At 42.6% G+C, this 61,605-nt stretch overlaps 5 protein-coding genes across 5 annotated transcripts; 2 read left to right on the top strand and 3 right to left on the bottom strand.

The window, feature by feature from the left end:
* Positions 1-5,279: 5,279 nt before the first annotated feature.
* pamr1a (peptidase domain containing associated with muscle regeneration 1a) lies at positions 5,280-11,618 on the bottom strand. The gene is made up of 12 exons (XM_062549900.1): positions 11,489-11,618; positions 11,343-11,405; positions 10,927-11,178; positions 10,547-10,661; positions 9,517-9,734; positions 9,072-9,179; positions 8,602-8,799; positions 8,263-8,448; positions 8,105-8,171; positions 7,726-7,955; positions 7,057-7,397; positions 5,280-6,615 (listed from the first exon to the last, which is right to left on the bottom strand). Exons 1-12 carry the CDS (start codon positions 11,616-11,618, stop codon positions 6,013-6,015), a joined length of 2,511 nt encoding a protein of 836 aa, XP_062405884.1. The 3' UTR covers positions 5,280-6,012.
* Positions 11,619-15,573: 3,955 nt separating this feature from the next.
* Positions 15,574-16,665, top strand: fjx1 (four-jointed box kinase 1). The gene has a single exon (XM_062549899.1). The coding sequence runs from the start codon at positions 15,574-15,576 to the stop codon at positions 16,663-16,665; it is 1,092 nt and encodes a 363-aa protein (XP_062405883.1).
* A 3,858-nt stretch (positions 16,666-20,523) lies between these two features.
* LOC134096070 (low-density lipoprotein receptor class A domain-containing protein 3-like) lies at positions 20,524-31,804 on the top strand. Its single transcript, XM_062549819.1, has 6 exons — positions 20,524-20,820; positions 22,250-22,399; positions 25,087-25,215; positions 25,775-25,912; positions 29,892-30,249; positions 30,621-31,804. The coding sequence occupies exons 1-6, from the start codon at positions 20,769-20,771 to the stop codon at positions 30,799-30,801; spliced, it is 1,008 nt and encodes a 335-aa protein (XP_062405803.1). The 5' UTR covers positions 20,524-20,768; the 3' UTR covers positions 30,802-31,804.
* A 15,624-nt stretch (positions 31,805-47,428) lies between these two features.
* Positions 47,429-48,898, bottom strand: ascl1b (achaete-scute family bHLH transcription factor 1b). The gene is made up of 2 exons (XM_062549593.1): positions 48,014-48,898; positions 47,429-47,908 (listed from the first exon to the last, which is right to left on the bottom strand). Exon 1 carries the CDS (start codon positions 48,626-48,628, stop codon positions 48,014-48,016), a length of 615 nt encoding a protein of 204 aa, XP_062405577.1. The 5' UTR covers positions 48,629-48,898; the 3' UTR covers positions 47,429-47,908.
* A 910-nt stretch (positions 48,899-49,808) lies between these two features.
* si:ch211-210p4.6 (malignant fibrous histiocytoma-amplified sequence 1 homolog) lies at positions 49,809-56,673 on the bottom strand. Its single transcript, XM_062549176.1, has 8 exons — positions 56,506-56,673; positions 55,108-55,260; positions 53,878-54,748; positions 53,423-53,720; positions 52,940-53,126; positions 51,268-51,450; positions 50,194-50,261; positions 49,809-50,105 (listed from the first exon to the last, which is right to left on the bottom strand). The coding sequence occupies exons 2-7, from the start codon at positions 55,121-55,123 to the stop codon at positions 50,242-50,244; spliced, it is 1,575 nt and encodes a 524-aa protein (XP_062405160.1). The 5' UTR covers positions 55,124-55,260; positions 56,506-56,673; the 3' UTR covers positions 49,809-50,105; positions 50,194-50,241.
* Positions 56,674-61,605: the final 4,932 nt, after the last annotated feature.

Genomic DNA, 61,605 nt, shown 5'->3' with positions numbered 1-61,605 from the left:
TAATTGCCACATGGTGTTATGCACACTGACTGCACGCCAGTGAAGATGCTAAACACTCTGAGACCCCCTGAATGGGCCAGAATGCAGAATGGGTATGTGAGTCCAAAGAGAAGGAGAGACTAGTATTGCACATCGTTAGTGAGCAACTCAACAGTAGCTTTGTTAGTACTTTTGTGCATTAGTACATTACTGCTTGAAACTAACACAAAACCCATAAAGAAATGTAGGCCTGAAGTTAGAACTGTATCTTTTATAGAGCTTTGATGCATGTGACTCTGCTTTAGTTAGCATTTATAGAGTATGAGTGATGCACAGACAGACATGTTGATATTCACATCCATTGCCCGAAACACATGCAAATCTGTGCCTGCACCCAATCAATTTGGCCAATTACTTAGTTTGCTTTGGTTACTTAGTAATAATTCTAGACTTCCCCAAACTCACTCTAAAGAAAACAAGATAAATGTCCTGAATGCATGCTTGGCCATGAAAGCCAATATGACAATACTACTTGAAATATACAATTCAAAATTTGATATGAGAGATATGATTTGGAGTCTTTGTTGTTAAAACTGTCCCTAACAGAACTAATGATTTATCTATGAACATTGATCTGCATGTTGGGGGAGCTCTACAGAAGAGCTTGGTAATTGTGTATATTTAAATGCATTCAGGAGCTTTTGTTTTCTGTCATTGACACTTTTTCACAAAGCAGTCAAAACGTTGTTGTGCAGATGCTCTGCAAAGGAAACGTTGCTGTGCAGGTGAGCCCAACGACTTCCCATCAGCCCCGGCGCAGGGTGAGCTTCCGACTGCTCTTTGACCTCTGCTGGCTGGGGCATTAGCGGCTGGTTGTGTCCAGGAGGCTGCTGGGAGTGACGTGGGCAGGCTGCAGGAGCACATGGCCGCGTGGATGCTGCCTGCTGGCCCGTGCTGTCCCACGCCTCCACAACAACCTTCACGCACATCCACCTGACCACACACACCATGCTTAGCCGACGCGTCTATAATTAACTAATCTGTCCTGATCTTTTTCTAATCCAGCATACACTCACTCACTCTCTCTCTCTCTCTCTCTCTCTCTCAAACAGACGTACGCGCGTGCACACACACACGCACAAATACAAACACCCAATCACACACACACATCCACACCCACACACACACACACAAATACAAACACCCACAAACACACACCAACACACACCAACACACACACACACACACACACACACACACACACACACACAAACACCAACACACACACACACACACACACACACACACATTCACACAGAGACAGCCTTAGTCATTCAAAGCTCACCTTGGTTTCTTGACTATTTACTGTAATAAATACCTATGCATCTTCTTAGTATCTGGACATTATTAAACAGTGCATTCCCTGCACAGCTAGTACTGGATTACTGTGACAAATCATATATATTTTGTTGCATTTCTTTAAAAAAAATATATATATATATATCTGAAGTTTCGGCTCACAAAACACATTTCACTGCCAAATATATCTGACAAAAATACAATTCCCAGAAATCATTTGCTCCAATTACATAACATTTGCCCCTGGTTACATAACAGCCTCACATGTGTGCCTGATGCGTGTTGAACAGACAAGGTGGAACAGTAATCAACAAAGTCTCAATGCCACTTCTAGTTGAAGAGGTTTATAGCTCCTGAACTGCCCCTTCACTGCTAAAAATAGTGACTGCGAGTATGCCTCAAAGCTAAAGCTTTATTGACGGTGATGCGGAGGTCAGTCGCTTCACAAATGTAGAGATATTACAAGTGGTTTATAGAATGTGCTTTATGCTTTAGAAAAGACTAACGTAGATTCGCTGCTATTTCCATTGCTATTCGGTTTATGTCAGACCCATAAATATACTACAAAACCAAATGATTGCCTTAATGGGGAGGCCTTTTAGTGCCTGACACAAAAGACGCAGAAATCCATCAATCTACTTACAGTGCAGTCAACATTATTCTCTCTCATTCTCATCATCATCTTGTCACTGTCATCCTTCTTCATTATACCCGCCACTCACTTTATTGAAAAAAGATTAGAGGTCCTTATATGGGCGAGTTACAAATTGTTGCTATGATACTGACTGCACCTCCATCGCTCATGATATACAAAACACACACTGTAGAGCTGTTACTCATTATGGTCTGGGTCCCAAAACACACACTGTAGAGCTATTACACATTATGGTCTGGGTCCCAATTCAAATACAGCTATATGCGACAAAACCTTTTTTTGCGGCAGAAATGGTTTGTGGCCCTCATAACAATTGTTTGTGGCCTGGACTATGACAACAACACGTGATTTGTCAACAGTTTTGGGGAGTGACGAGTTTGCGAAATGTTTTACGAAAATGTCCTGGGAAAAATATATATTCAAATTACAGTTACTTATGTATATATATAATAATATAATATAATATATTGTTCTATTTCAAGTTTGATAACTGGCAGACAGAGATAACACACATGCACACTTAGGCTAAACAAACTCAGTGAACACAATCCTAGACAAGGATGCCTGCTTATTCAATTATTTGATTTCATATTTGCGGCTGTGTATATTTTGACCAAGTCATTAATTGCTTTATAATGTTAACGGCCAAATTGTGATTTAAAAGCAGTCGTAGCCATGGAGAGATGCATCTCTTAGCAGTATTTTTCTTGGTATTTACAATTTAAGCATTTATATAGGCCTACTGTATAAACAAACACCTACTCCTATGCAATCACTGACTGTACTTTTGTAATCAGTGGGAGTTGAAATAGAGACAATATAAAGAATATTTGGTGAAAGGCAGCATGAAGGATAAATGCATGCTGCCTTCAAAATTAGGCAAAACGAGTACCTTAGAAGGCAGTATTTTACTGTAAAGAAATATTTGATGCAGACATGTCTCGATGCCCCGCTGCCACCGAATACCATCTTCGAAAGCAGGATTTTCTCTGTTTCAGACACCGCCTATATATGACCTCAGAATGATCTCGCATTTAAAAAAGAGGTGATGAAGTCTGACTTTGGGGTGGCTGTTTTCAAATAAAAAATAAATAAATCTTAATTCATGTAATGAAGGATTTTGAAAGGGGTTTGACAGTAGTCAATGTTGAGTGCTGTTCTAAAGTTAACACTTCCAGGTTTACACATTTGAAAATAGCTAACAGTTGAAAACATTGATTAGAAATTTAGAAAAGTAATAGAATTTATTGAAGTAATTGAAATAGTTGCACTACTATTACATTTTTTAAATAGGGTAACTTGTAATCTATTACATTTCAAAAGTAACCTTCCCAACACTGATGGAAAATCAGCAGAAAATACTGAGCATACAGACTATGAATACTCATATGTTTTACTTTGGAGAGCAGGTGATGGCTGGAGGACACGAACGTAAACATTGCAGAGTTTGATATCATAACAGCTGTTTAAAGTTTTAAAAGGTAAGGCCTGGACCACTATGAGTTATGGCGACCTAATCTAAAAGCCAGATGTGCTTCTTGCAGTTAGTTAAGAGTGTTGTTTACACACCATTGCATGCAGTACACACCTTGATGCATTAAGAAAAATGTACACGTGTGTCAAAAAGTAAGCTTCCAGAATATACCATGATGACACGGCCAGATAGAATGGACACAATGATCTGCTTTCTCTGCCCTGCACTGAGACACGTTTTGCATTGATGTGTTCAGCAGAACATGATGCAGTGTTTACGTCATGCAAACATTTCTACCCTCAAGTCGCAGTCCAGCAGGCAAAGTAACATGGTTAAGATATTCATTGCACGGAGAGTTGCTGAAGTGGAGTAATCACAGAAAAGCAATGCTCTGTACCATTATTGGGGCACTCAAAAAACATCCCCACAAAATCTTCTATCAGAATGAGCAGTTTGGTGGTTTGTGTTGCACCTATTAAACTGCATTGAATGGCATGATTTACTTTGTACTAACCTTGGTGTCCAAGACGTTTTTTTCTCAAAGAGATGTGATCCTTCTTCTCGATCACCACTGTCTTTTCTTCAAGATCCACAGTGGTCAGTCTTTGTTTTTGTAGAATCAGTTAATTAGGAATCCACACAGTACATCTTACTTGCACTGAAGAAATGATGACAGTTATCTTGATGTCAGGAATCGTCCTCTGTATTGCTCTTTACTCTACTCGCCTGCTTCACTTCCTCTTAAAAGCAATCAAGTCTAGAGAGCACACATCCTCACCACACACACACATGCAAGCAATGTGAGAAGTCAAGTGGCTACCCTCTGTGTCATCCTCTAAGGGGGAGGGAAAGATTAGTATTTACCTTGTCTATTTAGGACTACATGACATCATCAGGCTACTGTACATGGGATTCCCAAACAGCTTGCATCAGTACATGCATCAGTTCATATACAACGCATCATATAGAAAATATCACAGTCTCTTACTGGTCTTAATAGATATCGGTGCAGCTCATTTCAGTAAGAAACTAACTGAACTCAACTACAACGGCTAAAGTAGGCCTAACCATAATATAAGCCCACTGGTTCAACTACAATTCTGGTAATTTTACACAAAGATCATAGCATAGCACTGTACCTGGCAACTCTAGCTGTTGGCTGCAGCAGCTCCAGCTGGGTAGAACCGATTGTTTTCATTTTATTTCGTACTGACAGTACTTGGTGAGTGGAATTGATCATTCAGTCCAATATTCTAATACGTGGCTTAATGTTCTGCATTAGGCCCATATTGCAATTAAATGTGTGATTCACAGCTTTGTCTTTCTCACTAGTGGTTCACTTTGACACCAAAAGAATGATTCTAATGGCACTGTATGATATCTGTATTGTTCCTAAACATGGATAATATAAGGCACCAGGGTTGTCGTGTCTGTTCACGTCAACAACCATTGGTTGGAGTGTCTCCTGAAGTTTTCCACTGTTATTACATATTATGATTATCTATCCTTTGCTGTTGTGCTTTTAAACCGTGTATAATTCTCTATCAAATCAGAGGTGCATATTCTGGAGTACACTGTGCTTCGTGTGTGCCTCTCTCCTGTATAATTAAACCCTATATCTTGATTGTACTTCTTCGTGACTGAATCTCATGTTTCACTTTGGTATACAATATGTTTACCAACATTGGTGACCTTGAAAAAAAAGATATCTGCGTGGGGAATCACTGGAATTTTCCTTTAAGATCACTGAATTAAGAACAGAATTGAACTGAATTAAGAATAGAGGAAAAGTATGTAAAACAAACACTGCACTTCTCATTTACACTATTAACTGTTGTGTGATACATGCTATTCAAACATGCACATCTGAATGACCAAGTGTCTATTTGTATATTTGCAAGCATACATTATATCACTTTCTAGTGCTGTACGTTATATGTTGGTGAATTTACTAGCAGTGTTGAAGTAACAGGGGCTCAACAAGGTGCAAGGTGTTGTTGCGTCACAGTGGATGTCTTAGAGGGGGAGACTCTATGTGAACTCACAGGGACAGCAGTGAATGTGCAAGGAACGCGAGCAGCTAAAGCCTGCAAATCCCCTATAAGTGATTCTCAATGAGTGACTGCACGTTTGGCTAACTGCTCCCCCCACTAACACATGCTCAGACACCTGAACGTGTTTGATCTGAGAACATCTCTTTCCCATAATCAACAAGAATGGAGCCGTAAAAAAAAAAACTCCTTGTGTTGGCCTTTGACTTGCATTGATAATGCATTCCATTGCAAAGGGGAACATTTGCACAAAATTGCAAATAAAATGTGATGTAAAAAAATAGAAAATTTTGGATAGAATAGAAATAGAAATAGATGAATAGAAATATTCATTTGGAGAAATAAAGCAGCAGTGTCTGCGATCTGAGAGACCACTCTACTAAACCATGCAAGTGTCTTTAAGCCTCTGCGAGTCCAGAAGCTCCAACCCAGCAGCTGGTCCAATGTTCTGCAGCAGCAGAGGCCTTTAAGTAAGCGTGGTTCAGCAGGGGCCTCTACTTAATGCTCTTCTCGATCCACACTTTGAAGTTATTCACACGCGTGTAGATGCTGTAAAGTTCTGGGCTGCACTTGCGTTGTTTATACCCAAAGCTCACCAGGCCGACTAGCTCCCAGGTACCTTGGTCGCTGTCGCTGTCGCTGTCGCTGTCGCTATCGCGTCTGTCGTTGCCTGAGAGAGGTGACCGGTGGGGGCTGCGAGGAGGAGGAGGAGGGGACTGGACCACGACCAGCGCACCGGTGGCGGAGTAGCAGACCGGCGTGGGGCTGAGGGGATGCTGGCGGCCACACAGCATGTTGTCGGTGATGGCCACGGGAAGCCCATTGAGACTGTACTGTCTCTCACACTGCAAGACATCGCTCAGCTCAATCAGCCCAGTCTGAGCTGACACTGCCGTGTCGTCCTGGGCAGAGCTCTCAGGCAGGGCCCAGTCGATGGCGTACCCCTGCTGGGCAGTAACCTCTCCTCCTTGCAGTCGGGGTAGGCACACGGGCATGACATGCTCGCTGATTCTGGCCTTGTCCAGCAGCTTCAGTACGGCCAGGTCAGAGTCCGGCCCAGCTGGGTTGTAATTTGGGTGAATCAAGATGGCAGCCACCTGTGAACAGTGGGCAGATATGAGACCAGGTGAACAGGCACACCTCACGCACAGCGGCTGCCTGGCATGATTCTGAGCTAAATGGCACAGCGGGTTGGCTGGCACCAGATCAGAGCTAATGGACTGCCATGTGCCTTGAGATTAATTAGATGAGGTGGACGTAGGACAACTCCACTGTTGGGTCATTTCACATTTTGATCATCACAAAGCCACATGTCGGTGAGCAATAAACTTTTATGGCTATCAGACTGTGTTGCAATAGCAGCCATTATGCAATAATGCAGCGAATTCCACTGTTTTTTTGTTTTATATTATTATTCTTATCTTCATTAGAAAGTCAGTCAGTCAATTATGCCTCTGATTTCTGCCATTTTTATAGATTAAGCGATTAAATGTGGCCCCCACTCCTTCTCCCAGATACACTCTAATTCACACACGTACCCGCAAGAAGTTGGATGTCTCTGTGTTCATATGCGCTCTTAAAGTGCGCTTGCCCATGGCAATCTTGATATCAGCCGGGCGAACATGCTGGACACTGCCCGGCTCTGTCACGCAATGTGCTGCCACCACCACGCTGTATTGGTTCACCAAGGTCCCGCTGCATGTCAACTGCCAACGCTCGCCTCGCTTGTCCCCGATTCTGCCCCCACCAGAGCTGGCTTCCTCCCTCCCTGTGCTGCCCGCGCTGGCTCCGTCAGAGATGTGGTGGTAGATGGCCGCGTGCCAAGGCCACTGTGTCTCTGCCAGCGTCTGGGGACTGACCGATCCGAGTTTTCCACACACTGGAGAACGGGAAGAACACAGAGGGCTGCTGATTAGAGTCTGTCATTTAAAATCACATTATATCCTCTATTATATAATAAATATGATTGTAGGTCTTGCTAAGCTTTTTTGTCATTTACACTTTTGTCCTTTCTTCACCCAGAGTAACACTGTGCTTTGAACTAAATTTATTGAGGTTTTCGAAGAACACCATCTGTTTTGACAAACACAAGCCTTTTACTCATCGCGAACAATTCAGTAATGGAAAAGCCAGCCATTAGAAATGTGGTGCACGCCAGCGATTCTGCAGCGATCCTGGCTGAGAGCTGAGCTCACTGCTGCCCTCACCTGGCGAACAGGAAACATGGTGCCCGCTCCACTTCCCCGTCTTGAGGCAGGTGCGCCGGGCACTGCCAAAGTGCTGGTAGAGTGGGGAGGCACACTCGTACTCGATCTGGGTAAACAGAGGGTGAAACCCAGCAGGAAGTGGCTCGACAGGGGTCACCTCTTCACTCAGGGCGGCCGTTCCTGGTATCCTCAGGTTGGTCAGGGTGTACAGCCCAAGTGTGGTATTTCTCCTAGAGAATGTGTCATCATTACATGGCATCATTTTGAAGTTCTGAATCATGTACAACTTGGGCACTTAACACAAAATATTGTCTTATCGTCTGTCCTATGTCCACAGAATGTCGCATCTACTGCACACACCCACTAGCCTGTTCCTTACCTGAGAGCAACGTGAGGTGGGTGAATCCTCTGTTTCACAAGTTTCGACACCTTAGGCTCACGACAAGCTGTAGATAGTTTCAAGAGGAATATTATGTATTTTCCACAATGACAAGAAGCGTTTAACCTTTGATATGAGACAGCTGACGTCGACATTACCTCTCACACACTGTGGCTGCTTGCCACTCCAAGTTCCATCAGCAAGGCAGCTTCTGCGTGAATTTCCACTCAGCACATAGGAGTTCTTGCAGTGAAATTCCACCATGTGTGATGTCTTTCCAGCCAGCGTCTTATAATGCCCATGTTGAAGCTTAGGCAATGAAGGGCAGTTACTCTTGTTGGAGTCTATGAAAGAGGATAAATGGAAGGGGGGTAGTGCACTCCTTAAGAGCTTTCTCTGCACACCTCATTTCACACAAAAAGAAACCCATGATGCTATGGATGAGCCCATCTATAAAATCACCCTCTAATGTGGTCTTGTCGGAGGGCCGAGCGTACCTTTGACACACGTGGGCGATGCTCCACTCCATGTGCCATTGGACGAGCAGCTCCTCTGCGTCGTGCCCTGTAGCCGGTAAGATTTGTGGCACGAGTACTGCACCATGCTGAGAGCATTTCCAGATGCTTCGTACAGCAGAGTGAAATCCCCATCCTGGGGCTTTGGAGGCACGCCACAGGCCTTCTTCAGTGGAACCGCTGAACGGAAAGACAGAGTGATTTAGTGCTTCTAATGTGGCTATGTGGACATGACCCTTTAAAAAGTCAACGTTTTTATGAGGGACAAGAGTCCGACCGATTTGAAATACCCATGCACAACAGCATCCCAAATACTGACCATCACTCGTTGCGAATAAATATATATTTTTTTTCTTTCTTTCTTTTTTCAATACAACACGTGATAGGGATGTTATGTTCGATTTCAAAGTGCCTGTGTTGCTTTAGTGGTAATGACCTGAAACAGAACTGACCGGTCTCACACAGATGTCCTGTGTAGTCAGCTGGGCACACACAGCGGAAGGGCACAACAGGGTCCAGGTTGCAAGTGCCCCCGTGCAGACAGGGGGAGGAACTGCATACTGTGGATGGAGGATAAAAAAAACAGATGACACCCAGGAGACAGTGGCCACATTGTGCGGTGATGTTAGGTGGTCGCAGTGATGATCTATGACAAGGACTGAAAGAGTAGGAGGCAAGGTAAACACTCTCACACGCAAAGAGGGTGTCTGGATTTAGAGAAACAAAATATGGCCTCTTTCTTGAATTTACAATTAAAGACTGTCTCCAAACCCAAAGCAAACACCAAAGCACATAAAACTGTTGAAAATTGATGAAGTGTGGAAGCTTGAATAACAGTTTAAGAGAAGAAGTCTGTGCCGTAAAAGAGAGACATGTTCTCGTTATGAAGTGTCTCACCAGAGGCCTCCTGGAATGTAGCAAAGAAGCCATCAAAGTTGTTATATCCATCGGACACAAAATGAATGCGCAGGGAATTCCGGGAGCTTATGATTGGTGGAGGACTTTCGCTGCCACAGTATCGACCAATAAGAGGCGAGTCCATGCGGTCACCATCCCTCACCTCCACGTAGTCATACCGACAATTGTGATCAAACTCCAGGTCGAGCATTGAGAACCTGCATAAAGAGGAAAAGCAAAACCTTTCACCTGAACTATTCAGTATATGCAATATAGCACAATGACACTATCAAGTACTACATACAAGTCAAGCACAAAGGGTCAGCTAAGTCTGGCTAAGTCAAGGGCCACGCTGGAGACAAGGAAATTAGCATCACATTCGTCAGTAGGCCTACAAAAGAAGCAGCGACCAATAACATATTTGCACTTCACGTACAGCATGTTAGATTGTGTTGAAAAGCACAACAACACATGTGTCTCCATGAGGAGCTCAAAGGATTTGATGTCAGACAGGAGATTTTATCAACAGCATATCAGACAATGATAGAATGTGTCATTTCCTTCAACATCACGTCTTAGTAAAGCTTCCTAACAAACAGACGCAAGGGAAAGCTGGCTAGGGTAATCAAGCAGGCGGGAAAGATCATCAGCATCCCACAAAGACAGCTGCCAGATCTGTGCATTCAGGCAGTGGAAAGGAAATCAAATTCCATTTTCCAGAATGCTTCCCATTCCCTCCACTGATCTGCAGAGTTGCGAGGCAGAAGATACAGGGAGTGCCTCTGGCCAAAAAGTCACTACACACCAAATCCTTCACACCAAAGGTAATACACACACAAAATATACATCTTACACAAACATCACACATATGAATAGGACATTGCCTTCAATCAAAGAAACGTTTCTAACATGGCAACATGTTGGACAGTAAAGCTTTCTAAATCTTGAATCTTGAATCTTGAATATTGAAAGTAAGTAGCAAAGTAGTATTGGAGCTGTATTCCAGAATAGACTGATTAGTGATAATCACCTGAGGTCAATCGTCAGTCCTCTGTTTACATATACGGTCCACTCACATTTGGCATTGATGGGATAACTCTCCATAGTCACATGACCTTGACGTCTTCTGATAACACCTCCACATTCTAGACAGAACAAAAAGCATTATTCCGGACCTTTACAGTAAAATGGTAAAACAGTAATCGGATATATTTGTTTCCTCAAAAAATGAAAAAAGCTACATAGTTCTCTAGATTTCCTCTGTTCGGTGTTCCATAATACAATAACACAGTGTTCATACAATGCACACAATATTCCAACCATGCTCAGGAGGAGTGTGAGTGCCAAATCTTTAGGCCTGCATGTGTTTCAGAGAGCCTCTCTCTCTCTAAGGGCGGAAGGCCAACTTACTCATGCAGTCCCCTCCAGACCAGCCCTGACGGCACTCGGTGCAGTACTGCTCTCTGAACTTACTCATGCAGTCCCCTCCAGACCAGCCCTGACGGCACTCGGTGCAGTACTGCTCTCTGAACTTACTCATGCAGTCCCCTCCAGACCAGCCCTGACGGCACTCGGTGCAGTACTGCTCTCTGATGTAGAAATCATCCTGGGGCTTCCAGGTCCCATTGTTGCACGTCTTACAGTTCTCAAAAATGCTGCACCCTGTAAACACAGATGGACAACATTTGTTTGTTTTACTTTTGCCGTCTGTACTGTGACTAAATCAGTTGTTACATGATACAGCTGCAGTTGTCCCTACAGCTCAGGGGTGTTTATATTTAGGGGGATTTATAGACAGAGTCCTGTCTCCAGTGACATGTGTTTACTCTGGAGGATGACGTCGGGGGAGATGGGAGAGATAGGCTGCAACACGTCCATTTGGCATCTCGCTAAAGCAAAAGGGAAACTTGGAGCGTCATCTCCATGAGTGTGGAGGAGTGTGTCTCCTTGTTTTTTGTGTCTGTCTGCCCACCTTGGTGTATAATGCAGGGGTCACACTCGTCCAGCTCGTTGCGGCAACAGGGCACCGCGTAGCCCACCTGTGTCCTCTGCGACGGACACCTGCATCGGATCTGCTCGTACTCGCAGCACGAGCGACACATGACGTTCCACTCAGCACTCGGACACTTGTCATCCTGGGACCTGGAAACTGACAGAGCGGATCAGGAAACACGATCTCTCAACAGTTCTCTGGCATCAGATGAGGCTTTTAATGAGGGCTGGATGTGATTTACTCTGGTCTTGGAACGACTGCAGATTTGTTGCTTGCAGATTTGATAAAAACGTTCTTGTACAGATTTGATTGTGCAGACTTTTCTTTTATTACTTAGATCGATGGCATGTAAAAGAGAAGAGACACCTTTGTCTTGTAATATGGAAAGTAGTTCATAAAGTAATTGCCACATTGCCACAGTGTAATTTAGAGGGAATAATTAAGATTTCTACAGATATCTTCCACTGATCATGTCTGCAACTATATCCATAATTGACTTGTGTCAACTTGCCTTGTCTCCTGCATGTAAATCAGGTGGTTAAAAGGAGTTGCTTATTCCTCCATCTTTTACCATTGGCATTTGATTTAATGCAATCAATTTAGCTGTACCCATGGGCTAGATCATTTGGATTACACAGCTGAGGAAAAAAAAATACTTCAAACATCTGTTCAAACAACTGTCAAATTGGCATGTGTTCCAGTAAACACGCAATTTATTTGCATCTACCACCAAACCATCCCACAAACAACACATTGCACAATCGTCATTGCCTAAACTCTTCAGGAGAAATGGGTCAAATTAAAGATTAAAGTAACAAGCATAAATGTATAATTCGATTTGCGAGGTTTGTGTTTGGAGCCGTGATTTCTGTAGGCACTTTGATTTCTCCTGTCTCACTGATTCTGCATGCTGACTAGACAGATGAAACAACAGCAGGGAATGTCTCAGATAATAGTCATCCCTGTAGAGAAAAACACAGTCATGACCTGCAACATCTGCTGTGTAAAACTTTGACACATCAGGGGGTGGAAAGTAATGATTAAACAGTGCCCATTAGAGAAAAACCACAAAGGAAACGACTTAAAACAGACTTCCTGCCCCTCACAAAAGATATCTCAATGTTACCTTTAACCATCTCCTAAAATTAATTCATGAACCTATGAAAGCTCAATACAGACTTCCTTCACTATACTGCTCTGGCTTTAATTTATGTGATTAAAACAGTTCAAAAACATGACTAGTGCTTTAGAGCCCTGTTGGCTTTACTTCTTTATAGTTCAAATAAAATAACTGTTAGATGACATCCAAGAAGAGATGATAGCTCTTACCATATGGCCAGGCCGTTGTACAGACACAAAGCAGCATAGCATGGAGAACAAAAAGGGGCCAAAAGGCGTTTTGGCTTCGATTTAGATTCAACTGTGCCCTAATTTTTGGTCTGACCAGAGAATGCATACTCCTGGAAATTTGGAAGGCGAGAAGTCTGTAAACTATTGCCCCACTCACTCTCTAGCTCTCCTTCTTTCTCTCCTCTCCTGTCATCCACGCACACAAACACACACTCAGTGACAGTTCTTCCTTCTTGCTCTGTTTCCCTCCCTAGCCCAGTTGCCCGTCTCGCTCTGTGTGCTGGGAGCAGAGAGACTGTTTTATGACTGCTGGGCTTCTGTAAACCGTACAGCAGGAGTGTTGGGATGACGCAACAGCTGCTGACAGACGGACTCCGTCGTAGAACACAAACCCTTAACCCCGGCCCTCAGCCCTGCCACATCTGTGAGAATTACTCCACTGTGCATTCATTACATACCCCCCCCCCACAGCTTCGTTTATAAACAGGCGTTTGAGTAGAAACAGTAAAATATTTTGACACAGCTATGAGGTTTGGCGGAGTGGTCAGTCTATACTGCTAGGGGAAAAGATGAGCCATACTAATGGAGAACGCAGAGAAGAAGTTCATGACTCACCTGGCAAAGAACATTTCAGGGCCCCTCCCCCAAGGAGTGTTCCATCTCCTGCTCACTGATGTTCTGACTGACTGACTGACTGATGATGAAAGCATGCCTATAGTTCTGATAGCAGCTTTCCCACTATATGTCCAAACAGGGGATGCCTCTGTTCAGTGGAGACTGTTTGCACACAAAGGCCAGAGGGATGAAACAGATTCCCCTGGTTTGTTCTGCATTTCCATGGACACACATTTTCCATGCGCCGCTGAATGTTTCCATTTTTCCAGCCCTTTAATCCAATAGGGAAAAAAGAATTGTGTTTTTGACTGACTAATGCAATAGGTATTTGGAACATGTGTTTTGAAATGACACAGAACACACTGAAGAGACACTATAGGATTCCCCTCAGGCGTTTTTCAACCAACAGAGAACTGGTTCCATTTAGAATTCTTTGAACCTTGGTGCTATTTAATGAACCAGCCCACATTTCCACAGTTTTGAAGAGAACAATGGATGTGTCATCAACAGAGAGGGTAGCGTGTACTACTGAACTGTAGAATGACACGGTTACGCAAACTGCATTTCGTTGTCTTTGTACTTGTACTCTGCACAATGACAGTAAAGTTGAACCTAATCTGTAATCTAATCTAATCTAAACATGCTTACTCCAATTCGTTTTTTTTTTTTGTTTGTTTGTTTGTTTCCAGCTCTGACCCAAGTTCTGGTCAAAGATTCTCTGAATGGTTCAACATCTGGAGTATGAACCAGAATGGAGCCAGTTCTTTGTTGGTGGAAAAGGCCGACTGTAAGGGACTGGTAATGTTATCCTGCATCAGTGTTAGGGGGGCAAAAGCAAAAGCAGCATTTAGAATCAGCTTTAAACTGATGCTAAATCTGTTCTCTAATGATAAGACTGTCCAACCTAGAAGCATAAAACTTATAGGCTAAAATAATTTATTTCATTTGAAAGAAAATCAGTGATACAACACGATGCTTATGAAAGGTGTTGGCTTACTTTCTGACACACACATTTGTGATGGAAAAACAACTGCTCTATGCAGGTGTAAAACTGCATGGGTAAAGAATTGTTCAGCTGAGGAGCGTATTTGTATGTACAGTGTCCTGCCACTAGAGGAAGCCATCTGCTCTCAAATGATCAAACATATGTAACAGAAGGTTCTCTTGCAGCCATGACCAAACAAAAAAACACAAATATGCATTTCATTAACCCGAATACCAAATAATAGATATTTTCATTCAGACAACTTAATGTAGCCTAGGAATAGTATTTGAAGATTTTTTTTTTTTTAAGAAAACAAAAGATAAAGCTTAAGCTTGCCTGAAGCTTTATCTGTATGCTACATATCGTTAGAAATCAATCCCCAGTCATTGTGAACAGCATCATGTCAGAAACAATTTACCAGCTGAATATTTGACCCTAAGAAAACATTCACACCTAACCTAGTGAAATATTCACCTCTGAGTCTGAACTACTTGCTCGATTATAATGGGACAGTTTCTGTATAACAATGTAACCTGCTGAAGTTGTATTGTGTGAAAATTTAGAAAACACTACCTAAATGGCATTAGAAGACTTGGCAAGCACATGTGGTAACCTATTGACTGTGGGATAATATGGGATTGTGCTTTTATTGATAACGACATTGCAATATCGTTATTTTTAAAATATCGTTATTTTAAAGTTATTTTTGTAGTCATGTGCACAGCCTTAACGTATCCTTATCGTAGGCTAAGCTAAAACACGCCTGCAAAGCATCTCGCCATATAGTGGTCACGTGATCATACACAAACGAGCCTTATCAGCGTTCAATAACTTAAACGGTTTAGTTCTCACAACTGCACCTGTCGCAAAAAAAATCACTATTAGGCTACTGTAAATTCCTTAACAAAATAATGGACAGATTACGCTGTGATTTATTAGTGTATATTTCAGTATAGATGTTACCCTCATCTTTTGAAAGTGGTCATCTGACAAAGGTGCCTTAATAGCCTAGACTACCTCATCAAACACTTTGAGTTGAGAAACAAATATGAAGAAATCAAAGGTTGCTCTTTTCATATTTCTTTTCTCCAGCAGCTTTACAGACGGTCTGGGCATGCAGCTTAGTTTAAGGGTTCCTGTTGGATATGACAATGGATATTTTCTTACTGGAGCATCACGACATTTGCTGCACAAAACTTCAGGAGTTGGGTCTGATCCCACGAGTGAAGTTATCGAGCTGTTCCAGGAAAGCGGTCTGTGGAGCGAGAACTTGGAGATTCTGGAGAGTCCCATGTTTGACGAGGAACACACAGGTATCTGGAGGGAGAGAGCACTGGTCCAACAGATAATACATTTAGAATCAGGATGTGGCAGGGTCACCAATGGGCTTGCGACGTTCACAGATGGATCCAAAGCTTGTGTGCGCTATGGCATAGATGCTGACCAGGTTCAAGGTGAGATACTGGCTTATCACTTAGCAAGGATACTTGGTATTTACAACCTACCTCCTACAGTTCTATCCAAACCGGATCCAGCGAAAAAACAATGGATGCTTGTTCGTGAAAGTATCGAATCTTTGCATTGGACAACAGAAGCAATCGTCTCACTAACTGAATGGGTACCAAATCTAACAGGCGTGTTCATCCCCACTGCTCTGCGGAAAGGAGGAGAGGGTTTAAACCCGACCAACGCCTTGAGAAACAAAACAGCAACGTTTTTAATTGAGATGATGCAATGGACCGACCTCATATTATTTGATTATTTAATTGCGAATTTTGACCGACTTGCAAGTAATCTTTTCAATTTACAGTGGGACGCGCGCATGATGGAGAGAGCCACTAGCAATCTTCTCAAGTCTAAAAGGGGCTTGGTCTTCATAGACAATGAAGCTGGGCTAGTGCACGGCTACAGAGTCTTGAATTCGTGGGAGAAGTATCACAAAAGTCTGTTGAGGACAGTTTGTATTTTCCGAAAGAGGACTGTTCAACGCATAGCAGAATTGAAGCATCAAAGAAACGTTAGTGCACGATTGCTTGAGCTCTACCAAGCAGATGAGCCATTGGCGCTTGAGCTTGGGTTTCTTTCGAAACAACATTTGGAGACCTTGCAAAATCGTGTTGACCTGTTGTACGAACATGTAGAGCGATGCAAGCTGAGACACTCTGAGCCTGTTTCACATTTTGATGTAAAGAAATCTCATGTCTGACTGTTTCTTTTGGTTTCTTTATTACTCTAGCGAGTCTAGCCTATACTTACCTCTGATTGTACGAAGTTATCATGATGACTAGTGCACTCTGTTATAACGTGAGGTAGGCTATTCCGTTCATTTTTTTTTTATTTCAAGAGAACTTTGTTTCATTTCATACCTAATATTAGCACTTTAATTGCATATTAAATCAAGACAGCTAAACGTTTTGTTAAAAAAGATCCTAAAGTTATTTGAATCCTGTGTGTGTGTGTGTGTGTGTGTGTGTGTGTGTGTGTGTGTGTGTGTGTGTGTGTGTGTGTGTTTTATGTTTTGTTTTTGTTTTTAGAAAAAAGGCTGATTTTCAAAGAATTAATGGCTACTTGTCTCCATGTTTTGTCTCTTTGATATATGTATTCACAAACAGAAAATAGTTTGTTGAAAAGCAAAATTATTGAGGCACTCAGTGCCAATTATTTTGTGTTTCATTGTTACTTGGAGGCTTTTGATGAGCAACCTGTAGTTTCACAGAAATCAGCAACTTTACTGGCCCAAGGAAGCCTTAGCCATCTCTTTTTTAACCTTTGAAACACCATATTGTTCCCCTTAGCCTGTCCTCTGTTGCATAACACCGGTGCACAGCCCAGCCACTTGGGGACCCATGTTGGGGCATGGTGTGTGTGTGTGTGCGTTACTTTTTACAGTAAAGGTACCGCATTTCCATTTACAGTATTTTATGCATTCACTGTAAAATGAAAACCGATTAAATACTGTGATTTCAGTTGTATTTACAGTAACTTACTGGCCAATTGTTGAAAAGAAAAAATACAGTAGTTTACTTTACTATTTACAGTACTATAGTGGCTATACTGTGTTTGTTTTACAGTAGTGATTTGACTACTGTAATGTTTACAGTAACACTTGGACTACTGTAATTGTAGGGGCGTTACTGTAAATTGTACAACATTCTACTGTAAAAAGCATATACAGTAGTGCTACTGTGAAATTTCCTGTAAATAACTGTGAATTTCACAGCCATTTTTTACAGTGTATAGTTAACCTGCCCTGGCATCTGAACACATAACTTCCTCCAGATAGGATGTAGTAAATACTGTAGATCAAGACATCAATCTATTTTTAGAAATGAATGCTGATATACTGTACTATTCACTCAGAAGTTCTCAACGTTTATTAAAGGTCAAACCAAAACTCCAAGGCACCCCAACTTATGGTTTCTAATTATGATGAATGTTACTCATAATATTAAAGGCTATTACAAGGGGAGTTCATAAAATCTCATCATATCCCACAAATGTTCTATGCATGTAGTAATTATGAGCTGAGCAGAAAAAGAAGGCAAGTTAGGACATTATCCACAGACTGGAAAATGTGACTTCATTCTGTTGCCCAATATACTGTAAGGGTACAAAGTCATAAGAGTCCTCAGATTGTTTGCTATAGACAATGTTTTAAAAATATTGCAACATATTGTGTGCTTGTAGGACTGTGTTTGAGTTGAGTTCACAACAAACTTGCTGCTGCTGGAGAAGCGATACGCTATCACTTCTGTCATAGCAGATATTGACAGTGTGTGCCTTGGTTGTTACATGTTGTTAATATTGTTCATTTTTGCTGGCCTTGTCATCAGCATGACAAACATCTTCAGTGAACTGTGTAGTCAGATTTAAGTTGGTGTTAGTTGAATAAAAATTGGTCTTAAACATTTTAAAATGTCTGAGATGATATAGTGTTGGAGTAGGATGTAGTGGAGTTTCCTTTGATATGTTCTTGTTTTTTCCATGGCTATTTAACATGCTGGTAGGACTTTGCAAGTGGCCAGTTGTTCAAATAGGACCCATGGAATTCAGTGTTAAGCTAATGTTTTGACACACAGTTTAAAACATGGCAAGTGCATCTAGCTGTCCATTTTCAGGGGAAAGGGAATTTCACAGTTTATTTCACAGTTTATTGCCATGCGACCTCAACCCTAAGTTTCCCATGTTTTGTGAGTTTACGCCTGGCTAGGCCATACAGCAGCAATTTCCTTAAGTATAGCAGACAGATTTTGAACCCACTTTTTCACATTGAGTAAAGGAAGAAAGAATGGGTTTAATCCATGTCGGGGCAACATGCCTCTGTCAATAATTTAGAGATATTTGTCATTTGGGCTTCAATTCCTTACTTTCTTTATCTCTTTACCTGCCTCAGCTACCTCATTTGCCTACCATACTCCATGCATGACTCACACAGTCCTTGTCATATCCAGTTTGTCCTTGTTCTCTAATTTATTTTCCCTTTAGGGGTGGGATTCATCTTTATTTCTATTTTCTTAAGAAGCTACATGAAAGCATTGCTATGAAAGCATTCACCCTTAATATTTTGGGACAGCTGAAAATATGGGAGTGTATTAACAAAACCAAACACAACATGAAAGAATGATCTCTTCCACTCTAGCATGAAATTGCACAATAAAGCTGTGAACATATTTATTTTTGACCCATCAGTTAAATCCCAGTTGTAAATGAAACAAGCCCAAAAACAGAATTAAACTCTTGACACATGATAGAGCATTCCATAGGCCTATGAACATCCTGAAAGGTCTTGCCAGTAATTTGTCTACATCTGATCAGTGAACGTACTTGTATTTCCAAACATATTCTGGCTCCTGTAGTATTCCCAGACTACTATTCCTGTGGGTATTTCTGAAAACTCTGAGAATATTTCTTACATGTTGTCTGTCTTTGTCGAGAGAGAAAGATTTCACACTTTCCCCACAAATTGCAGTCCAAAGCTCAAGAACACCAGTGAAAAAAATGTTATGTATGTACCACAAGCACATATTAAGGTAAACCTTCAAGGCCCATCACAGATTATCATCATACCTAAAATAGGCTATAATCCAGGTCTAAACGAGTAAGACCTATTTGTTATTGTCTGTCTGTCCCAACATAGTATTAAAAAATGGAAAAAAATGTTTTAAAATGGAAATTGCCATCGTGAGATGATTAAGTAGGCCTACTGAGTTATTTTTGATGTTTAACAGAACAGTGAAAACAGCACCTACCTCTGTGTAGGCCCATCTCTTTATTAATCTGGATCTTGGGAAGGGAATGATCTGCATATCACTGAACCATGTCTGAAGCTAGCAATGCAACCATGCATCCAAATGCTTTTATTGCACATGTAGGCCTATGTAAAAACTACTGGCAATGTGAAGGGTATTATAAGAAGTAGGCTGTAAAACACCTGGAAATAACCTGACCTAAATTAGTTGCTGATATAGAAAGATGTCTTTAATTACCTGTGTTTCATATTAGTAATTTCCTTTACATTATAACACAGCTGTTTTTGTTGTTGTTGTTGTTGTTGTTGTTGTTGTTGTTTCAATGAATGCAGGCCTGTCTGGTCTAGGCTCATTCCCTCACTGACAGCCAACTGCTATTCCAGTGTGCAGTGGGCAGCAGCAACAACAACAACAAAAAATACTAGGCTATAGAACAGTTTATAAAGGTATTATTATTATTATTATTATTATTATTATTATTTTAAATGCAATAAAAAGGGAAACAAACATATCTAATCACAGTTTGGCTACATAGTTACAAACACAACAGAAGAAAGAAGGGAAAAGGTCCATTCTGTAGCAAATAGGGGGAAGGCTAGCCTAGGGTAGGCTACATTTGTATGGATACAATCTCCCTGCAGACAGTCTCTGATGATTTCCTTAATTTTCTTATTCCTGCGTTTGATGGTGGTTTGGGCTAGATTGCAATTAGAACGGGGCTTCCTCCCCCTGCCACTTCCTGGTCTGCCCACGGATAGGCACTGTGGGCAGCCGTCGCAAAACACTCACCAGTCTCCGCCTCTTCTAACGGGAGGGTATTCGACGAGACTCGACCCCAAATCGAATTTACCTTACATCTGTCCGTCCCGCTTAGAGCGTTAATTTCGATGTATAGATATTCGTTTGCTGTCGGTGGTTTGTTTTGTTTGCAGACCGTTGGTAATGAGTGAATTTCTTGACGAAAAGCAGAATCTACGCTTGTTCGTGTGATGTAGTAAATTCGTCATGCAGGCCTGAGGCTATGTAGTAGGCTACTTCAAGCTGGGTAGGAAAGCCAAGGATGTGGATTTGGTATATTTTGCTAACTTCTGGGCCAGGACCTAACTTGGCTGGTGAGTTAGAAAAAACAGTAGGATTCAAAGCACTTACAGCGTGATCTTGGCAAGTGATTTGTTGTGATGTTTTGCAATGCTACAATGACAGCATTTTCACTGGCTTGTCAGTCATTCCGTTAGCACGAGAGCTGAGCAGCAGCGCATGTTATGTTTGGATGGAGGCGGACTGGACAGGGCAGAGAGGGGCGGAGGTGAAAACACAGATTCGGAAATTTGTAAGCGCCATCCAGACGCTTAATAAGCGTCTGGATGGCTATGCAGGGAAAGAGAGCCAAAATATCTCCGAGTGAAGAACCGTTAACATCATTCCAAATCAGCTGAACAATGTGTTCCCAGAGTAAACAAACGCTGATCATGCATATAGGCTATATTTACTTTATTTGTGATGTCATATTTCATTTGCCCTTTGGTAAACAGAGATAACACAAATGTAAAACCTTTCAGATGGATGCGCATGTTGAAGTGCAATAATTATAAGGCCTTAATCAGTTGGTCTTCTGTAAAACATTGCCCCTTCTCTTCTCCTCTCCCTCATCAAACATCTTGGTGAACATTCTCCACCTGATGGGCTGGCTACAACTCTGCACCGCTAATAATATTTTATGTATCTCTCATGATATGTTGCATGCTATTAAGAGGTTGTCATGTTTCACTAAACAGGTGTAATTACGTGTTTGTTGACGAATAGAGCATTGCCTATTGAGCTAATTGTAGCCTAAATAGAAAACAGTGGCGGAAGGTCATGTTTATCTGCATGTCATGTTTGTTATGATTGATTTATACTTATTCATTGTTTATCATTTGTCAGCACCAAGTAGTATTTGGAATGCATGGTTTTACGATTACGGCTGTACATTTTTATTTTTGACCAAACATAGTACACCATTGAGACCTTTATAGGAATCAGCCAAAAGACTACTTTGTGAGATGTTTGCTTTTAAATATAGGCTTAAGACAAATACAAACTTGAATATGCTATTGCATTTTGTCAAAATGTTCATGTTTTAGATATATGATAGGCCTAGCGATGCAATTGCACTTCTGCAAAGGTATGATTAACTTTAGAGACGGTACAAAACAGCTCCACAACAGCCTAAATTCTGCATGTTTGCTTACTCAAGAACACTATTTGAAAGGAACATTTGTTATTGCTATATTTTTGTTACACTATTGTTCGCTAATTCTATCCTCCCTTGGGTGTGTACACCTGCACAGAAGCAAAGTGTGTGTGTGTGTGTGTGTGTGTGTGTGTGTGTGTGTGTGTGTGTGTGTGTGTGTGAGAGAGAGAGAGAGAGAGAGAGAGAGAGAGAATGCTTGTGAGTTTCTAATATGTGAGATGAATGGAGGCTTGTTCTGCTTGTGTTCTCCATTATAGTGTAATCTGTCTTGTGCTCTGTGTTGACCTGCTTGTGTATTCCACCTCCAGGCAGCCCGCCTCCCCCAGGACACCCCATCACCGCCGCCACCTGCAGCGTCGCAGGCAACTTCACGTGTGAGGATGGACAGTGTGTCCCTGGAGCTGTGCGCTGTGATGGACGGCCCGACTGCTTTGACAATAGTGACGAGAAGGGCTGCTGTAAGTCCAGCTGGAGCGCCACACAAGTGCACTGTGTTGTTGTCTTCCCACCGGAGTCTCAGGCTCTGTTTATGATGAATTTGTTCGGCATTGTGACATGCACGCTCACACAGTGTGTGTATTATGGAGGTGTATCCTGAAGGTCTCTCCTTGGATACTTGTAGATGGATGGATCAATGGAGAGAGGTTATTTGGGATTTATTTGGCTCCACCAACAGTATTTGACAGGATGTTAATCCCTCCTGGACAAACATATCAGGGCTATCATAGAGCCCTCCATTTAGATTCTATCCAGGAGTTGTACTCAAATTGATTTTTTTTTTTTTTTTTTTTTTTGTCCATCGGGATATACAGCCCCGGGGTGTGAGCTCTCAATGTGATCTCCTCTATGTCTGTCACTGAGAAGGGCTTTGTGTAACATTAGACACCTTGTTCCTGTGTGAGCTGTCTTGTTTACTTGTTGTGCTGTGATTCTAAAAAAAGGATGACTTGGTAAAACCAGAGACAACACTGGGGGCATATGACCGCGCCAGAATGTAACATCACTCATAGACGCTTTTGTGAGGCAGAGGTTGCTTTCAGAACAAATGATCTACTGTCTACAGCAGGGGTGTCAAACTCATTTTCACTGAGGGCCACATCAGCCCAATGGTTGCCCTCAAAGGGCCAGATGTACAGTAACTTCTAAGATTTGTAGCACCAGCCACAAAATCTTTAGCATCGGTAAAACTTCTAAAATCGAGAAGAGCAAAAGGTATCAGCATGACATGTTCTTTTTTATTATTGTTATGTTTTGTAAAAACAAGACACCACTGTCAGTTCCATACAGTTTGACTTTTCAATGAGGGTCACTGGTCAGTCAGGAAGAGATCATGCCATGGATTCTTTTTTTTTTCCATATTTCTGAGTTTTTAGATTCGAGTATATTCAACTTTACTGTCATTGCACGAGTGAAATACCAGTAACGAAATGCAGTTTTACATCTAGCAAGTGATGCAAACGAGTAGCCTGATTACCATCGACTTTCAAAGGCTCTGCGAGACTTTAGTCTGACCAACAGCCTGTGCTAACACGGTTTCTTGCCAGCGCTGGTTGACCCGCCTCCTTTAAGTGCCTCGATTTGCTACTGGTAGATGTCAGAAAGCGGATTGCCGAGTTTAAACCAATAACAACACTCTTTCCTCTGCCTTGAACACGCCTCTACCCAGAGCCGTTGGAGCTGCTCAAAGTTGATTGGTTCTCGACCAAAGGGGGCAGTTCCGCAGATTTCGGGAACTCAGAAATCCTTCTCAATGAGCAGTTGACCAGACCAGCAGCAAAAGCCTGAAGGCGTTGCGTCACTGGGAGGGCGTGCCAGGCTAGCAAACGAGTAGGCTAACTGTCATGTCAAAAAGTGCATCCATATGAAATGCGTCACTAGCCTACACCGTTCCATACACATACAGTAGAAGCGAACGGTCCCGGTGGACTTTTTCTTTGAAGTTTTAAAGTTGAAAGGTGTTGTGTGGATTCTATGTTGTTCGTTTTAAACTGAAATGAAAATGCAAAGCAACAGGGCGATTACTACAAACTTCTAGCATACCTCTGCTTGCCTGATATGAATGCACCTCTTCTCGGTCGGAAGATAGGCTTATTTTCGCTTTTGGCCAAACAATCACTTGCTCGATTAGCAAGGATTTGGAGCTGGATTTTTTGGATAATAGGACTACACACAATTATACATACCTTTTAAACGTAGACGTAAACGTATCACGTAGTTTACAACTTACATCGATTCCCCTCTCAAAGAAGCACACGCACTTCAAACAATCATGCAGCGTTTCACAGGCAGGCTAAACCGAGCGTGTAATTTAGGCGCTCCGTTCGCTAAAATAGTTTAGAATACTGGTCTATTTTGTTTTCACACGTACACGTTGCTATCACATCTGATGTAGCCAGTTGCACTGATCATAGAGGAAGGTGGTTGATGTTGCCTCCCTGTCAGTCTCACATGCGTGCATTGTATTGCAGTGTATTGCCTATACGCAAAAACTGTATCGGACCTTTTAAGCTCTCGCGGGCCACATACTGTATCAGACCCTTAAAGCTCTCGCGGGCCATATGAAATGACGTGGCGGGCCGCATCTGGCCCGCGGGCCTTGAGTTTGACACCTGTGGTCTACAGGATTACATGTTGTGTACATGTTATGGTTATGGTTATGATTATGTTGCTTAGCAGACGCCTTTGTCCAAAGCGACATACAAACAAAAACAATACATGTTTATCCATTAGCTTTAGAAAGTGATTGCCATCTGACGCCTAGAATTCTTGAAGCAAATCTTTTAAAGCCATGGTTTCTGTTGCTAAAAATGACTTTGTTGACAGAAAAAAAACAAACTACCGTGCCAATTCAAATGACCGCATGTAACAATACCATCTTTCACGGACTGAGCCTAAATATAATTTCCAACAAGCAATGTTCTGTTGAAACCCAGGAGAAATGAGGGGGTGGGGTTGCCATTAGTCTAGGCATGGCTTTAGGAGAACTTCACAGTTTGCTGCACAGCAAGTGCCCTCATTTCTGAGTAGGTCTCTAAAACAACATGGCAATGAAACCTGCTGAGAAGTGGCGGTGCGTGCAGTCACACTTAATGGGCCAGTCGCCATATTTTCAGACGTGGCTTTCTCTCATTATCTGTCCTCACAGCCAGGGTGATCCAGTCCAAATGCTCCCCGACTTTCTTCCCCTGTGCCAACGGCGTCCACTGCATCATCGGGCGGTTCCACTGCAACGGCTTCCCAGACTGTCCAGATGGCAGCGACGAGCACGACTGCGGTGAGTGTCCCGTCACAACCGTCTGTGCGCTCCACGCTAAGCCCCGTCAGGCGTCCGGCCGGGTCAGAACAAGCAGATAATCTGCCCAAATGTGGCCTCTCTGCCCCACACTGAGCATTGTCATCAGTTCAGCATGGGAGGATGGCCCACTTTTGTCCATCAACTTTAATGACCCATTAAGACCGTCCCTCGGACTGTCTGTCCGTTTGTCACTTCCTGTTGCCTAGTAAGTAGAGTGTGGGGTTTGTGTCCGAGCGAGGGAGCAGTTGCATTAATAAAGCACTCTCTCCCTGGGCCACCGAGTGGGTTTATGCTGAGCGTGTGCTCTTGTGATCTGCAGAGGAGAACGCTGAGCTGTGGAGTGTGGGGTTTGTGTCCGAGCGAGGGAGCAGTTGCATTAGTAAAGCACTCTCTCCCTGGCTGAGCGTATGCTCTTGTGATCTGCAGAGGAGAACGCTGAGCTGTGGTGTGTGTGTGTGTGTGTGCTCTTGTGATGTGTCTGCAGAGGAGAACGCTGAGCTGTGGTGTGTGTGTGTGTGTCTGCTCTTGTGATCTGCAGAGGAGAACGCTGAGTTGTGTGCCAGCGCCAGCAGGTTCCACTGCAACAACGGCCGCTGTGTCCACCGCAGCTTCCTGTGCAACGGCGACGACAACTGCAGGGACAACAGCGACGAGGACAACTGCGAGCTCACCACAGGTACAGGATGTGTATACTGTACATACTGTATGGGGGTCAAATCAATACGTTCACCATGTAAACATTCTAAGGCTATGTACACACGTAGCCGGGTATTTTTAAAACCGAATATTTCCCCCCCCCTCCGTTTATATAATAATTTTATCCACATTACCTCGTTTTGGAAAAAAAACAACAACAGTGAACAAAGGTCGCACGTTTGACGTCAGAGCAGATTTGTTGTTGTTTTGGCGCATATTCTGACGTTCGAAACCGCAGATCTACGGTTATCTCTGGCTACACGTCAATTTATAAACGGAGAATTCGCAGATCTTCACTTTGCCCGGAGTTTTTTTAAACATTCGTATATATGCGTTGTCATGTGGATGACCGGTCCAAATGTAGACAAATACCTTCGTTTAAGCAGATACCCGGCTACGTGTGTACGGGGCCTAAAGCATTCAGAATTGATCATAAACGTCTGCTCTTAGGTCTCACAAGTGTGAATGAGTGAAAATAGGTCACAGCTTTGATAGTTTATAATTATAACCCAAGGAAAATATGTTTTTTTCCCATGTGAATATGGTGGATTTGTACTTATTTACGCTAAACTACATTATCAAATAATAGTGTTTGGTTTAGTGTCAAAACACTGTATATTGTATGTGTAGACAGGCAGACAGTCAAGAACAGAGCTTGGAGTAAACTGAGTCCTCTGAGATTTGTAAAGTAAACAGTATTCAATTGAAATAGCACACTTTTCCTCACTGTAGCTATATTATTTAATAGAAAAGCAAACAGCCCAGACTTTCATGGCTCACAACTTTTTGCTGAGCCGCAGTTAGCGCACCCACTATTCTAGAAAGTAAGAGTTTGATGTATGGGCAGTGCACACGGTCTTTCACATATGAAAAACGAATAGCCGATAGAGGCTGTACATGACAAGATTTCACTTTACCAATAGCAGCCAATGTTTATGGAACTCGATGGGAACCATATTTTAAAATGACAAGTCAATATAACGGCGTAGCCATGTGAGAAGTCGTGCTCTCTCTGAGTCGGACTGCGGCACCATCCATCACTTCTGAGGCGGTATCAAACGGCACCTCAGTAGGCGTGCGAGTGAAATCAGTGGAGAGGAATTTAATGGGAGTGGTTTCACAGACCTCTCACTGGCGCAGGACCTGCTAATGAATTGTTTTAAGTTAGCACAGAGTTGGTTGTGAAGTTGTGAGTGAAACTTTTCTCCTGCCAAGACTAGAGAGACAAGTGTAAAGATCTAAGATTGCATTTTGTTCATTCATTTGGCAAAACAATTGACACCGCTACCGCATGAGTCTGAGAAATCATCCAATCTTATGGTGACAATTCACAAATGACTAAAGGAGACATATTGAGGTAATACATTTTTGATTCCATTTGCACATGATTTTTTCCCACACAATAAATTGCCAGTAGAAGAAATCATAACCGGTAGGTTTCAGCCACTTATGATGCAGTTGCTTTTATTTTTTCAAGTACATTTTTTTGTACACGCTCAAGCACCAAAACCAAAAACAATGTTGCAGACCAGAAGAATTCTATTCCACAAGAAGAAATATACTAGGTATATAGTAGGAAGAAGAGAGACACTGGGAGTTGCTTTGATGAAGTGGAAGCTGGACCATGAAGGCCTTGCGGGCTAGAGGGAGACAGCGCCGCTTGATGTGGCCAGAGCAAATGGAAAAGACAGTGGGGGGGGGGGTGTACTGTACCTGTAGGGGCTGCAGCACTGACCTCATTCATTAGTGTTCATTACTCACTGCCACTCATCTGCGCTCCGGTCCTCTGATAACGCAGACTCGGCACGCCGATATCTCCCCGAGCCCTCATCACGGCCCTGAAGAGGACATTAAAGAGAGAGGCCAATCGATCATATTTGCTCAGGGAGGAACTTGTCTAATTTATATCACTCAAGGCTCCCACCTATCCTCTTCCTTTGTGTTGCCGCTGGGTCTTTTTTGTCCGCCTCATAATAGCCACAGCCTTCTGCGGTCCTTTCAATAAGAAGAACACATCTCCTCTCTCCTCATTATATGTGTTTGGTGGTGTCTATGCTGTTAGCAAAGACAGACTATCTGACTTGCAGATTTATTAACTTTTCAGTGCTGGGGACTCGGCGAAGGGCTTTTTGGCAACTTGTAATCAAAATGTAAATTTCACCAAGTCATGCAGTGGGAGTTCATTTCAGGTGCATCACGGAAGCATGAGAAGAATTTACCTCCGTCTGCCTCAAAGAAGGCGCACCGTTTTCTAGTGGCACTGATGTGGAACATTGCTAAATTCTTCGAACTAATGAAAGATTCCGAGTGTTCTGTGGCGTTCTGCTTCGTGAGCACATTGTCAGTCTAGTGGTAATGTGAGAATGCGAATTCAAAGGGCACGCTCAAAAGTGGGTTCTCCAGGGAATGTTTTGTGGGAACGACTGTAGTCTCATGCATGTTGGATGCATAATTTTTACACCCTGATAACTGCTGTCAAAATGGTTATAAAAACATGAGAAAATTATAAACTCTCATTAATGCCGACAAAAAAAAGATTTTTTAAATTTTTTTTTTTTTTTTAGAAGCCGTCTTGATAAGATACACATTATGAAAACACACCCCAAGTGTTCACTGTCATTCAATTAGAAAAAAAGACTCCCTCCCTCCCACCTCATGTGCAGGGTTGCCATGGAGGGACGGCAGGAAAGCCGAGGCATTCCCACTCCAACTTCCTTTTCTGTGCTCCTCTCTAAAGACCCTATTTACCCGCCACACAAAGTGCACAAAGGAGGCATAAAAGTAAACAACAAGAACCCACACAGAACGAGGCCATCCCCCGGCCCCGCTGACCGCGTCCAGCATAGCATGAAGTGTGGACAGAGAAGCGGCTCTTTCAGGGCCGGCCGCCAGGCCCCCGGACGGTGGACGCCGCTTCCTGCTCTCTCTCCACTCTGCGGGGGCCCATGAAGTCGCCCATTAATTCGCAGTGTTCGTGCGGCCCGGGGTGCAAAAACTCAACTTTGTGTTCTGCATTTCCTGTCAACCTGCAGCATCCTCTCTAGTTCTCCTGTGTCTGTGCCATACAATAGAACCTGTGTCCCCTACAAAACGTCATTTGCACCGGCTCTTCCTCATCTAATCAAAGTGTTTTAAATGCTAATCAAGTGTTTAAAACCCTAATTAAAACACTAATCAAAATGTATATCAAAACTATAACTGTGCCTGTAATAGTAGTCATGGTAGTGTTCCTCATGAACTGGCTGATAGTTGTAGTTCTATGGGTAGAAACACATACCCGTAATTTCCAGACTATTAGCCGCGGCTTATACATTGATTTTGCAAAATTTCTTCCGATATGAGGTTAATACAGGGGGGCAGTTAATATGGTGTTAATATGGTTTTGTTTCTTTTAACTTGCATAAAACACTGTCCTGCGGCTTATACACAAATGCGGCTTATATGCAGGAAATTACTGTAAGTGATGTGCTGAAGTACTGGGCCATCAGAAGGATGAGCTCTCTTCAGTATTAACCAAAGATCATAGAGCGCTACGCTACACTCCACTCTAGAATCTTCAGTATTAACCAAAGACGATAGAGCGCTACACTCCACTCTAGAATCTTCAGTATTAACCAAAGATCATAGAGCGCTACGCTCCGCTGTAGAATCTTCAGTATTAACCAAAGATCATAGAGCGCTACGCTACGCTACGCTGTAGAATCTTCAGTATTAACCAAAGATCATAGAGCGCTACGCTACGCTCCGCTCCGCTGTAGAATCTTCAGTATTAACCAAAGATCATAGAGCGCTACGCTACGCTCCGCTGTAGAATCTTCAGTATTAACCAAAGATCATAGAGCGCTACGCTACGCTACGCTGTAGAATCTTCAGTATTAACCAAAGACGATAGAGCGCTACGCTACTCTCCGCTGTAGAATCTTCAGTATTAACCGTCTCTGTCCCCTCTGACCCTGCAGTCGCGGCGCCCCATCGAGACCTGTCCCAGCTGGACTACTCGGGCATGACGGGGGTGGTGACGTGCTGCGCCCTGTTCATCGGCCTGCTGTCCGCCCTGTTCGGCCTGGTCCTGCATCACCAGCGCAAGCGCGGCATCCTGACCGGCGGCCACGGCACCCACGGCACCCAGGCCCGCCACCGCCGCCACCAGCCGCTGCTGCTGCTGTCCCACTTCGTCGTCCTGGACCCGGGGTACCCGCGCCTGTCCCCACCCTCCACCGCGCCCTCCAGCCCCAGCCCTTTCTCCTGCAGTCCGCAGGCTCGTCCGCTCCCCGCCGGCTCTCCGCCGTCATACTCAGAGGCAGCGCTGGACTCCAGGTGGGTGTGAGAGTTGTGCGGGAGTGATGACGCGGCTCTGTGTGCCAAGTGGAGGGAGGCAGAGCATCCAGCTTCATTCATTACACAAAAGTTGACTATAAACTGTTTTTCTCAATTTAAAGTAGTGCCTTAATGATGCAAAGCCACAAATGAGCATTAATATTGGATATATAGTCCCTAATTATGCTGACACATTCTACATATTCATAAGTGACCTTGGATGTCTTGAAAGGCACTTTAAAAAATAAAATGTATTATTATTATTATATAGATGTCTTTATCTTGTCCATGCTCTTGGAGGAGCCTTATTGAATGACAGTCCGTCATTCAGCTTCCTCGTTGTGCTCAGTGTCCTGTTTTTGCTTCCCCAGCTATCCATCCTGGTTTGACCTTCCACCTCCCCCCTACCTGGCCGATGCAGTGGGCCTGCCCCAGACCACCCCAGATCTGCCCACGTATGAAGCCTCTGTGGAGCAGAGACCCTCTCTGGAGCCCCCCCCTCACGACAGCCCAGCACACAGCCCTCCCAACGCAACCCCACTCAGGGATTAGCACTTCAGCAGGACTTCAGCAGGAACTCAGCAGGACTTCAGCAGGAACTCACAGCACTCTCAAGCACGTAGAGGAGTGGATGCGTGCCCAACAGCACTCTCATCATAACTACACAGCACCTGTCCTTTAAACATGTTACTGAAGGCATGTCTTCAGAATGCTTTTTTTTTTTTTCTGGAACTCATATTTGTTTTGTTTTTCCTCGCTGGCAGTTAACTCTTCCTACAGCATCACTATCTGAAACGTGATGGTTAAACGGTTGTAGTGTGAAGGACGCAAAGAAGGAATGAGGAACATGACTGAAAATTACCGCTTGTGTGATTCACACAAGAAATGCTTCTTCTCTACTGTCCTCTTTCTTGTGAAATCATGAAGAATGCACACTGTGCCATATTATGTTTGATAATTGGAAAGTAACTGTAAACTACTTGCAGTTGTGTTACACTATTTCACTGCCACAAGCAGAGACAGAAGAGACTGTTTGAAGTAAATAATGAGGAAATACAGAATACAGTTGTAACAACTGGAGAAGTGAACGTGGCAAGGACTTCATCTGTATGATTATACTGCTCTCTAGTGGACGTTCTGGTATTGCATGAGTTTTGAGAGGAACATGCACTAGGTTGGGGACCTGACCAGCCGTGTAAAATGGACTTTCTGTTGAATAACAGAGCTGTAGAAGTTCCAGATATTTGTTAAACTCTTACACCACTGGAACTGTACATTTTGTTCGAGTTGACTGTATTCCTTTACTCACACAGTTCCCTGACATTACCTATTTAGAGAAATATTTTTGTAAGAAATGATGAAGGAGGAACTCAATACAAAACAGCTATCAGACAGCTTTTATTTATGAAAAACAATGTTCTGCAATATCCATGTCATTGTGTTATGTGATTATTGACAATGTTACGTGTTAACATGTAGAATCCACTAGGTGGCGCTCCTCACATTTCAAAATGCTGCTGTTTGTCTTGTCATTCATAAAGACCATATGAAGTCAACCTTCCTTTTCAGTTTGCTTGACTGATGAGATTTTGTGTTGAGCAGTTTATTTAACTACATAATCTATAACGAGAATACCTATTCTGTGGGAAATAGTCCACACACAACATCCAGAATATCTGGCATTTCAGCTGCTCACAGTTCATATCTGTGCTGGTAACAGATAACATGGTTTTCTCATGGAAATCAGATCTGTGGGCACACTTGCATTGTGAGACTCGCTAGGCTGAAAGAGGCTTTCAAAAGAAACAGAGATGAAATCTGTTATCATATGATGGCCAGGAACCAGTGTGTGTGTGTGTGTGTGTGTGTACATACATACATATCAGATAGAAAAGAGAAAAGACTGATAGAAAAGAATAGAGCAGCTGTGGTTACAGAGACAGGCCCATCTCCATGCAAACCAAACGTCCAGGGGAGGCCTCATTAATGTAGCCTAATATGCCCCCTTCCATTTGTATTGCACACCTATCAGTGATCTGGGAACAATCGATGTATGATGGAGGCAGTCTAAAGAGTGTGGTTAGCCCATTAGCCATTGAGGAAAATGAACAAACTGGTATTCTGCAATGAGGGGATCACATAGACACCATTAATTGCTGGTATTTTTAATGGTGCTTAAGTGCACCTATGCAGACTACCCCCCTTTTCACTTTCTTTTTTTAGGTGGAAGTGATAGAAACTCCTGACCCCCCCCCCCCCCACCCGCCCCTAAACAAATTAAAAACCTTGGAATGCCAATTGACACAAATCAGTTGCCTTTCCTGTTTCTCCCACAGCCAAAGATGTGTTGCTCCATCTTATCACCAGCAAAGTCCATCAACCCAGTCGGGCGCCATTGTTGACCGGACTCGTCCCCCGCCGAGGAGCAGCCAGTGTGTGTCTCACTCTCACTCTGCCAAACAGCAAACATACCTATCCCCTCTGCCTGAGCACAAAAGAGGACACAAGGGAGAAATGCTAATCACCTGCCCGTCAAACGTCGGTGGCAGGACAGTGGCGGCCGGCTCTGTTGACTGTCGGACCCCGGAGGATCCCCCCAGCAGTCAGCCTGTGCCAAGGCCCATTCTCGGGGAGAGAGGCATCCTCGAGGAGGCCAAGGAAACAAAAGTGACGGGACTCGGAGAGGCATTAGCATGCATGCCGGCGTGCTTTTTTCCCCCATTGACTTCTGAGCCGGGGACAAGGCCACAGGCCTGCTCCTTTATTAGGCAATGAGGAGATTATCTCATTCAATCTCGCTACGCCCCATTACGCATTCATTTTTGATAAATGTCCGTTATCTGTCTCTGCATCAGCTAATTATGCAATTATGTAATTGAATGGATATGATGCAAATTTAGATTTAGAGTATCATCACACGCATCAGGCTGTGGTTATAGCAACGTTACAGGAACCACTATGGTGGAATGAAGAGCAAATATACAGTCCTGTCCTTTTGTGCAGCCTATGTTTGGGGGCTGTTGAGGACATTCCTCTGTGCAAGGTGGACATTAGACAAAAGGATGAATGATAATCAGTGCCACTGTATTTGGTCCCCGAGGACATTCTCTCGCGCAAGGTGCAAGCATGGAGGAATGGCAACACTTTTCTCCAGCATGGGTAGGGGGCAGGTGCGGCCACAGAAATACATCCACGCACTAAAAATAGAACCAAACAAATGGGTGTGTACAATGAAACATAGTCTGCCTCTCTCTCTTTGTGTGGGCTTCCATCGGTCTCAACTCTCCTAAGGGCCACAGAGAACACTATATTCATATGTTTGTTTTTGGCTTCACTGAACTGGGGAGGAGAATACATCATTGTCTTGTTTATTATTCTGAGTATTTTTGCCCTCTACAAACACTACTTTTTACTTTATGCCTTTAGTACTTGTATAATTACTAGTAATAAGCAGCAGGCTTAGAAATAGCGTTAATATTAGTGGTATTGTTCATTCATTGCCATGTCTGTGTTTGTGTTTGCATAATCCAAGCCCATCAGATTTTTTATTGCTATCTTCACATCTACCAAAATTTCACTTTTAAAAAACATTGTAGTATCACAGATTATTTATTTCAAAACTCTGTACGTATATAATGTGGTAGTCAGTGTGTTGTTGTGATTTCTAAGTTGTGTATTTGTAGAGCGCCCCACGACAGCACACAGCTCAAACGTGTCTGCACCCTCGCCTGCATTGTTCGGGGGGCCCCCCAAACTCCGCTGGGCTTGAATCGAACCCCCTCGCCATCCCAGTGCCCCCCTCACGCCTCCAGCTTAAAGAAAGGAGGTGCGGGGACTGGGAGCACGTCCCAAGCCAGGGGCACACCACCAGCCACAAAAGCACCGACGACCCATAACCCATCCGTCACGCTGACACCCCCAGCCCTCCGTCGCACTCGCCCCCCCCAAAACAAGGGAGCAAGGGAGGACCCCAAACACCAGGCCTCAGGAGCCCCCCCCCCCCCCCCAAAAAAAACTCTTTCAAGCAATGGGCACTTTTGTCTCGCTTTTTCATCCGAGCCCCTGGTTCCCCCACATAATGCAGCCCGGGTGCGGGCAGAGAGAGAGGGGAGTGTCGGGGGCCGAGGCAGCAGCCCAGCCCTGTCCAGCCCCCTTTACTCTGGACACCAGCAGTCCCTCTGTGTTCCCCTCTGGAAGGGGCTGAGCCGGCCAGCCCCCCATTGCACTGATACCGCAACAATAAACTGGTGCCCATTCACGGCTAGAGTGGCTATACATTGCTGCGTTTCAGCAGTCCACAAAGGTGATGCATTGATATTGAATGGTCTCAGTTCTTCTGCCTTTGAAAGTGTCTTAGCATTCACCAGCACAGAATTCGGTAAAATGGATGGACTTCAGCGTGACACGCTGCTGAAGCATGACGATCACTCGAGGGCTTCTTGGACCAGGGAAGTGGGGCTTTTATAGACTAATGAGGGTATATGCAATATATATTCCAAATGTCAGGCCTAGATGCATTATCATTACGTGGGCCTTATACTAAAAGCCACAGATCAGACTGTAACCCAACTGCATTAAGACATTACCAGTTCCAATAGGCATTGGAAATCTTAGCTCGAGGCTCTTTATTCTTTTTGTCAGATTACTTGTATGGTATACATAACCTGCTATGCTGATTTTGTAGTGCATTGGCCTGTCCAATCAGCCCTAACAGTTATTTGACTCTATCACTTCTTTCATTTCTTTCTTGTCTTGCACTTCTTCGCCCTACATGATAATTGAGCACAACCAGTGTACCTGTTTATGAGCCTGAGGTGTCATGGCTACTCTCTGGTCCCGTACAGTGGCGTTGTCCTGCCCGGGGGTGTCCCTGTTCCGTGTGTGTCCGCGGCGAGAGCCTCGCCTCCGTCTCGGCCTCTGTGGAGTGGGCATGTGCCATCTACACAAGGAGGACATGACCTCAAATTATGCTTCGTTTGTGCTCTGAACTCCATCCACGGTCCCTTTACCAACCCCCCTCCCCTGCCCCCAGACCCCCCCCCTCCAAAAAAAAAGAGAAAGAAAGAGAAAGAAACCCTGGTGCGCAGAGAGATGAGAGGAAAGAATGAAAAGTTCCTCGCGCACAATTGGAATGATTTTTTTCTGCCTGGAGGTGGATTGCTTGATTGGCTGCGAGGAGAAAGCTCATTTAGGCCCTTTCAGAGTCTAGCTGATTGAGCTCTCTTCAGGATTTTCCATGGTTGTCTTGTCCGCCTGCAGCTGCCCTTTGAGTGGATGGCAGCTAGACTGAAAGAGCTAGTCCTTAGGGGAGCAAAGGCCTGCATTATGTATCCCATAAGAGCATGACGCCTCTCATTAACTAATGTTATTGGAGGGAGAGCTTTTTGTATATCTCCCCCCTCATCCTCTCAATTCAAACAATTGCTATTCATTTTACTTGGACTCCCCCACCACCAAAAACAACAACAACTCTGCATTACACTGCCTCTGCTGCTGCTACAGTGATCCAACTGCTGTGTACAGAAAGAACTAGGTTACAGAAGGACGCAGAAGTAAGTTCAGTACAGAACATAAAGTTTCAAATAAAAGTTTGACTACAAGTGTGTATGTGTGTGTGTCTGTGTGTGTGTGTGTGTGTGTGTGTGTGTGTGTGTGTGTGTGTGTGTGTGTGTGTGTGTGTGTGAGAGAGAGAGAGAGAGGGGGTGAGAGAGAGAGAGAGAGAAAGAGCAAGAACAAAACTCACTGATAGTAAGAAGTGAACAAAGTAGTGACTGGCAAAATGATACAATTTAAGAATCTGAAAGTATACCCAAGCAATGTCTAGGATACAGGATACAATAACATTACAGCAAACAAAACAGGGGTGAAATTACACAGAAATACTAAAAATTATAGAAAGTAATAGAATGTGAAATTGGTTAACATTGGGCAAGTCATAATATTTTTTCCTGTGACATAGAAACACTCAGATGGAAACTAAACAATGCTCAGTCATTTCCACAAACTTCAATCCGGAAACCAGAACCATCAGAAACATGGTCATTCATGTGAAATCTGAGAGCTGATGAATGTGTGTTGTCATCTCGGATTGGATATCATTTGTACGGGTCAACCAATTGTGAAAGATAGAGTTGATGAGGTGCAGAGTGTGCCAACAGCAGAGGGGAGACCAGCAGCCCCTGACTGGTTAATCAGACAGCTCAGAGGTGCTGCGGAGCGGAGCTGTGCAGGGCTGCTCCGGCTCTCTCAGGGGTCAGCCTGGGCACATGCTGGGGTCAGCCTGTGACTCCCCCTGCCCCCCCCCCCCCCCCCCCCCCCCGGCCAGCAGGCCCTGGTGTAGAGTGCCGGGTCCCAGCAGCCATGTAATTATCCGCCTGCTCCAGAGGCGCTGAGCTGTGGCCTGATGAGGGCAGATTTCAGGGGCTGGTCAGTCAGAAGTGTCCTCAGCCTGTAATCCACGGCACTCATCAGTCGTCGCCCCCCTTCAGTCTCCCATGCGCTCACAAAGAGCCCCGGCTCCTCCAGGAGAGAGGGCTTTCCGCAGCCACAAAGGAGGACTCTCCACGGCCCTCGCCTGGGGAACAGGGAGGCCAGGAGCTAGAACAGCAGGCCTCATCATCCAGTTAATCTCGGTGCTCCAAGGGATAAGATGCTGAGAATGGGTGCAAATCCGCATCTCAGAGACCAAGCAGAGGGTCTCCTCCAAATTAAGTGTAGACTCTTGGCTTGCTCATCAAATGGGTTTTAGGGATAATGCTATATAAATGTACACCCAGTATGCACAGTCTCCTTCAGAAGACTGATCCCCACAGACACAGAGGAGGAACTACTTAAATGAAGATCTGTCTGGGCTGAGAGGGCCTCCTCTCACTGCAGCGGCTCTCATAATCATTTGACTGAAACCTTGCTTGTGGTGTCTTTACCTTTCTAGTGAATTTATAGTAGAAATAATACCTAACATTCTTAGTATGACATGATTGTCTTGATTTTCAGTTTGGACACAGTAGTAGAGCATTATCTTTCATGTCAACCTAAAAAGGTTTTCGCACTAAATATCAAGGACTGTCAGGAGAAAATACCACTAGGATTTGGACATCATTACCACTACATTATTATTACTACATAATCAAATGTTATCATATATTATAAAATATCCCAGAGAAAGTTTGTAGGGTGTAAAGTAATGAAAAATGACTCTTGCATTCATGGTATTGCTCTCTATTGACCACTGGTTGCTTTTTGGAGTCTGGCGAAATCAAAGTTCCTCAGTCTTGAGTAATTGGGCTTTTTTGTTCATGTTAATTAGATGCCTTTTGCTTGGCTGGGATCATCTAGTGCCTGCTTTGTTTCTCTTTGAAAGTGCAGTCCCTCAAAGTCAAACCTAATAGACCCGGGAACAAAGCTCCATCCCTTCCCCCTCTCATACTAACTTTGCTTGCTCTTTCAATTCTCCATCCACATTTCTCTCAGCCACAATAGCCATAGATGTCAGCAGTCCAGACAGCAACATTTCTCAAATAAAATATCTTTTACATATGCAAAATTGTGTGTCCATTTACAATACTTATTCTTGTTTATGGATTTGACCACTAATATGAATACAATATTATGTTGTGAGATTGCAATGTTTTGATTGATTGATATTTCAGTGGGTTTTTTTAGGACTGAGGATGTCCCAAGTTTGGATTCTATACTGTGTGGCTTTAGGATACATTAAAGAATAGAATCAATGTAGAAAAAAAAGAAAGTGTTCAAATAACCGAATAACAATTATAACTAAAAAACTGGACCAAACCAGTAGGACTATGGGGGTAGTAAATCAAATAGAGGAACCTTAGAACCCCCAACTCCAGGTCCGACCCCACTCCAACCCCAACCCCAACTCCAACCCCAACCCCAACCCCAACCCCAACCCCTATATCTAATTGGCCACCCATGGCTCACAGTCATTCACCTTTCACATTTTGATCTGAAGGCCAACAAAAGTCACATTTCCACAAAAGCAATGGCTTTCAGCGTTTCTTAATTTTGAATGACATCCTGTAAAACCTTCACAAAATATATAGAGAGCATCTAAGAGTTTTTATGCCATCTTTACCTATAAGTATTCTAAGACTGACATTTCCTTAAAAGTTTCCTTTGAAAAGAGTTTTTTTTTTCTCAGAGGAGCTCATGAAAGGAGTTATTGGATTACCTTTTTTTCTTTGAAACTTTTGTGGGTAGACTTTTCTATGAACCAATAAGAGAGCAGCCTTTGCTCTCTGCTTTAACTTTCACCCTTGGCAACTTTTGATAGATGAGCGAAAGATGATCCAGTTATCTCATTTACTAATTAGCACCTATGGAATTTGCCTCCGCTCCTGGCCCTCCTGACCTCCACGGAGAGAGAGAGTCACAGGCGCTGCTTTCAATTCTCTAAGAGCAGAATGGGACCAAGGCTAAAGTAATTTGATTGTCAAGCTTGCCCATATGGAACTAAGATCCATGCACGGAGGCCCAAGGAACGCAGCAAACCAAGCTCGGGTAATTCACTATTACAATTGCAAAGCGTTCCTCAAAAAACAAACATGGCGAATCTAGTTAGGGGGAATAATGGTGAGGCCAACAATACGGGGGAAATCTAGTGACCCGCAGAAAACACCATCAAATGGCACCAGCAGCCTACGAGGTCACAAGGAAAGTGGCTATGTCTTTTTGTGAATAGTACTGCTGGTAGACAGAGATAAGACAAATTATCAATGGGGAGAGACCTGATTACCATTATTGTGCAAGATGTAGATAGTATTTTCCAGCTGCATTTTATGTTTCTTTTTGCATCTTTGGTATTCAGCAAGTGGTCCAGCATTTAGCTGATAATACAGGGATTAGTGAGTTTTCAATTCATTGCCGTCAAAGCAGTTATTGTTGCTTTTGGGTAGTTGTGGAACACAAGGTGAAAGCTTTCCCATGCAGATTGCTCAAATCTGCCAACATAATTTGTTAAGATGACTGAAATGTGTCTGTGAGAAATTGTACATATAGTTTACATATACGCTTTTAATTAAGGCCATGGAAAACTGCTGTAAATCTTTAGTGGCATAGCGATTTAATTTGAACCATTCCATCAGCTGCAAACAAGTGTCTTAAAGGACAGAATCATCTTAAAGATCTCACATATAGCCCACTGTGTAAGACAATTCTACAAGTGGGATTTTCCATGAGGCTGCATCTTAGGAGTGCTAACTTGATCTGTTTTATATTTTCAACACCTTCCAAAGAAAAGTAAAATTTGAAAGCTACTACAATTTTGTTTTCAATGTGTCCAACCCACTATGCCATTTTGTAATTAAGATTCTCTTACCACCGTGGACTTTATTCCCATCAGTTTATGTGTGTTCCCAATGGGTTTGACTCTGCTGAGGATGATAAGTAAGATCTCCTACAGATGACCCCAAGTGTGTTCCTGTGGACCAGAGATTAGGCTATGAGCTGCGACGCAACTTTGTTCTAAGGTGCTACTGCCTGCAAGCCTCCTTATGTGCGTCCACAATGTCCGCCAGCGAGGCACCCTACCACCCTCTCCACAGCTCCGCCACAATAAGCAGGGCCTCGGATTTAAAGTAAACAAGGAAGCCATTAGGCATCACAATGGGCTGAATGCGCGACTTGCTCTAATTGTGCCGAGGCCTCACCAGAGTGGGCGGCCAGCGCTGCAGTGGGGGAATGTTTAATTAAACTTTGGAAAAGGACTCAAGGTGCATCTGCACTAAGTGACCCTCTAGCTGAATAGAGGGATTAGGCTTGTGGCAAGAGCAGGTTCATTAGAGAGAGAGAGAGAGAGAGAGAGAGAGAGAGAGAGAGAGAGAGAGAGAGAGAGAGAGAGAGAGAGAGAGAGAGAGAGAGAGAGAGAGAGGGAGGAGAGAAGACCAAGGACTCTCTTCAGGGTTGAAGGAAAGACCTCCTGGAGTACTGGGTCCCCATGCTGGACTGGTATGAACTGGTGGGTCAGATAAAACTGAATGCTTATGTTCATCAACATTTTGGCTGTAGCCCTACATGCCACAGAAGAAGCAACAGTTTTACCCTGCAGACATTTCTTGTCATATTTATGGCAAACCTTGTGGTTGTTTATGGTCTGTGTATTTGGTTTGACACCACTGGTGGTGTGTTGTAAAATCTTCAGTGTAAATGAATAACTGTACCAGGGGGGTTGTGCTCTGCAATTATCCAGCAGATGGCAAACAGGTTGGCATGCTGTCTTAAGTGCTTGTAAAGTAGTTGGTTTAATTGGGTGTTGTTAACTGGTGCATACTATAACACTGCAGTAAAAGCCCTACAGACTTCATCCAGTGGCATTACAATCAGATCAACTGGTGCACCACTCTCAAGACTTTTGGCCATACATACATGGGGACTTGGAGAGGGCGCACCACTCTCAAGACTTTTGGCCATACCTACATACATGGGGACTTGGAGAGGAATATTAGTTGGACTAAATGCTCTAAACCTAAATGTGAACGTACAAAATGAAATAAGACTTTCACTGTTACAGGTTTGATAGCTGAACACTTGGTGAACAATTTTGTCTGCCTGCCTATACTTGACAAATTATAATTTCAAAATTTGACACAAAAGGGGAAACACGTTTGCTTGTTTCATTTGGCGCTCACCCAATTTTAGCTGGCTGTCTGTGCGCTGCTTAGCGTTGTTGACACACAAGTTGTAGCAACATCTGTACATCCATCATCACGCTTTATGTCCTTTGTAATAACAGAGATGGGACCCGAAAGAGTGCATTAATAATTAACCGTTCCCTTCCCCCCCGGCCAGCTCTGCTCCTGCTGGGGCCCCTCGCTGCTGACTTCTCTGGGCCCTGGTCTCTGGAGTAGGACGGACTTCTTCATTTGGAGTGTGGCACAATGCAGCACGCTGCCTTTGTCCTTTTGATATCCTACAGGGGCACAATATGGCCAGTCAGGGATCAATGGGGACACACAATGGCCATTACTCAGGGACTCGGCCAGGCCTGGAGCTCGGAGGGCGTGTGGACAGCCTCCAGACTGCATGGTGTCTGGGCCACAGTGGATGAAAAAAGATGGAATGCAAGTAAGAGTTTGGTATATACAGGGCATGTTTGATCTACAGAGAATGAGTGAGCATGTTCTTGAAGCATGAACTTGATGTTTGTGTATCATTTTAGAAGAAAACACACTATGTCTACACACCAGTGCTCCCACAGAATATCCATCACTCTTTTCAGCCCAGATGAACTAAACCATTTCTATCCCCATGGAAAATTAAGTTCTTTGAAACACCATCCTAATTTGTAACAAAAAAAAAAAAATAGGAAAACCTTTCAGTTTCATTCCTATACTGCTGGGCCTCGTTGTGCGCGGGCTTGCAGTGCAACAACTGACAGATGGTTCTTTAGCTCCGAAATATTATCATGCAGAGATTCCTTCTCAGGTCTCCTTTTGACAGGATGTGATTTCCCTGCACTGTCAAAGGGCGTGAGGGGCCCAAGCTGATCCCTTTGTGTGAGCGATTAGACCATGAATGGAGCAGGAGCAGTGGCGAGAAAGCAGCCCTGCCACAGGGGAGGAACCCAAGCCCAAGGCAGCGCGGCCTAAAGGACACAAGCGGTGAGTGGAGGAGTGTGTTGGCCATGCGTGCATATGAGGAGGCATGCGCACAGGTTTGGGCTTCCAAGGCCCCCTACCCCACACTTAAGCTCTCCATCTGTACTGCAACTGGTGTGTGTGTGTGTGTGTGTGTGTGTGTGTGTGTGTGTGTGTGTGTGTGTGTGTGTGTGTGTGTGTGTGTGTGTGTGTGTGTGTGTCATGCCTCTACAACTCCAGATTAATAAAACTCCACTTATGGGTGGCCATTTTCCTGCAGGTCCCATCTGCCAAGTTATGTGAGTCAAAATAAAGATTCAACTCCAATCAATACCTCTATACTATCTGCTTTAGGGCATAAAACATAGAAATGTGTGTCTTTTACATCCTCTGATGTGAGTGATCACCATTACTGTCCAACTCATATGATATTGACATTGTTACTTCTCTTCAAATATCTATTTCTATCACGGCAAGCTTCCCAGGGGCTGCTTGGTCAAGTCCTTTCAGGTATTTACAGAGTAGAATGAAGTGTATAATCCCTGCTAACGCATGGCTTAGAGAAACACACCAAATTAAATGAACAATTCATTAACCCTCGTTTCAAATAAGAAACTTGTTTGGAGCACCTTGGTCTGCTACTGAATTTCAAATGTTTAAGGGGGGGGGGGCAAAGTCAACTGAACTCTTTTGAGTTCCCCTAAAAAGAGAACATTTAAGGTAAATCAGATATAATATTCCTGTTGACGGTTAAACACCTCCGTGTAATGTTATAACGCTGCTTGTTGGGGCTTGTTGGAGCACCTAGAGGAGCCAGCATAAGGTGAAGTAACTGAAATAAATAAACAAGGACCCTAAGACCATTTGGGCTGTGATGTGACAGGAAAATTACAGAAACAACAAATAACTCACAGTCACTGGTCCAACAGAGGTTTGTTTGACTGGATCTAAAAATGCACAATATACTGCACAATCAATGATCTCTATGCACCACTTTTTAAAACTGCACAGGTAATCAAGATATACTCCTCTTATTAGCTTCTTCTGTTACTTAATCAAGGGACATATAAAAAGCTCTGCACTGAGACCATATGCAGGGCATGAACCTCTGCTCATAGGCACAGTATGCATGAGGACAGACCCTGTATGTCAGCGAGGGTATTTTTAGGTCATAATCTGTTCTTTTAGAGGGAATTCCAAAGAAGCCGTTTTGTTTCTTAAACCGTTTCTTTGACCACCGTTGGGTATGCCTCATTTCACAGCGTAAACCAGAACGTGTTCAAGGGGCAGTTAAAAAGACGGTTTACTTTTTGTAACAAGTGTAAACAAACCCAGGGGCATAAGTCTCAACACGCATTCCTGAGAAGAAAATGGAAGCAGTGCTCAACTTCCTCACTCACAACAGCACCAGTACAGAACCACTGTAATTTTCACCAGCAGTGCAGATTTGAGAATATTGCAATGTGCTTGAAAGGACGGCAGCATTCTGGACCTATGGCAGCCCACTGCTACTATGTGGCCTTTCCTCGTCCTCCTGGGACGCGAGGAGCAGCTCAAATAAAAGGGAGGGAGCCCTGTGTAAAACATGCTGACAAACACTTCATGGTGGGTTTGTCCCCCAAAAAGAGGGGTGTGGGGGGGGGAGAGTCCCCCTTGGCCTTGTCTGTCCCCACCAGCAGGGGCATATACATTCCTACCACCCTCTAAGAACTCCGGGCTCTCAACAAACACCAGGCTGAGAATAGAGTGAGAATGAAAGAAGCATTTACATTCACCGAGAGAAAGGAAACATAGTGTGTAGGAATAGCTGAGGAGAGTAGGGTTTTTTATTCTAGATTCCGGCTCAGGACAAACTATTTGAATGATAAAAATGTGTGGAAGAATTGAGTGAACAAATAACTGTAGCAAATAGCTTTTTATTCACGGAATATTGACTATATTGAATATATTGAAATTTCAATATTCCGTGAATAAAAAGCTATATAGGAGTTTAGGATATTATACCTAAATATAAATCAAGTCAGGAGAGATTTGTTTATGTCACTGAGAGTAAGAGTTATCACAGACCACGATAGGCCATGTTGACTGTAAACAAGTGATAGCATACATAAAATGTTGGAACGTGTTTCAAAGGTTTCACTGTAAGATTAAACAGATGAAGACAAAGCATTAAAAAAAAAGCACAATGTAGGAATTCCCCTTTTAGTCAATTTGTGTACATACAGGGCAACCGTTTACTGTGAATGCAGCAATGTTACAGAGTTCAATACCAGGCATGACATTGAGTCTGAAGCCTCATTTTAAAGTAAAAGAACATTGTGGCTTACCAGGCTAACATTGTCCTGCTTTAAATAATTGTTGATAGTCTATGTATAATAGGACATACATGTTCGTTTTTCAGACAAATATATTTTGATACAGTACGCTATAAATTGCCTATTAAACTAATTATTTAAGTTCATCATCCTTCAAAGAGAGAACAGACTGACTGCTTCAAAGTATCACATCCCTTCCGTCGCAGCGCCACACTACCGGATCCTTTGAAGTCGCATTGGATTAGACATCTTTAAATCCTTAAATCCGCTAACTTCAGTGGCCAACAACAACTTGAATGTTGAATTCTCACCCTATATTTACACTGTGAAGGGGAGATGAGATGAGCTAAATCTGCTGCATAGGTATTCATGGGACAAGTCACTTCTCCCAGAGAGAGAGGTACATGAATGGAAGAGTTGGGTGGCTGGAGCACAAGCTGAGAAAAATAAACAGTCTAAAATGGTGTTGAAATGACAATAATGAAATAACAGAGCATTCTCAGTGTTTGTGGTCAAAACACCAGCCCTTCGTGGATATCAAAGGAGGTATCTGGACCTTTACCAAAGCCCTAAAGGCTACAGCTTTTGACATCATCCCCGTAGTAGTACATGAGTATTCTGGAGAAACCTAGCTATTGTACTAGTCTACTATACATCAACAAGACAGCAAGACTCACAAAATGCTACTTTCAAACCTCCTCTTTCAGTCGCTCTCCTTTATTTCTCTGTATAAGACTTGAATGGCTGTGTTAACAATTGTGTGAGCATTTCTGACTGACTTGTCACTCAGACCAGGCTCCTTTCCCTTTATCAAAATAATTAACTTAAGAGGTCAAAGGCTAATGAAATAGAATGGCAAAAGCAGACGTCACAGCACAAGTGTTGGAATCTGGTTACACACGAGTTTCCAAAGAGTCATTTTTGATATGCATGGTGTTTTGATATACATGGTATTTTGCCATGCAGTCTTATAATGTCTTAAACTTCATGTGTAACATCATCATGGAGGAAATATTTAATGCACAATCATACACAAAATCAATCAAGAACTATTTCTGTCAACAAAACAAGGAAGATCTACTGACCTGAATGAATTATATACTGTGTCCTGCACTTCCTCACACAAAAAGAATGCAAAAGTGGTGCATGCAAACTAGGACTTCAGTCTTTCTTGGTGCTTGTATGTTTATGTTCCCCTTGTCACTGTTACACAAAAAATATTTGAAATAAAATGATTTTAAAAGGTACCACAAATATTGAGATATTCCTTTCAGTGATGTAACCTGTTTACTTAAATCTGAACAAATGTAATAAAATAATATGAGAAAAAAAATAATCCAACCCATGTCCAATTATTTAACCCTGAATAGCCGGTTATAAGACCCTTCACTGTCTCACTACCATCTTTGGTCTCATTAACGAAGAGCCAGTATTGTGAACTGGTATAACTGAGTATCACACATAAAAAACATCAGCACCTCTCAGTTTAACACATCCCAATTAGTGATACTAATAGAGAAGAATTCTCCTGTAAATCACAACCATTCCAGATAAAGATGGAGCCGTATAGAAGGTGGAAGAAAAGGGAGCGGGAGCCATAGGGAAGAGGGAGGGAGATTAAACTTGTCTGAATGAAGTCCACACTCAGCCTATTCATTTATTATTCTGCACAAATCAGGGCTTTGTGTGACCCGCTGTAAAGCAGTGTCAATCATCTAGCTTGTTTTTGTACAACAGGAGAATTTATTATGAATTTAGTCTTTCAGAGAATGGGCACCCCCTATTTCAATAGTAAGAATAGGCAATAAAGACTGAAGTTAGCCATCACCGGGCCACTCACACTTTGGAGCGACATCAAAGTGCCAGAGACGTCCAATCAGATTTGTCTTAAAGGCATTACATGATGAATATGGTGTGGCCAGGGCACAAAAGCGCCTTTGTAATACTTTGGAGCAGAGACCATTCACGTTCGGCCACAGCCAGCCCCAATGGAAGTAAATGGCCAAGGGCCCAGCGTTGCACACAGATTTCTGAGGCACAATAGCCCATGCAAATGATTGTACCCCACCGAACTAAAGCAAGCACACTGGGGCCTCAGAGTCTAGAGCCCACTGAACGAGGAGGTGAAGTGTCACCTTGGAAGTAGGGAATAGACATTTTTTTTTTTTTAACTTGCAGGAGATCATCCTTTTTCATCAATGCTTAGATAATGGGCTATATCTAATTGGGTGATATCAAGTCACTAATAACAATTGAATTTCCATCACTGACATTACAAACAATATGACACTGTTTACCTATAGCCTGCTGCCATGACACAACTGTTGCATTCATGCAATAGCTTTATGAATAATATTTTCAACAATCAGCACCACTAAATACTACATATAGATTGCAATGAAAAGAACTGCATGTTGTATAACTTTTTTGGAAGTTCATAACAATATGTTGGTCCAATATCAAGATAGTCTGTCAAAATGTTGATAATGTGCCATAAGCACATCTTTTTCATACACAAGCAGTCCTGCAGCTAAACCACTGAAAGGACCAACTGCAAATACAAGAGTTGTGACTGTTAAGTGTAAACTGTATGCATTTTGTTTAGGTAGAATGTATACATCCTATAGGATGCTTTTAATTGCTTTATGTTTCCTTACATTATTACCTGACTTTTTGGTCACTTTACTTGGATAGTCGCCCACAGACCACTGCTCCAATTATCTGTTGACACTCTGTTAAGTACAATTTATGGTTGAGGTTAAGGTTAGGAGGTGAATTTGGTTAGGGTGATGATCAATAATTGTTGTACATATAAACCTTGAATTTCAACAGATGAACTATTAACTGTTGTCTCTTTGGGCAGACTGTCCAAGTAAAGTATACTGACTTTTTTTTTTTTTAACGTTGCTTGTTCACTTTCTGTTCACTTTCTTCAGAAATCATGTAGAAACATGAACATGAAAACATGTATTTTGGTACTAGTTATACCCTAGTAGGCCTTGTTTTGCTTTTAAATTTGGGCACTTCGCATTTGCATCTGACCAGTTAATTGGTAAATTAAACAAAAACAAAATCCATGGAAACACCATCACACATACTTTTTTGTTGGGTCAGTCTATATCCTCTACTGACTAGTTATGATGTGGTCTACATAGTTGACATTTGAGATAACAGAATGACAGATAACTTCATGAAATGTAATAAATAAAATATTCTTTATTGTATGTAAAATAACATTTCTCTATATAAACATTGCATATACACATAATATGAAAATAATATATTTACAATGATGGTGATGACCTTGACATCTGAGGGTTAGAAACGGCTATCACATGACATGCTCACTTAAAAAATATTATCATCCACATTGGACTAAGGCTCAAAGGTAAACTGTCATCCAAAAGAGGAACGTTTATCGGTGACACGCTATTGGTATCTGCCTGAAATAAAACAGAAGTTCTAACAAACTTCAACTTCCATTTCAATTTCAGTCAGTACCTTTACCTCGCAGACTGAACAAATATGACAGGCCTAGTAATGTTCAGTTCCTGTTTCCACTTTGGAAGAGAAGAAGATGCAAAACATTCCGCTGTGTGTAGCCTACTTGCGCGTCCCAATCAGTTGGACTATTTTTGGTTGTTCATCTGGTAGCTCGTGTCCTTATGAAACTGTTGCATCTTCAGTCTAGTTGAACAAGGTGGCTAAACTCAGTCGGTCTTCGACAGAATCTTTGGGTGTCTTCGTCTGCAAGAAAGAAAAGTTGGTTATTTTCTGAAAAGAGTATAGGTGAAGTAACTGAATAACTCAGCCTATGGATACAAAATAATGAAGGATCATATTTAGACTTACCTAGTATCTATCAAACCAAGTGGTGAAATCAAGAAGTTCCTGCTCCTCTGAACTTAGATGATCATTAATCCCGTCATCGGATGAGTACGTTGAATGAGGTGATTCCGGATCCGCTGAGTAGGCATTGGACAACGGAGGCGACTGCAACCCACACTGGAAGGCTGCAGAAACTGCATCGTGTTCATCCAAAAGGTGCTGAAGTGCACGGATGTATTCCACTGCTGATCGCAAGGTCTCCACTTTGCTCATCTTCTTGTTTGCTGCTCCGTTGGGAACATGCTGCCGTAAAGTCTGGAAGCCCATATTGACTTGCTTTACCCGGTTTCTCTCACGCTCATTGCGCCTGGCAACCGCAACTGGCTGCTGCTGAGGAATTGTGTAACCAAAACCGTTAAAAGCGAGCCTCCGCTTGCACCTCAGGAGCTCTGGGCTGCTTGAGCGCTGTCTTTTCAGCACTATGGACTTGCACTCTTTTGACTCATGAAGAGTTGAGCTGAAGTCTTTCGCCGTATTTGTCACGGGAGCAAATGCTCTTTTATCCGACAAAGTAAATCGGTAGGTGGTTGTTTGCTTCGTGGTGGCGATGGTGGTACTCTCCATGTCAGGTAAGAGCATTAAAAAGCAGTTGAACGAAAAAAGCTGAAGAGGGCAGGTTCACCAACTCCTAATCAAAGTCAGATGAATGGTAGACCTATGGCAAGAGACAGCTCTCGTGTCTTTCGCGTGGGTCGTGTGTCTGCGGGAATTTGTTTTCAAGACTGGCAAGTATCTGATCCACATAACATTTCAAACGGGCTGTCGTGCGCAGTCCCTTTTTTCTACACGCGCCTGACACCCCACCCCTTTTGGTGTTGCACGTTCCCCAAGGGGGGAGATCCCGCCCCGCTGTGTGATTCAACTGAACACCAGCTTCGCGAGCCAGGCGCGTGGCTCTGGGATCTCAATAAACAATTCGGCTCTTTCAACCACAGCGGGCACGAGCTGTGCTAATTTACATTCCGAGGTTCCCATTTCCAAAACCATTGGCCGCTTCAAATAGCCTACAGCGGTGAACACAATGGTATACCGAACACTGACGGACACAGGTCAGATATGTAGTTGATAAAGTCGTCTAATTAGAAGTCCATACTTTTTTCTTATAAAATATCGACAAACTTGGATTTGTATAGCGCTACATAAGGCCATTTTCAGTTAGAATTACGCACAAACGCTCCCACTTACTGGCACCATTTAGCCTAATACTTCGCACAGTTCGCAGTCTTCTAGCTTTGCGTATTATGACACTGGTCATCAAGGGGCAAATCACATTGTTATGTAGTGTCACAAACTATATGCTCATTAAGTTGATCATAATAAAAAGAAAAGTGAAAAGCTTTTGGCATAAGCATTTGACTGGTCTAAGATTCCTAAGAAGCCTGGCCACCTGCCAGCAAGACTGTTCTGTCTGGACAAAACCTTGTCCGGGCCAGTATGCCACATGTTTTTGAAACTGAAAGAGTCGTTCCTGACCTAGTTTTCCCAATTTTCCCAAAGTTTGAAATTCTCTTTGGGGTTATGGAAGTATCTGTCTATCTATCTATCAAACAGAAAACTGATTTATAAGTAAGGTGCGTCCACAACCCAAACAAATGTAGCCTACATTCTGTTGATAACACTCAATACACATCTCGAGTGTTATTACAGAGGAATTGAGTGCTAAAACAGAAGACTTTACCTGATACCCAAACCTCCTCCTCCATCCAAGAGCAACTTTAGATTTACAGTAGAGAAGAGTGTATAGCACCCCCCAGTGGTATAGCATAGAAATAATTCACAACAAAACATGTTTTTTCATTAAGACAATCTTCAATAATTTAACGGACAAATGATGACATTCTACAGTCTTCTCTAATTTTTAGTGATACATTAAACATAGTGTACTTTATAAGGTCACAACAAATTACAGACATAATAGATTTTAGACACAGTTCATGTGACAGATGGACTTAATATTCATTGTGGTTGTCATTATTCATTTCAGATTGTACCTAAACAGATCATGTTGATGATGCTCAAGCAGCCTGGTATTCCGTAGAATCAGAGTTGAACAGTCCTACAATTACATGGATGACATTAAATAGGAATATATACAATTTTATTGACTTCCAGAATTGGTCAAAATAGTCTACGGTATACTGTACCTTTGGGATAAATCAGCTCGATCCGTCGTGTATGCCCATTGCGACAAATCACTTTTTCCTCTTTTGTGCTATTGTAAAGAGCAGATAATGGCATCAGACAATGCTGTTGATTTCCTCTACAAATAAATATACAAAAGTTTGGGGTCACATAAATATTTCCTTGTTTTCTGAAGAAAAGCTAGGTTTTTGGCTACTATATTAACACCTAATCAATCAGAAATACAGTACAGACATCACTAATGTTGTAAATGACTATGAGGAGATGGCAGAGTTTAATTCAACATCTACTAAAGAATCCACCCTTGCTCCAATCCATCCTATGATCCAATGAGAAATAAAGGCTGTTCCACGTGAGAAATGGAAGAAACCAGAGATTTCATGCTACACTACGCGCTACTCCCCTCACAGAAGATCATAAACCGGGTTTAACTAGAAAAGAAAAAAAGATGAGAAGGCCCCAGTGCACAACTGAGCTAGAGACCAAAGACATTAGGCTGTAGTTTGAGAAATAGACACCTCACAGGTCCTAACTGGCAACTTTGTTGAATAGTACTGTATCTGCAAAACACCAGTGTCAACAGTAGTAGAAGTCAAGTCAAGTCAAGTCAGCATTGCACCAAAGTGCTTTACATAAAATAAATAAATAATAATAATTAAAGTAATATTATTTTAGCAATAAATTATGCTAAATGGCAAAGTGAGTCAACAATCCTTTCAACTATATGAAAGTTTCCTTTATATGAAAGTTTCCTTTCATATGACACCATATCCCTACATAACACAGCATCTATCATCTAGGCATACCTCTGATACAATTTTGTAAAAATATTTGTTATAAACTGGCTTTCAGATGAGTAGTTACATTTGTGAGATTTCTTCATGTTGGCAGAGACCAATATTCTGTGACCTAAAGCTTGTCAATAAATGTTTCTAAAAGAATAAAATATAGAAGTCCTGAAAGCTGAATTAGCGAAGAAAACAGGAGGAGAACTAGATAATGGTGAAATGTTGAATGCAAACTGGTATTTTGTAAGAAGCAATCTGTTATGATTTGATCAGTATTAGAGGTCATACCTGTCACTCTTGCCGATCCAGAGGACTCTTCCCAGTCTTTCCAATCTCCCCACCGAAAGTATCCAGAGCAGCCAAACTCCTTACAGGGACTGTGGACATGTTGGACTAGGCCAGGCCACTCCTGGGCCAGCTGATCCATCTTACGCATGATCTCTCGGACCATTTGCCAAGACTTCTTTATTTCTGCAAAGTCCATTTTTAAATTAACTTAATTTACATTCAGAGTAACATAAATGAAATATTATGCACTCCTATGTAGAAATGTAACTAAGTGAGTGGAGCTCGGCATTCATTTCTGTGCCGTATCATCTGTTACAGACAACGATGAACGAAATGACATATTCTACCGTTTTCGTCTGTCTGTTCTTCTGTTCTGCAGCGGATGTTAATGTATTGGTCCCCCTCCTCATTTTTCACTTTAACTAGCGTCTGAGTTTTCCCAGAGGTAAAAAAGCATTGGTCTTTCCCCACCCAGTTAGTGGGATACAGTGGACAGGTCTTGATGACGAGTCTGCGAAGACATGAGACTGTTAGATCACACTCTCAGTTCTTTAGCTGGACTGGTATGGGAATGCATCATGCATGTACAATCCCTGGGAATTTACAGCAGCAGTAATATACAGTATATGTTGGGTATTTGGCTATTTGTTGGATGACCTCACCTGTGGAAAAATCCATAAGGAATCTCTGGGATGAAGTATATGTGAATGTTGAGGTCACTCAGCTTATCCTCCCCCCACCTTTCAAAAACTCTATCATTGTTCTGTAGATAGCTGGGGAACATGCAGGCGCTGTCAGGATCGTACACGATGGGGTTAGAGGCCTCCCACTTTTTGTTGGGGTGGAATTCTGGGGCTTCGGGATTGAGTGGGCTTGTTATTTTAGTTGGTAGACACACTTCAAAGTGCTGAAGGAGGCAAAGTAGGCTCCCTGGCCTATTGCCATTGCCTACAATTTCTTTAACAAGGTCTGGATCATCAAGGTCCAAAGATTCAAGCTCATTCTGCACCAGGATTGATATGGCTACATTGTGTAGGGTGGCTTTCTCCTTATAATCACTCAACCAGGTCTCCCTGTGCTTGTTCAGGACCTTCATGCGACGCAGCTGTTTCATTGTGATGTCTTTAATTTGCTTTTCCAAGTCATGTCTTATGATGGCCTGTGATCAAATAAATGATTTGGTTGGCAAAATCCAGTATAAAAAATACTAGATGAGACTAGATGAGAATATGCTAGTGATCATTATTGCTATACATGACCGATGTTGTTCTCTACATGTTCATGATATAACAGATCAGACCAAATCAGTTGTCATATTAAACTGTAATTATGAGTCTCTCTTTGAAAGACGCAGTTAGAGTTTCCCTCACAATTCTGCACTTACCTTAAATAGTGTAATCAAGACAGATGGCTTCAGAAACACATCGTCTTTTAGAGACTTAATTTCCTCATACCAAACAATTTCCCCAATCCGGTGGAAGTAACGTAGAATGCACTTGATGTTTTCTGAATCCAGTTCCTTTTGACTGATATATATATCTAACAGGTCAGAGAGACTCACTCTTCTTGCAAACATTTTTACACATTTTTAAAAATGCCTTTCCGTTGATCAGAGAAGAGACATGCGTATCCATTTGTATCATCTTTATAAACCAGACAGAAAGAAACAAACCATGCTGAGGTATGTCATCTTCACTGAGGAGATCTTGAATCTTTTTCTCTACTTCTTGATAGATCCCTGGTAGTGTCCTCTCAATGCTTGGAAAGTTTTCCTTATTTGTGACTTCCTTCAGAGTGTGATCTTGGAACTTCAGAATATCTTCCGGTTTGGTGCAGTCAACAAGCAGAAGGTCAAGTACCTACACAGCAAACATGCACAATTGTTGAGAATGATAGTTGATTAATCTGTTGATTTTTTGTATTAATTGTCAAGTTGTTTAATAGATAAAATGTCAGAAAATAGTCACACCAAAGACATTAAGTTTAATGTCATAGCGGAAAAAGCAAAGTAGAACATTGAAACTGTGAGCCTGTTTCACCAATTACTATAATTGGTGATCAATTTAATAGTTGACAACTAATTGATAACTCAATTAATTCTTTCAGCCCTAGTATGAAGAATGATGAAGCGCCTGAAGGAAAGAAAACATGTTACCTTTAGCTTGTAGTGTGTAAGCCTACTAAGGTCATTCATCTGGTCTGAGTAAAGCGAGGGGTCGTCTGATTCCTGTAGCGTCTTTTTCAGTTCCTGTAAAATTGCTGTCCTATCAGTTAGCATTCTCTGCAGCTCACTGTTGATATGCTCTTTCTTGCGGTCAACGTCCATTTCATCCCGACATCGGTCAACATGAGTTCCCACTGGTAAAACCACAGAGTCAGGGACCCGCAGCTGGATATTGCTAATCCAAAAGCTGACGTGCTCCTCAAACGACTGGGGGTTTGAGGGGTCATAGCTGAAATATCCAAGATTATATCAAAGATTATGTACTATTTTGCTTTTATTTATTTGTTTGTTTGTTTGTTTGTTTGTTTGTTTACAAGATCTGTTCATTTGAAGAGCAAGCCTTTATCTTATATGGTTAATGAAAATTGAAATCAAAAGCTATATACCTTGACAAATCAATTGCGAGGATGACAAATGCCTGGGGGGTTATGAAGACATGGTGGGTTATGTAGTACTCTTCTTGTCCAGCAAAATCCCAGCAGAGGAAACGGACACCTCCTTTTTCTACCTCGACAATTTCAATGCCCACAGTCCTGTCAGCTACATCCACTTCCACTGGACTGGAACTCTGAAAACTGCGGCAGAGTGTGGACTTCCCTGCCATTGATGATCCAAGGAACATTGTTTTGATGGTCTTGACTGTCACTGGGGATGAGCTGGCCCTTAACATTGTGAAATAGGAGCGAATGTCTTTTAAGCCACCAATACAGATGTCCTCTGGTGGCTTCCTAAGTGGGTTGCCAGTGGCCTTGAACATGATCAGATTCGTAAATAACTCCTCAGGGAGATCTGTCAACCTGTTATTTTCCACATACAAATTCTGAAGTTTTGGAACACCCACCAGGGCTTGCAGATCCTTCAAGTAGTTGTTTGATGCATTCAGGTAATTGAGGCTTTGGCACTGGTTGATGTCAGACGGGAGCTCTGTTAAGCGGTTGGTGCTTAACTTGAGAAATTCAAGTTGTTGTAGACTTGGGAAAACATTCTCAGGTATACACTTGATGATGTTTTGATTGATGTACAATGTCTTTAAGTGATGGAGTTTTCCAATCTCCTCAGGAAAATCTGCCAATTCATTTCTGGACAGAATCAGCTCTGTAAGGTTAACAAGCTGAGAAATCCCACTGACCTGTTTCAGTCTGTTGCGCTGTAAGTCAACCTTTGTGATGATCTCGCTGTTATCAAAAATTGACTTGGGAAGTGACTTCAGTTTCCTCCCAGCAAAGTCTCTGTCTTTTTTCCCCTGCTGGTTGTGACCTAAGCAATGCACTTCTAATAATTAATCCTTCAAACATTAATCCTTCAAACATTATAACACTATAAATGTGGCAGACAGTTTAACTTAAACATCACATGCCCCAAACCAATAACATTTTGGAGGGGTATCTTTACACAAAGCTTTTTTTGTTTGTTTTACCATAAGAGAGCATGACTGATCGGTTGTACCCTCGGTTGTATGGTTAGTGTGCTAACCATTTGTCCACTGATACAGCTCTCTTCAGATAGAACCAGCTTTAAGAGTCACAGCTGCGGTATGACATTAAAACTTAAATCTACAGTAAAGCCTAAATTAAGAGCCTGTGTGCACATATGCTGAGTGTACGGACAATACTTACCATTTGTGGGTGGCATTTTGACAAACTTGCAAGCCGGTGCGAGTAACTTCCTGTATCAGTCGTATTGAGCTCATTTAGTTTCACTTCTTCCTGCTTTGGTCTAGAGGTGGGGCTGTGGTACTATACAGTATAGCAGATAATGGGATAGTAACCCTTACAGTTTTTCACAGTTGCTCAAACACTAAACCCCATTCTCTGAATCAAATTCTCAAATGCCTGAACACATTTATTGAATTATTCCCTTTTTTGGCAAAACCATAGACTACTTTCACCCACTTTCACCCATTTTACCAAACTCATTAACCCTTTTTGCAAAACTGTGAACACATTGTGCATTCTGATGCACTTCTTAATTATATTGATAACCAAACAATGCAGAAGTTGAACACAATTAGTGCACAGTTGTCTCCATTTGAACACTACCACTCAAAATTGATAACACTTCTGTCTAATGATGTGACAACCAATATAAGTCAGTTCAGAGTTGACAGAGACGCAGGGGACAACAAGTGTGTGTTACAGTAGAAGTGGGGTACAAGGAAGAGGAGTGTGAAGGTAGGAGGAAGAGGATGAAGAGAAAGACAGAGAGTCCCAAGAGTTGCAATACTGTAAATGATGATATTTGGGCAACAATCATTGACCATGTTCTGGTTCATGGAATGCCAATGAGAGAAGCAGGACTTCATGGTCCAACCCAACATCAGTGGTTTCTCTGTGGCGTCAATAATCCAAAGATTCAGACTACAGAAGAGAAATAGCGTAAATGTCCATTATCATACAGTACAGTAATCACTGAACATCCACTGTTACACACTTACTACCCTTTGAGCTCAACTCTGAGAGAGTGAAAGAGCTGAGTTATCAGTATGTCCAAGTAAGTCTAAATTTAGGCACAATACAATATTACAGTATTGCATACTTACAGTACTATCAGAGTCTGTGGCATCACAGTACAAATCATATTCAGTACAGTATTGGCCTGTCTTTCTGTTCACTTACAAAACTATTGATTTATATCTTCATATAGGCTAGAGGATACGAGTAGAGAGTGATATAAGTCCTTATTCTTTATTTTCATTGTGATATTTTATTTTTCAAATTAGAATGAATACAATTCCTCCAGGAGCCATAAACCCTGCCCTGAAAACTGTGTCTTCCATTGTTTGGTGTATTGTCTTATCACTGCTCTGCAGGAGTGTAATTTTGCCTGATGTGTTCAATGATTTGAGACCATTAGTTAATTTTGAGCAAAGTTAAAAGTGTTTTGAGGTGATTGTTCAGTTTTGCAACAAGATTGAAGGGTTTCGAGAATGTAGTTTGAGAAATGAGTTTTGTGTTCACAGTTTTGAGAAAAAGGTAAAGAGTTCTGAAAAAGGTGTTCTAGCAATTGTGAAAAACTGTAATGGCCCAATCCCAATGTCAGCCCTAAAGACTAAGAACTAAAGACTCACAGACTTAATTGATCTCAGGTGCTAAGTGAGTGAGTGTGTGAGGCCACATAGGCTCAGATAGGTATTTGGGATTGGGACAGCACTTCACGAGATCACATGTACCTTTGCGATGTGTACTAACAAAGACGTTGCTAACATTTGCACCATGCACGTGTGTCGTGCGCGCTGTTGTTTACCTTCATTTCCGGATTTTTCTATGATCTCCGCGGTAAACGTCACAACACTTTGAACTGTGGGTAATTCCCTTAGGTTAAGTCTGCACCGATGCAAACTCACGGAAAAACCCTGCATAGTTTCCCCATTACATTTAGTTAATGGTGGGCTTGATCCAACAGACAACTCACAGGTCTCCTGGCTATAATGTTGGCCTTAAGCCTGTTCATTGAGCATGTTTTAAAAACACTAGAACTGGTAATCACAGCAGATGCACACTTACATCACAACAATTTTCCCCATGACTTTGGCGCCCCCCTCTGGCATTGCGCCCCTATGTGCTGCACATGTTGCACACACCCTTTTAGCGCCACTGGTCTGTGTGTGTTAGAAGATATGTTTGTGTGTGTATTTATTCATTCATTCATTCATTCATTCATTCATTCGTTCAACCTTTATTTATTCTTGGATGTTCATTGAGGTTACTGGTAGACCTCATTTTCAGTGAAGCCGAGATTACAGTAACAATGACAATTATTTTATAATTGAGATATTAATTAAGCTATTGTATAATAATTGTGGTAAAAAAGAACAGGCCTTGGCCTATAAATAAAAGACAATAAAATAAATAATAAGACATGCATAATGTTATAGAGGAGGAAGGGAAAAAGTAAAAGTACAGACATATTGACAGTAAAATAATAACAATAATAGAATAGCATTTACATAAAACAGGTACAATTTGACATAGGAAGGTTTGTGATTACAGATCTGAAGTAGAGAGTTCATTTTTATATTACATTGAATATTATTCCAGGAAGTAGAGGCACCACAACAAAAGGCCGACTTTCCCCAACTCAGAACGAAGCTTGATCAGTCATTTGGTCTGGTGTGATACAGACCAGAATTCCAGACAAACATGTTTGAGATGAAAACCTGGTAATTTCCCAACAATACCTTTATTAAAAAAACAGATGCCAATGATTAAGTCACCTCTCTGTCAAAGATGACCAACCCACTTTACCCATAGAGGACACAATGATGACCAACCCGCTTTACCCATAGAGGACACAATGATTTTACTGTATAGCCATTATCATCGCAGGACAGCTTGGTAGATTGAGGTCGGGGCTATAAGGGGCAGTCTTTTATACTGTCACAGTCTCTTATACTGTATGTTCTGTGTATATGTTCTGCCTTTTTAACTCGAATGGCACCAAGACAAATTCCAATCAACTGTGTTGATATGGCAATGAATTATTGAACTTGAACTTACTGTAAATAGACCATATTATCACATTCTGTTCTTTATTTGCGTTTTACACATCATCCCAACTCTTTCTGATTTAGGGTTGTACGAAGGAGGCTTTGTGCTGTACTGGCCTTTCAGAGAGATACTAGTCTGGAACACGATAGCTCACGTTTCCCCAGGTCGGCAGGCTACCTGCCCAATCAGAAACGAGTGGGGAAGACCCTACAGATTGAAACCGAAAGGGCCTACAGTACGCTAAATGGTAGGAGCAAATGTGACAGTAGGATGTGGATGAACAACCACAAGGTGCTAAACCCCTGTTACCTAGGAACCCACTGGTTAAGTTAACCTGAGAATGTCCTGATGTTCACCACCTACAGTAGGAACCCACTGGTTAACTTAACCTGAGAATGTCCTGTTCACCACCAGGGTCACAGAAGTTGGTAGTCTGAATAACTGGCAGAGACGTGAGATTGAAATACAAATGTACAATAATTTATGTATCTCCTCCAGAATAAATATACATGCACGTCAATGGTTATAGCAGCAGGGCATCACCAAGTATAATGCTATATCCTAATGGCCAGGGTTACACTGCATTGGGCTTTTGGGCAGGAGACAAGCCTCTGAGGTGAAACCTCTGATTCAAACCACACTGCAAATCAAAACACAAACGCTACCTGCAGCTACCAGGACCCAATCATGCACACTCCCGACCGTTGGCTCTTGGACCTGGCCAAGCAGAAAATCAATTGGAAGACGCGGTTCCTGGCCGAACATGAGATAGAAAGGGGATTCCCCAGTCACTTGATGAGGGGTGCTGGTTCCTGGCCGAACATGAGATAGAAAGGGGATTCCCCAGTCACTTGATGAGGGGTGCTGTTGTAACAAAACAGCACCTGGGGGAGACAGGATACCCAGTCTCGTTTCTTAGAGACGGGCAGAGTACGCGATACGGTTATGAAGCGTACGGTTAAAGCACTCGCACTGGCCGTTTCCAGCTGGATGGTATGGTGTAGTGTGAAACTTTTGTACCCCATACAACGTACGTATATAGTTGCTGGAGGAGCTTCTCCCCTGGTCTGAATGAATCCGACCAGGCACCCCGAACTTGAACCATCCCCCTACAAGGACTCTGGCCACAGTCACCACCCGCTGGTCCCTAGTTAGTACTGCCAAGGTGTACTTGCTGAAGACATTCGTCAACACTAGAATGTTCTCATGGCCAGACATAGAGTGTTCTAGAACTGTAAAATCAATGGCCAGAATTTCGATTGGGCGAGCAGCCAGCAAGTGGCCCATAAAGCTGCGGATGGCTGGTTGAGTGTCCTTAGCCAGCTGACATCTCTCACACTGTTGGCACCAGCGGACTACATCTGCGGACATACCTGCCAATAGCAGCGTAGCCGCTACAGTTCAGTGGTGTGCTCTATGCCATGGTGGCCATGCCAGAGAGTCAACTCTCAAGTTCAGAATGTGTGGCATGTTGCCGTGACGGCACCAGCATTAATGTTTGCAGATGTTCAGTTCATCACGATAAGTTTTGTTTTCATCTCCCCCTCATCGCTGATTGGCCTGCCATCTTTCTTGTCTGAAGGAAACGGTTACTAACTCCAGTGTTCCAGACTAGAGCCTGGGCCAGGCTAGCATTTAGAGGCTTTTCCATCTTAACTCTTCAGATATAGTGTGTAAAGAAAAACAATAATGATTCCAAATGCAAACAGAAACAAGTTTATACTGCCCTTATGTCACTCTGTTTGCACTGTTTTCAAAATCAAGGAAATGAATGAGAATCCTGTACAAACTTTTAATGATTCAGTCAAACTCCTTGTAGTCCTTGAGTCCACATTCCTTGTATACGCAAGTATACATGGCCAATGAGCCTGAATTGATTTTTATTTGATTTTGTCTATATTAGCATTGGTTCAACAGGCCACATGCTTGTATCTCATTAGGTGGCATAAAAAAGCCGGGAGATGCGCATGGACCCCTGTTTCCATCTAGACTACATTGCCTGTAAAAAAGACAGAGTATAGTTAAATAGTGATGTGAGTGGGGGGTATAGAGCTGTACAGCCAGGGCTACATCATTAGAAATGACCACATTCATTTAGACGCCAACACTGTGAGCTTCCTCTACAAGCCACGTAATGAGAACCAACAGCCATCCGATCTCACTTAAGACATCAGGGCTCATTTAAAGTAACAGTAGTATTTTCCAGAGAACTTAATCTAGTTTAACACACACACACTCACACTTATAAGTCGATGTAATCAGTAGAAGTCCAGTAAAAGCTCTCATCTGTTGAAGCAATACACACATCCTGGCGAACCTGTCAGGCTCACACACACACACACAAACACACACAGGCAAGTCAGTCTCTAGAGTTCAAATGAGCCCAGTGCTGTGTACCCAGAGAGAGAGAGAAATAACCCTGGGTCGTTGTGTGTGTACTTCCTCTGGAAAGAGGAAGTTGGACTCTGTAACAGACGCGTAACTGCAGCGAAGCATCTTTTCACAACACTGGACAAGACCGAGCAGATGTGCAGACCAATCTCTGAAATCCCCTCCTCTGCAACTCTCATTTTCTCTTTCTATTCATGGAGAGCCTGCGGTTTTATTTTTTATTTATTAAAGGGGTGATATTGTCAAAGCGCACTATTTCTGTCTACTTGTTTGTACTTGGAGTCGCTGATGCTTCCACTGTCACAAAACACTCAAACGGTAAGGGCATAGGGAGACTGACACGGTCAGGTAACGTTGAAATAATAATCTTCATTTATTTACAAATCATTTCAGTAAGTGAGAAGCAACAAAAGGCTGTCTTCCTCTCTAAACTGAAGCTCTAGGCCTTGCTGTCTTCCTCTCTAAACTGAAGCTCTAGGCCTGACTGTCTTCCTCTCTAAACTGAAGCTCTAGGCCTGACTGTCTTCCTCTCTAAACTGAAGCTCTAGGCCTGACTGTCTTCCTCTCTAAACTGAAGCTCTAGGCCTGACTGTCTTCCTCTCTAAACTGAAGCTCTAGGCCTGACTGTCTCCCTCTCTAAACTGAAGCTCTAGGCCTTGCTGTCTTCCTCTCTAAACTGAAGCTCTAGGCCTGACTGGTGTCCAGGAAGAGTGCGTAAACAACTTATGTTGCGGTTTCCCAGGTGAGAATCATCCCACAAATCAGAGAACACAATTAGGTTTAAGGCTCAAAAAGGTGTTTATTAAACAGTTTTCAAAAAGTCAAAAAGCAGTCTTGAAAACCAGCAAAAACCGCTGAAAAGCGTGAAAAACTGCTCCCAACCAGTATGAAAAACACAGAAATTGCTGATTGGGAGCAAACACAGAAAATAGCAGCTAACACAAGTCCAGTACCACTCACAGCCAGTAGGGTGCACCAAAAACCATAAAAAGGGAACTTCGGGGTCTGTGACACAAACAAACACACACACACACACACACACCCTCAGGCACATGAGTTTGAGAGATCTGCTTATAGAAGTATGAGAGTGTGAAAAGTTGACCCAGTGGAAAAAGGCTTTTGGGTTTAGTGGCTTCACACACTAAAACTGTGACACGCAACATTTACAGCCAAGTGCTCTCAAACAACATGCAAACATGCACTGCAGGGAAGAAACACATCCCATTAACACACACA

This window comes from Sardina pilchardus, chromosome 11 (assembly GCF_963854185.1).
Source record: "Sardina pilchardus chromosome 11, fSarPil1.1, whole genome shotgun sequence".
NCBI lineage: Eukaryota > Metazoa > Chordata > Actinopteri > Clupeiformes > Clupeidae > Sardina > Sardina pilchardus.
Note: the sequence above shows the minus strand (reverse complement) of the source record. Positions and strands in the feature narration are given on the sequence as shown.

Excerpts from the sequence above, each read along its gene's own strand:
- pamr1a (XM_062549900.1), bottom strand. The coding sequence starts at position 11,618 with ATGTGTCGCTCGTGCTGCGAGTACGAGCAGATCCGATGCAGGTGTCCG. Across the intron at positions 11,406-11,488 it reads CCCCTGCATTATACACCAAG|CGAGATGCCAAATGGACGTG; the intron begins GTGGGCAGACAG and ends CTTTTGCTTTAG. Across the intron at positions 8,449-8,601 it reads ATCGCCCACGTGTGTCAAAG|ACTCCAACAAGAGTAACTGC; the intron begins GTACGCTCGGCC and ends CCTCTTTCATAG.
- fjx1 (XM_062549899.1), top strand. The coding sequence starts at position 15,574 with ATGCAGCTTAGTTTAAGGGTTCCTGTTGGATATGACAATGGATATTTT.
- LOC134096070 (XM_062549819.1), top strand. The coding sequence starts at position 20,769 with ATGTGGATTTGGTATATTTTGCTAACTTCTGGGCCAGGACCTAACTTG. Across the intron at positions 22,400-25,086 it reads TAGTGACGAGAAGGGCTGCT|CCAGGGTGATCCAGTCCAAA; the intron begins GTAAGTCCAGCT and ends CTGTCCTCACAG. Across the intron at positions 25,216-25,774 it reads CAGCGACGAGCACGACTGCG|AGGAGAACGCTGAGTTGTGT; the intron begins GTGAGTGTCCCG and ends TGTGATCTGCAG.
- ascl1b (XM_062549593.1), bottom strand. The coding sequence starts at position 48,628 with ATGCTCTTACCTGACATGGAGAGTACCACCATCGCCACCACGAAGCAA.
- si:ch211-210p4.6 (XM_062549176.1), bottom strand. Across the intron at positions 53,127-53,422 it reads TTACACACTACAAGCTAAAG|GTACTTGACCTTCTGCTTGT; the intron begins GTAACATGTTTT and ends TTTGCTGTGTAG. Across the intron at positions 51,451-52,939 it reads AGATGACATACCTCAGCATG|AAATAAAGAAGTCTTGGCAA; the intron begins GTTTGTTTCTTT and ends TGGACTTTGCAG.